Consider the following 63345-nt stretch of genomic DNA (forward strand, 5'->3'; position numbering starts at 1 on the left):
TACCCATCAACGGGGAGGAAGAGAAAAGAAAAAACATTTGATATAGCCGAGGAATATCTTCACCATTGTAACGCCCTGTTCCCGAGGGTCCGGAGAGTTAACTCATATAACTTGATAATCAACTCTAACAAGGCTAGAGTACTTCCAAATTCAAGAATATATATTATTCCAAACTTCAAATCAAACGTAAATACTTCAATTAAATAAACCATATAAACTCATCTATCCAATTTTCAATCCAGCAACTCAAATAAAATCAACTCTTCTTCATGTCTCAAATAACAAACTAGAAATAATGAAACATTAACATAAGTCTCCATAAACCGTCTAAATCCACTGAAGCAAACTTAAGAAATATAAATAACTTCCAACATCAACACTAATACCACGAGATACCCAACAACCATTCACTGCTAATCTTCTCCATAAACTCTAATACTGATCCTCAGTTGAACCATCAATGTCATCTGAAATATTATGGAGATAAGGGGGTGAGTTATCAACAACTCAGTAAGCAGAGAACATATACTAGCATGTAAACATGAGCATTTATAACATTTGATAAGCAGAACAAAATATTTACTTTCAGAATGCAGAAACAAAACTTTGTACAAAAGCATTAGAGCGAAATTTTCAGAAAAATAAATTTATTCCAAAAAGAAAATCCGTTGTCATTTCCAAACTGAAACATTATAATTAAATCATCTCTTAGCATCACATTGGGACAATACCATGTTTAACCCCCGTGGTAGGGTTATAAACCACCATTATACCCGTGGCTGGGCCATATTCCATGTTTCACCCCCGTGGTAGGGTTATAAACCACCATTATACCCATGGCTGGGCCTTAACAGAAACAGAACAGATTTAATCAAAAATTCAATTACAATCATATATAGAATCAGAACTTCATGCCAAGGTTTTTAGTTGACACATCATATCAAAACAAAACACTGAAAAGCTTAAGATCATTTCACATGTTCGAGATAAACATAAACAAAATATTCTCATTTGTTCATAACAAAACTTTTAGAATTCCTTATTCGTTCTTTTACATAGTTCAGAAACAAAGTGCACAAAACTAGCTCATGTCTACACCAGTCATGACAGAAAACACTTTCTCTTATATTGAATTTATGCATATGCAGAATAAACATCTGAAGTTGCTTTCAGATCATTTCTTTTCAAAAACAAACATGTTTATTTTCAAAGTCAACCTCATTTTATTTCTGTTATGCAAAACTAGTATATGAACTCCGCTTACCTGGACTTCTTAGCTTTTCAGAATTTTCCTCAAAAATGTCGAGTTGACTATAAATCGTCACCTATAAAAATAATCACACAATTTCCGTAAGTTTTCAATCAATCACGGATTTCTATATTTAAGCCTAAGCTTCTAAAATAATCTATCTTAATTTCTCAAAACTTAAAACCCTCATAATCCCAAAATATATCACGACTTCCTAAAAAAATCACCAATATCCACCATGACCAACGTCAAACTCAAAGCACCAATATTTAAATCCGAAACAGCCAACAAATTTCATAGCATAAACCAATCACACAAACAACTCCATCATCCAATCCAACCGACCCCCTTACTCCTCGGACTCAGTCCGGCACAACCAACCAATTCACAGTAAATATGAGTTAGCACGAAAATACATTTAAATCTCAAAAGTTCTTCGAGAAAAATACTGACAATGCTGTAATATAATTTTTGAAAGATCACGGAGTGCTAGAAACGGCAACGCAGCAACAAAACAGTGCGAAATGCACTGTGACTGTGGGTCATAGAAATCTACTTTTGAACGGGTGTAAACGAAGACTCGAGATTGATAGGGTAGGGCCTAGGGATGTCGGTGAAGCTAGTGGTGGTGGTGGTTGGCCATGGATGGCGGCGTGGGCGGCGATTTAAGGCTAAAAATGCTCAAATCGGAGATGGAGATAGATGGGGCTTCACCGGTGACAGATCGGAGCCAAGGATGGGTGCACTAGGTTGCGAGGAGGTCGAGGATGAAGTGGTAAAGAGATGGTGGCGCGACGGCGGCGCACGAGCACAAGGAACGCCGTGGCATAGTGTTGCGCGTGGGGGCAAACGGCGACGCGAGAGGGGCTGGGATTGGAGGGAGGTGGTCGCCAGAGGGTGGGGAAGGCCCTGGGCTGGGCAGTGTCGCAGGACGGAGGCGCATGGCGGCGGGCTGGGGGAGAGAAGGATCGGACGTAGTGAGAGAGAGGGGTTGGGTCGCGCGTGGGAGGGAGCAGTTCTGGAAAAGGAAAAAAAAAAGAAAGAAGAAAAAAGAGAAAAGAGAAAAAGAAAGTGGAAAAAGAAAAATGAAGGAAAATAAATGAGGTCTAAATCTCACAACTTGGGTCACAAAATTCCAACGAAAATTATTTCAACACAATAGTTTTAAATAAAATAAATTTAAACACAGTGACTAAGTAAAATAAAATAATTAAATCCAACAATACAATAATTTTAAAACCCACAAACTAATTTAAATTAAGAGAAATTTAAATGCATAACAATTATTAATATTAAGGAAACATGTCAAAATTTAATTTTCGCAAATTAAAAATCATAAAAAAAAAAATCCAATAAAATCTGAAAATTTAAAACAAGATAATCAAATTTTAAATTAATAACAAATAATCCTTCAATTAAAAAAATACACTAAAAAAAATATGGGGTGTTACATCCTCCCCCCCTTAAAAAAATTTCATCCTCGAAATTTGAAAGGTCAGATATGACGTTAAAGCATGATAAAAGATACAACCCAAAACACGCTAAACCTTCCATAGGCAATTCCATCATACTCGTACTAGTCCCCCAGTGGCACAACACGTCCAGTATTCCTAGGGTGGCTATGATATCCAAAATCTCATTTTCCACAAGAGCCTTAATACAACATCCAATGAATCCCAAAGATTAATAGCTCTATTCGATAATCTATATTAACCCCAATTGACTCCTATGGTATAACTTCCAAATCTTCATTGTATTCTACCTTTGGTAATCTAATGGTCACTTCCAAAGTTAATCATCAATAACATAATTGGTACAACTGAGCGGTTAGTCTCTAACTACAAGTATCGTCTCAAAAATTCAAGTCACGACTAATTTCTCAAAATCAACACAAAATTTGAATTCCTAATTACAACCAAAATATCACGCTTCTGCTGCGCACTCTAATAATTCGCCACATGCATAAAATTTATGTCGTCATAAAAAAACAACACCATCGAGTACAAGGTAGCTCCATACCTAAAGACCAGAAAACTCTTATCACATTTTGATAGAAAAAAGCTTGATCTCCCAAAACCATGAATTATTACACTTTTTCCCTCAAAATCACTAAGAATGCCTTCTTGAATCTACACCAACTATCATCCTTAAATCTGATATGGATCTAATCCTAAAACCTACCACTAAAACCTCGAACTAATAACAATTATTATCCAAACTGGACCAATACCTTCAATCCTCAAAGAAATAATCCCCTTGAAAATTCATATATCAATAACTCAACTTCAATCAACCCCATAATAATGGTCACATCCAAAATAAATCAAGCTAGCACACCAAGCCTGCAGAATTAAAAACTTAAATCTTATTTCAATTCAGTCCTTCAAATCTGTAATTTTAAAATCTTAAATTATACTAGAATCATTTTCCAAAATTTATAAGATCGATGAACTTATATCCAATAATAAAACAATCGACTCCCGAAGCTTTCAAAATCTAAAATATTAAATGATAACAAGTCATTTCCTAAAGTCTGCAAAACCTTAAACTTTTGGTGAAATTTCCATAAATATATCCTTAAGTTTGTTGAACTTACAATCTTCTATTCTAAAGCCTCGTGTCATACCTCCATAAAATCGAAAACCTCAAATATCTTACTCCCCGAATGGATCACCCAGACCATGCCGTTCCTTTCAAACCTTGATATTATAAAAGCACACCAAGTCGATAAAAGTTCAATTCTACTCTGCTAAATATAACAATAGCGTTCTCAGTCGTACCATCTTCCTGCCATAACTTAATCCTTAACCCGTTTTTCAGCTTCGAACGAAACGAACAAAATAAAATAAACTTAATAAATAAAATAACATAATTTCAATTCAAATAAAATAAAATCAAACAAAACCAAATAAATTCAATTTAAATAAAAACAATAATTTCCAATTAAACCGTTAAGCTTTTCTGGTACTGCACACATGATTTTACCCATTCTTAGCCATATCTTTAACCAACTCGTATAGTCATTCCTATCATCTTATATTGTAAACCCAACATCGATCTAAACTCCAATACATCTTTAGAATCTAAACCACAAAAATCTAAACCTTAAATCTTATAAAGATTATTTCCAAGTCATGTCCTACATCCTACAGAATAAACTTACCGGATCTAAATCCTCAAATCCCATCAAAATCAATCATAAGGTTTTTAGAATCTCGAACTTAAATATCCACATGATCATTCTTAAATTCCTCAAGTTCCTACACAGAAATCTTTACATCCTATGATCCCACAAAAATCTAAACCTCCAAGGTTTGTAGTATGCAGAATTCAAACCTGTCTCTGATACCAACGGTAACGCCCCGTCCCCGAGGGTCCGGAGAGTTAACTCATATAACCTGATAATCAACTCTAACAAGGCTAGAGTACTTCCAAATTCAAGAATATATATTTTCTCAAACCTCAAATCAAACGTAAATACTTCAATTAAATAAACCATATAAACTCATCTATCCAATTTTCAATCCGGCAACTCAAATAAAATCAACTCTTCTTCATGTCTCAAATAACAAACTAGAAATAATGAAACATTAACATAAGTCTCCATAAACCGTCTAAATCCATTGAAGAAAACTTAAGAAATATAAATAACTTCCAACATCAACACTAATACCACGAGATACCCAACAACCATTCACTGCTAATCTTCACCATAAACTCTAATACTGATTCTCAGCTGAACCATCAATGTCATCTGAAATATTATGGAGATAAGGGGGTGAGTTATCAACAACTTAGTAAGCAGAGAGCATATACTAGCATGTAAACATGAGCATTTATAACATTTGATAAGCAGAACAAAACATTTACTTTCAGAATGCAGAAACAAAACTTTGTACAAAAGCATTAGAGCGAAATTTCCAAAAAAATAAATTTATTCCAAAAAGAAAATCCGTTGGCATTTCCAAACTGAAACATTATAATTAAATCATCTCTTAGCATCACATTGGGACAATACCATGTTTAACCCCCGTGGTAGGGTTATAAACCACCATTATACCCGTGGCTGGGCCATATTCCATGTTTCACCCCCGTGGTAGGGTTATAAACCACCATTATACCCGTGGCTTATAAACCACCATTATACCCGTGGCTGGACCATATTCCATGTTTCACCCCCATGGTAGGGTTATAAACTACTATTATACCCGTGGCTAGGCCTTAACAGAAACAGAACAGATTTCACCGAAAATTCGATTACAATCATATACAGAATCAGAACTTCATGCTAAGGTTTTCAGATGACACATCATATCAAAACAAAACACTGAAAAGTTTCAGATCATTTCACATGTTCAAGATAAACATAAACAAAATATTATCATTTGTTCATAACAAAACTTTTAGAATTCCTTATTCGCTCTTTTACATAGTTCAGGAACAAAGTGCACAAAACTAGCTTATGTCTACACCAGTCATGACAGAAAATACTTTCTCTTATATTGAATTTATGCATATGCAGAATAAACATCTGAGGTTGTTTTCAGATCATTTCTTTTAAAAAACAAACATGTTTATTTTCAAAGTCAACCTCATTTTATTTCTTTTATGCAAAACTAGTATATGAACCCCGCTTACCTGGACTTCTTAGCTTTTCAGAATTTTCCTAAAAAATGTCGAGTTGACTATAAATCGTCACCTATAAAAATAATCACACAATTTCCGTAAGTTTTCAATCAATCACGGATTTCCATATTTAAGCCTAAACTTCTAAAATAATCTATCTTAATTTCTCAAAACTTAAAACCCTCATAATCTCAAAATATATCACCACTTCCTAAAAAAATCACCAATATCCACCATGACCAACGTCAAACTCAAAACACCAATATTTAAATCCGAAACAGCCAACAAATTTCATAACATAAACCAATCACACAAACAACTCCATCATCCAATCCAACCGACTCCCTTACTCCTCGGACTCAGTCCGGCACAACCAACCAATTCACAGTAAATATGAGTTAGCGCGAAAATACATTTAAATCTCAAAAGTTATTCGAGAAAAATACTTACAATGCTATAATATAATTTTTGAAAGATCACGGAGTGCTAGAAACGGCAACGCAGCAACAAAACAGTACGAAATGCACTGTGGTCATGGGTCTCAGAAATCCACTTTTGAACGGGTGTAAACGAAGACCCGAGATTGATAGGGTAAGGCCTAGGGATGTCGGTGAAGCTAGTGGTGGTGGTGGTTGGCCGTGGATGGCGGCGTGGGAGGCGGTTTAAGGCCAAAGATGCTCAAATCGGAGATGGAGATAGATGGGGCTTCACTGGTGACAGATCGGAGCCAAGAATGGGTGCACTAGGTTGCTAGGAGGTCGAGGATGAAGTGGTGAAGAGATGGTGGCCGATGGTGGCGCGACGGCGTGGGGGCTGAGATTGGAGGGAGGTGGTCGTCGGAGGGTGGGGAAGGCCGTGGGCTGGGTGGTGTTGCCAGACGGAGGCGCATGGCGGCGGGCTAGGGGAGAGAAGGATCGGACGGTGTGAGAGAGAGGGGTTGGGTCGTGCACGGGAGGGAGCAGTTCCGGAAAAGGAAAAGAAAAAAAAAGAAAGAAGAAAAAAGAAAAAAGAAAAAAAGAAAGTGGAAAAAGAAAAATGAAGGAAAATAAATGAGGTCTAAATCTCACAACTTGGGTCAAAAAATTCCAACGAAAATTATTTCAACACAACAGTTTTAAATAAAATAAATTTAAACACAGTGACTAAGTGAAATAAAATAATTACATCCAACAATACAATAATTTTAAAACCCACAAACTAATTTAAATTAAGAGAAATTTAAATGCATAACAATTATTAATATTAAGGAAACATGTCAAATTTAATTTTCACAAATTAAAAATCATGAAAAAAAAAACCCAATAAAATCTGAAAATTTAAAACAAGATAATCAAATTTTAAATTAATAACAAATAATCCTTCAATTAAAAAAATACACTAAAAAAAATATACGGGGTGTTACAACCATCGCATGCCAATTTTGAAATTAAAATTTAATAAAACTATTAAACAGAAACAGAACGTACCCCTTTGATGGAAGAGAAAAGCGATGATCGGGCCAAAGATGCCAATAAGATATTTGTGGGAGGTCCATCAAGTCGACACGTGACAACGTTTTCGGGTAACTTTGGTGGGTGTTTGTTTTTGCCCACCCCTCCGGAGTTTTCAGCTCAACTTGCTCCGTTGCAATACGATGCACAGTTACAGACACTGATCCTTAGCAAATATGGTATCCTACTTCCCTTAGAGATAACACGAAAAATCTCATTCGACAAGTTCGAAGCACAAAGAAAAGAACCAATTCACCGAATCACCAGATCTACCCGAATTTACATTCATTGTTCACAGATCGAGAGAGAGACTTACCGTAAGGTCACCGGCAAGACAGACACGGCAACGAGAGAGAGATGGCTGCTGAAGCTTGAAATAGAGAGACAAGGCAGCTAGGGTTTCACGATTTCGCATGAGAGAGGTCTGAGTTAGAGAGAAATTGCTTGAGAAACTCGAAGAGAAGAGAGAGAGAGAGGGGGTTCGCCAGAAACCCTAGCCTTCAAAAAGAGATAGAAGAATATCATGGGTGGTGAAACTTTAACTAAAGATTTTTTTTTAATTATATATAAATACGAGTACCGAAATTTCAATCTGGAGCACGGTTTCATACCTGAACCAAGTACTGTTTGGGTTTTGTAATCCGTAACTGGAACCCAGGTATCTAGGTTTCAGATCGGGCCTGAAAAAAACCTAGCCCAGATGAATAGTCTTAGTAGTAGGGGCATATTTAAACGCTTGGCCAAAGGCCCTATAGTTGTTGATGCATCTCTTCGACAAGGTTGGAGCCCAATGGTTCGATAAAATGACCAACGAGGAAAGTTTGGGCATTAATAAGATGCTCATCCATGAAAGAAATAATAAATAAAACATACCAAGTGTAAATAAAGAGAGAGACACAAAGATTTTAAGGCATAAAAGTCTACGTCCATGGGTCGTTCTGGGGGAAATCCACTATATTAGGTAATTTTACAATCTCTCATACCCTTTTGTAGCTCTCAATACAACAGAGGAAAATCTGATTCCAAGGAGGTTGAAAAAGATGCCTCCCTTCTGGAGAGAAAAGTCCCACGAGATGGCAGGGAAACCTTTCCTTTTAGAGTTATCCAATCCTCTTACGTTCACAATGGTCCATTCCTTCAGTAGAGGTTCCCTTCCTTCTTAGGAGTAGTCGAGTCCTACCTACTTTATAATATCACTTTTGTCAATCAACTTTACTTGTTTTTATCTCTTCCGTTCATTACTGGCAATGGACTTCCAATAGGCCAGACCAAGTTCATTTCATATCCAATAGATTCCAAAAATTCTTAAGGTCGACTTGTCCAACAAGAAGTCTGACTTGTTCATTTCATATCCAACAGATGGCCATATCCCATCTGAAAAGGGATTTTCTCCACTTCACAAAGCCCATTGGGCTGAGGCCCAATACCCGACTCAAAATCGACCAAGTCCGCGTAAGGGTCGAAACATATACCAGGTAAAGGAGTCGAGTAGTCGACGAGACAGCTCAGCCTGATAGCCTGCAGCCGCGTTCAGAACCCAAAGACCTACACAAAGCATAGTAGGAAATGCGGACAGCCCTTGATCCATCAATATCAGATCATCTACGGCTCATAAAAGACAAGCGCAAAGTCAGGAAACCACGCCACATTAATGGCGCCACTATCAAGCTATACGTCACATTTATGGTGCCGTTGAAGAAGCCACGACACATTAAAGGACTCTGACAACAGAAGGGGCACAAACTCAATGGAGACAAAGATGATCTGCAGCTCCCCCAACCTACGGTATAAATAACAAGCTCCAAGTACGAAAAAGCTCTCTTATCCCTAGACTCCTTGACTTATTTACAAATTTATAAGAACACTTACTAAATTTGGTATTGGAGACTCCCCAGCCCCGAGGCCTCCCTCCCCAACTTGCCTTTTCCCTTGTCTTTTGCAAGCCCATTCGGAAGACATGAGTTGCCAAAGCCTGGCCCAAATGTGTGCAAAACAAGATGTTAACAGTGGTGTCGTCTGTGGGATCGTTGTAGATCTTACGTGTACTTCACATGCCTGAAGCAACCCGTTCCAGGAAACTCGGAAGCTTGCCAGTGCTACCAGTGGCATAGAGGTTAATCAGCAAGAGAGCCAATTACAGGGGAGTGAGAAGGGCGCAATAAAAGAACACTATACACACACCTGCAAAGAGGTGCCAATGAATGGCGGGGTAAGCAAGGCATATCTTGCAGGGGTGCCGGCACCTTGCCACAGCTCCAAATTGTGCGTAGGTCATACGTAAAGTTCGAGATGAGGAGGAGCTCCGGAAAGTGGAATCAATCGGACCATTAGAGCTTGTCACCCTTAACCCAGATCGGCCAGAAGTCAGAGTAAGGATTAGCAGCGAAATGACAAATGAAGCCCAAAATGCCATGCGACAACTCCTCATTGAGCACCAGGACGTGTTCCCTTGGAGTCACGAGGATATGCCCTGGAATAGCGCCCGAGGTCATCCAGCACATCCTTAGCATAGACCCAAAAGCCAAAGGAGTAAGGCAAAAACATCGAAGCGTCAGTGCGGAAAATAATGTTGCCATAGCCGAGAAGCCCATTACCTGGAGTGGTTGTCCAACATAGTACTCATAAAGAAGCCGAGCGGTCTATGGAGAATGTGCGTTGACTTCACCGACCTCAACAAAGCCTACCCGAAGGACAGCTTCCCGCTTCCTCGCATTAATCTGATTGTCGACTCCATGATGGGCCACCATATGCTCAATTTTATGGATGTCTACTCTGGGTATAACTAGATTTGCATGAACCCTGAGGACGAAGAGAAAACTTCATTCATCACCGATTGAGGCTTGTATTGCTACAAGGCGATGCCCTTCAGGCTTAAGAACGCTGATGCAACCTACCAAGGATTGGTCAACCGTATGTTCAAAGACCAGATAGGAAGGAACATGGAGGTCTACGTAGACGACTTGCTAGTTAAGAGTGGAACCATAAAACAACACCTGAGCAACTTAAGGGAGGCTTTCCCGATACTACGACAATATCAAATAAAGCTAAACCTGATGAAATGCACTTTTGGTGTTGGATCGGGAAAGTTCTTAGGATTCATGGTGTTCGAGCGTGAAATTGAAGCCAACCCCGAGAAGGTGGAAGCCATTCTCAGCATGGCCCCACCTCGAAACAAAAACGAAGTACAAAGGTTGGCTAGGCGAGTAACCGCCCTCAATAGGTTCATGTCAAGATCCACCGACAAATGCCTATCTTTTTTCAAAATTTTGTGGAAAGCATAGGCATGGGATGGCAAGTGCGACCAGGCATTTGAAACCCTCAAGAAGTACCTTACGAGCCCACCGCTCCTCAGCTAGCCCCAGTGAGGGGAAACGCTGACCCCGTACTTGGCGGTCTCCCCTTAGGCCGCTTCATCGGCATTGGTACTTGAAGAGGAAGGGGCCCAGAGGTTAGTCTACTACACTAGCCGGGCATATCAGGGGGCTGAAGCCGCACAAGCTGCGTCCATACTTTCAAGCTCACCCAATGCGGGTAGTCACGAAATCCCCTTAAAAAAAGGTGCACAACAACCGGACGCCTCAAGCCGACTTATGAATTAGGCAACGAAATTGAGCAAGTTTGACATCGACTATACGCCACGAAATACCATAAAGGGGCAAGTGCTAGTGGATTTTGTTACTGAGTTTACCGGCTTCTCGACAGAGAATGATGATGCATCTCCTGTAAATCCCTGGCAAGTATTCATTGACAGCTCTTCTTGCTGGGCTGGGGGGAGTAGGGATGCATATCGTCACGTCTAAAGGAGAAGAGTACAATTACGCCATCAAATTGGCGTTCAAAACGATGAACAATGAGGTGAAGTACGAGGCATTGCTATCAAGACTAATGGTGGCCAAGTCTTTTGGCACCATTGAGATAGAGGTATGGGCAGACTCGCAGGTAGTGGTAAATCGAGTGCGGGGAGAGGTTGTTGTAAAAAGTGAAAAGTTGAGGAGATATTTAGCGCTAGTAGAGGCCGAATGCCCACACTTCAAGTATTTCCAGATTCAGTAAGTGTCGAGGACAGAGAATCAGAAAGCAGACAAGCTGGCACGTGTTGCGTCCAGATAGGAGGACTCCCCCTGCCAGAACAAATGGTGATTCGAACTGTGGAAGTACCTGCCGTGGGAATTGAGGTGATGGAGATAAGACCCGGAGCCCCAGACTGGGTAGAAGGCATAATCAGATATTTGGAAACTAATGAGATGCCAAAAGACAGACATGAGGCTTTAAAGATCAGAAACAGGGCAGCACACTACACTCTAATCGAAGGAGTCCTGTATCGGAGGGGCCATTAGGCACCTCTTTTGAGGTGCATCTCCTCGGAAGAAGCACAATATGTGTTGGGAGAAATACATGAAGGGATTTGCTGGAACCACTCAGGACGACAGGTGTTGGTCGAAAAGGTAATAAGAGTAGGCTATTACTGGCCCCAGGCCCTGCGGGACGCCAAGGACTACACGCAGAAGTGTCAAAAGTGCCATGAATACGCCAGGATGCCCCATTGCCTGCTAAAGGAATTGATGTCAATCACATCACCTTGGCCTTTCACCCAATGGGGAGCCGACTTGGTCGGCCCACTTCCCCGGGCAAAGGAGGAGTCAAGTTTGTAGTGGTGACTATGGACTACTACACCAAGTGGGTTGAAGCCAAGGCCTTAGCAACCATCAAGCGAGCAACATCCCTTGGTTTCTATGAAGGACGGTAGTTTGCAGGTTTGACGTCCGCACCATCATATTGGATAACAGGAGGTAGTTTGATTCCGACCACTACCATAATTGGTGCCGAGAATTGGGAGTCAATTTTCGATATTCGTCCCCGAGACATCCTCAGGTTAACGGGCAAGTTGGGGTGACCAACAAAACACTAATGGAAATGCTCAAGAAGCAGCTCAACGACAGGAAGGGGGTGTGGGCAGAAGAACTCCCCGTCGTCTTGTGGGCCTACCGGGTCACGGTGAAAACATCAACAGGGGAAACCCCCTTTACCCTCACATACGGCCACGAGGTGATGCCGCCCGTAGAGATCGAAATCCCCACCTATAGAGTTCAGCACTTCAAGCAAGAGTCTAATGATAGGCAGCTACAAGAATAGCTGGACTTATAAGAAGTACAACTAGAAGATGAGATAAGAACCGCAACCAACAAAAGAAGGGCCCAGAGATGCTTTAACAAGCGCGTGCGTTCGAGAACATTCAAGGTCGGAGATGTCGTGCTCATAGAGACAGGAACAACAACAAGGGATGAAGGAAAGCTAGGCCCCCGATGGGAGGGCCCTTATGTGGTCATCGCCACAAATTGCCTGAGCTCTTACCACCTTAAAGACTCCCAAGGAAACGAGCTACCGCATCCATGGAATGCCGAGCATCTATGGATATATTAGTGCTAAGTTGGTTTATTGTCATTAATTTATATGTTCTCATTCGCCCATTGCAGACCCTAATAAAAGAAGTTTTTGTATTTCAATGGTTGATTTCAGGAACATAACATAACTCGCCAAGTAAACTCCCCTCTGACCAAATCAACAATCTCCATCAGCAAAGTCAACTCCACCAAATGGGAACTCCATCAACAATTTATCTCCCTACGAGGTAAAAAGGAAAAAGTAGGCCTAAAAGGTTGCATTATCCCTCTCGCAAAGAGTGCGAGTCAGTCCTTGACCACCCGAAGACAAAGGCTTACCTTCCTTGTTAAACGTCAACAAGCGGGAGCGGGTCTAGTAACAAACTGCCCGAATGACTTACCTCCATGCAGGATACGAAGGGAAAGGTAGGCCGAAAGGTAGGCCTAAGGGTTGCATTATCCCTCCCGCCGTGGAGAGCAAGATCAGCCTCGCAACCCGAATAACTTATCTCGACATCCGTTGCGACGAAGTGTGGGATCAGCACCAGCCTGATCCAAATCTACAATTCCCTGTGATGTCAACAGGCAGGAATGGGTCCAGAACAAACTGCCTGAACAACCTACCTCCCAACGAAGGATGATAGGTGAGCAGGCGGCTCAACCTCCTTGTCTGGCAGAGAGGGATACCATAGGGAAAGATAGGCCTAAAGGTTGCCTTATCCCTCCCGCAAAGAAGAGTCGGATCAGCCACACGGCTACCTAAATAATTTACCCCAGCCACCGCTAAGATGAAATGTGGGATTAGCGTCAGCCTGACCCAAACTTACCCTTTCCTGAAGTGTCAATGGGCGGGAGCGGGTTCAGAACAAACTGCTCGAACGATATACCTCCCTCGGGGAACAAATGAATGAGTTAAGCCAAAAGCGGTCTTGTTTCCCCATGAAGGAGAGCAGGTTCAGGCTCAAGGCTGCCCGAATACTTACCCCAACCCCGGGGAGAGCGGGTTTTCTCCACTTCACAAAGCCCACTAGGTCTCAGCCCAATACGACTCAAAGGCCACCAAGTCTGAGTAAGGGGCAAAACATATACCAGGAAAAGGGGTCGAGTAGTCGACAAGACAGGTCAGCCCGATAGCCTACGGCCACGTTTAGAACCCAGAGACCTACACAAAGCACAGCGAAAAATGTAGATAGCCCTTGATCCATCAATATCATATCATCTACGGCTCATAAAGGACAAGCACAAAGTCAAGAAATCACGTCGCATTAATGGCGCCACTACCGAGCTACACGCCACATTTATGGTGCAGTCGGAGAAGCCACCCCACATTAAACGACTCTGACAGTAGAAGGGGTACGGACTCGTTGGAGACAAAGACGATTTACACCTCCCCCAACCTACGACATAAATAGCAAGGTTCAGGTACAAGAAAGCCCTCTGATCCCTAGACTCCTTGAATTATCTACAAACTTCCAAGAACACTTACTAACTTTGACATCGGAGACCCCCCGACCCCAAGGCCAACCTCCCCAACTTGCCTTTTCTCTTGTGTTTTGCAGGCCCATTCGAAAGACCTGAGTTGTCAGAGCCTGACCCAAAGGTGTGTGAAACAAAATGTTAACAGCATTCATTCGGTCCACTCGGTCCATGAAAACAATGAAAATTGTTTTCATTGTATATATATGGTTAATGAAATTAAGTGATCTCCTTAACATTTTATATATGATTAATGAATATTAAATAATTTTATTGTATATATTGTCAATGATGATCCCTTGGATGAAAATTACAAAATTAACTTAGACAACTACTATATAAAATAATAAATTAAATATCTAAAAAATATCTATATATATATATAAATTCGGTCGGTCTCGATCCAGTCCTATCCAAAAACACCACACCCTGAGACTTACCAATAAGACTATTGGTCCAGTCCGGTCTGGAACAAAACATTTGGTCCAGTCCAGTCTGGAATGAAACATTCAATCCAGTCTAGTCTGGACTGAACCATTTCGTCCAATTGATTTTTCTGGTCTGATCCGGTCCTCTTACAGCCCTAGCCCCAGCTGTTCTGAGAAGTTCTCACCAAAACCAAAGGGGTTAGTGTAAATAATTCAAACCATGAGTTTTATGTTGCGTTTAGATGCTAAGATGATCTCAGATTATCTGAGTTGATTTATAAATAGTAATATTTTGTGGGTCCCATTAAGATGTACTTGAATGTAAATCGGTTAAAATATGTGTTTAAATGTATGAAGTATATTCATATGAGTTTAACTTTTTTATGGGAAGTAGAAAAAGTGGTAGGTTCTATTAATGAATGGGCTGAGATGTGTTTAAAAACCCAACACAGCCTGAGACTTGCAAACTTGAGCCAAGTGGCCTAATGTTTGGTAAGAATTCGACTTTAGTAGAGCTCAAGTATGGCTCGAATCTACTATTGGGATTGTTTCAACTCTCTTTTCTTTGCAGGAGTGCTACAAGGGCTCGAGGCACCCAAGTCGGGCTTGAGGGCTACCCTGTCATGGTGATAACAAAGATCTGATGCGTGGCAATGTTCTAGTGAAGATAGGGAGTTGAGGTACCCGAGCGGCACTCAAGGGCGACCTTGCAGCTAGTGCACCAGGTCAGGTGGCCAGATTTTCAAGCTTTTTTTCTGGTTGGGCTTAGTCATCGTTGTGCATACTCTTTGTTATATTTATTCACCCTGGGCCTCTTGTATGGTGTGTCATTTTTATTCCATTTATTCGTCTTGGGTCTCTTGTTTGCGATCTAGGTTGTTTGAACCAATGTTAAGGGGATTTTTGTTGCTCGGCCTAGCATTGTTGCTCAATGAGTTCCTTTTGTTGCTCAAGGCAAGCATTGATGCTCGATGAGTTCTTTTGCTGCTAGGGGTGAGTAGCGTTCTTCAGGAAAGCTTTATTGCTCAGGAGAGCTTTGTTGCTTGAGAAAGCTTTGTTGCCTAGGAGAGCATTGATAAGTTCCCTTGTTGCTCGGTGATCCCCTTTATTGCTCATGTGAAACTCACAGTTTGCTCACTCGTGGCCTTTAGGCCAGATGGCACCAGTTCAATTTCCTACCTAAAGAACCGGAGTTCAAGTCCCCTTGACTAATATGAAACGAATTCTATGTGAAAGAATTTGAGTTGGAAAAATATTGCCTGCCATGAATGGAGAGCTTCATTGGTCACCAATTGTGGCTAAGATCTTGTCAAATGTCCAAATCAAACTTCCCTAACCTAATTTGGACATTCCACACTGTAATTTTGAAAACATTGCTCTAGGTGCTAACACCGAGGTTACTATTCACTCTGAAAAAGGAAAAAATAATTTTGCACTGTAAAAAATTCTAAAAATTCATACTAACCTCAAAGTACAAATAGTTTATCAAAATTTGACTCTGAAGTGCCTTGAAATAATCAAAACACGTTTTCGAATAAACATTATTCCAAAAATTGAAAAAGGTTATATTGTGCTATAAAATCCTAAATATTCATACGAAACTAATGGCGTAGACCGTTCCTCATTCTCACACTTTTAAGTACCTCAAATAAATAAAATCGCACTACTGAAACCACAGTGAGTACAACACTAACTATCCTGATAGACTAAAACCTAAGTGGTTGGGTCAAGTCATGAAAACTTTCAGGTTTTCACGAGATTCCTAAAGTCTAAAGAAATTCCTACGTTAAATTTCTGGTGAGCTGTTATAGTTTTTATGTTTAAAAAAGATGAAAGGATATTCAACATAGATATATCACAGCACAACAAGAATAAGAAACTAATGCAACGAAAAAAACTGAATAGTCTAAATTACTATTGAACAGAAAAATTAGCAAACTAATCCAACCAACAAAACTGAACATCATGCCTAAATCACAGTTGAACAGCAAGAATGTTATGCAAGATGAATTATCATAACATGGATATATCACAACACAACAAGTAAAATAACTAAATAATCCAACCAACAAAGAACAAGTTATGCTATTCGTGATGGGGGCCTTACAAAAATAATCAAGATTTGAGGATGAACCAAAACCAGCATGGATAACTCACAGCATAACAACAAAAATAACAAGCAAATTGATGAGGTAAACAACTGAACTGTAGGAAGAAAAGTACAAGAATAGGTTATGCTATTTAGGAAAGAAGCTTATATGTTTAAACAAGATAAAAGGATGTTCAGCATATATATATATTACAACACAACAGGTAAAATAAGAAACCAAACTACCAAACTAATCCAACCAACAAAACTAAACAACATGTCTAAATCACAGCAGAACAACAAAATACTAGGCTAATCCAACTAACAAAACTGAACAACATGCCTAAATCACAGCAAAACAACAAAAATACCAAAAGAGAGTTCATAACAAAAAAAAATTTTCGAGCTATCAATTTTTTGTTCCGTATACAATTAACTTTCCTTATGTTCCATAAACTTACTTTTACCTATCAAAACACTATTCGTTAACCACAAACTGAGAAAAAAATATTCTAAAAATAGGGAGTTACAAAGATGCAAAATGATAGAGTTACAAGCGGATTCGAGAGAGCATTTCTCTCAAAGTAGCCGAAGAGAGAGAGAGAGAGAGAGAGTGTGTGTGTGTGAATCAAATGGCACATACCTATCGTGGTCGGTTGGAGGGGCTTCCATCGATGGACAAGTAGAGTGCGAGAGAGAGCGATAGCAACTAGGCGTGAGAGAGAGTGAACGCGGGGATGGTGGAGAGAGAGAGACTGTCGAAAACAGTAAACAATGGGTTGGAAGATGTACAATGGCTCCCAAAATACTCCCCATATTTTGGGAACCACGATAGCACGTGTAAGTACAAATCCTAATTTAGGAAATTGGATGGGAGGGGAAAATGAAAGTTTTTCCCAAAATTCCTCCTATAATTTGGAGAAGAGGAACGTATAGAAAACGTATGTCAATGCTCTAAAGGCGTAGTTTTCGGGCTACTTCCTCATAGGTGGGGTGACCCTTCTAGTGTGACTTGATCCACCTTGAGGGCCTATTACTTCCTAGCCATTCTAAAGGTGGCCAAAAGAGTGGGAATCTTAGAGTTGTATTAGAGACAAATTTGGGTGACCAACATTGTTAATGTGATAATAGGTCAACAGAAGCATAAACATAGTCAACTATTATCACATAAACGAGCGAATTAGGAAACAAAAACTCTAATCTTATAACTTATATAATATAAATGAGCTTTGCTACTCATCATCTCTACACACCATACACCATTTTTTTAATTTTTTATCTTTTTTTTTTTAAATTTTTTTAATTTTAAGTATTTCTAATTTAATTAAATTCTTCTATTCATCATCTACACATCACATATTTATAAAAGCTAATATATATATATATATATATGATGTAACAGCCCGCTAGAAATTCACTGGTGAAATTTCTATTGACTTTAAGAACCTTGTGAAAACTCCATTAGTTTTCACGAATCGACCAATTGCGCAGATTTTAGTCTGTCAACATAGTCAATTTTATCAATCGCTATGGTGCTAGAATATGAGTTTAATTATTTGAACTAGTTAGGAGTGTCAGAATGCGTTATGGTCTACGCCATTTGACTAAGTTGATTATTTAAGATTTTATGGCGCAATGGCTAATTTTCATAATTCTGAATGAAATATTTGTTCGAAATTGTGAAATTATTTTTAGGAACACTTCGGGGTTGAATTTCGATAAACGATTTTCACTATAGGTTAATATGAATATTTAGAATTTTTTAGTACTAATTTTATTATGTATTTTTTTTAGTGAATAGTAATCTCGATAAGCGCACTCAGTGCAGTGGTTTCAAAATCACAGTGTGGAATGTCTATATTAGACACTTGGCAAGATCTTAGCCACACATAGTGAATGGTATTAGACACTTGGTACAAAGAGGAACCACTAGATGGATTTGTGAAGGAAATCAAGGTGTGAGATCATGCCACCTAAGCAAAACTTTATTTCATCTTATCAACTAAATTGTACCAGACCAAAGATGGTTTCAATCCTAACGAAACCCTAAATGGTTGGAATCTAATTGAAATTTCAAAAGCTTGGTTGAAACCGAAACCCTTAATGGTTTCCCAAACTCTAAAGTTGGCCTCCAAACCCTTTCTAACCCGATCCCTAGCATTGTATTTAATCACTTGATTAAATCACTTCCACATGCTTATTAATTAATCAAATCATTGTTATGACATCATTATCTAACCTTTTAAACCTTAGAAATTTGATTGGGCTAAGAAAAATTGGTTTTGGGCTTGATAGCATCTAAAACCCTAACCAAACCACCTTTAAACCCCAAATTGAAGCCCACTTGGTTAGGGCTCACCAAGGCCCACGAATTTGGCCACCTTGGCAAAGCTTCTTGAAGAAGTTTCCTCCCCCACATGGCAGACCATCCACTGTCATTGGCTGCATCCATTTAGTGCCTTGATGTGAAGGAGAAGTCCACTCCATCAACCTCCATCTCTCACAGCTGCTGCAGGCAGTCCTTTGCCCTCATTACTCTCCATTTTATGTCACATAGTCAACTCCAATTAAGGGTCTTTCAAGCCCATAACTTCCCCCTCCAGGAGTCTAAAGTCATGCAAGACATACTTCTATCCATTTTATCACTTTTTTCCCCCCGTTCTTAGAAAAGAGCTCTCTCGGGCAGATTTCAGGGTCTTTTTGCATGGCCATTTCTGACCCTTTTTATGTCTTTTCTCGCAATTACTCCTTCATAAAAGTTGTTCTTATTTGAGTCTAGTTTCCTTAGATATCTTATTAGTCTCATTTCATACTAATTTGGTCAGTCAAAAGTATTTTTAACCATAGAAAGGTCATTCTAGGCGTGAATTTGGAAAGTATGATATGTTTTGGAATTTTTGACCAAGCTAGTGGACCTATCTTGGTCCGATAATTTTATGGAGTGTTGTTAGCATGTTTTAATGAATGTTAATTGAGGTTTTGTTGCATGAATAAAGCTTTTGATGATAGATTTCCTTAGATTTAGAAACTTGAAAACTGGAAGTGGAAAAACAGTTTTTGTTTTGTGAAAGTTTGAATATTCCATGGTTTAATCTTATTCCAAAGGCTTTGATATTTTTATATGATGATCCTAAGCTTATTACATACATGTTAGGATGTTATTTCTAAGATATTTAGTATTAGTTTTAAAAATATGATTTTCTATGCAAAAGGATTTCGGTTTGGTCTAAGATTTTATGTTTTTGGGTTAGATCCATGTGTTGTTGAATTTTAGACATGTGATTTTAAGTTTGATGGTTGTATCTTCTTTAGGACATATTTTTAAACCATGAGATGTTTTAGTTTGAAGATCACATGCCTTTAAGCCATGGATCAAGAGATTGATCAAAGTTAGTTGAGAGAAAAGTTTCTGTTTTTGGACTAAGTTTAAAACCAAAAAACTCCAAGTGTTGTTTTGTGATTTTGGTGACTTTTTTTTGATGATTTAAATCATGGTTGATCTTAGGATGATGTTATGAATATGTTAGAAGTAAGATTTGATTTTTTTGGAATTCTTGGAGATGTTTCTATTAAGGCCAAAACTTGTGATTTAAGGGTTTACTTTTTGTTAAAAAGTTTGGTGTTGATGATTAGCTTTTCTTAAGGGATATTTTAAGTGTATTCTTTAAACTTAGGATAGGAAGATCCGTATTACAAAATTTTGGTTTAATCAAGGGTTTTGAAGATGGAATAAATTGCAACCAAAATCAAGAAAAATGGCCTATGAATGTTTCGGCCATTGTGAGTTTTTCATAGTTGTGAATGGTTTTAAATTTTTTTGAGTTGATATTTGAGTTTGACAAAATTTACATGAGGAATGTAAATTTTGGTAATTTTGGGAGTTAGGATGTGAAATCCTTAAGTTATGAGTAAAATGGTCATTTGCCTACATGTAGAGGGTAAAATGGTCATTTTACTCTAAGTTGTCCCTTTTCACTTTTCTATTTGTTAGTAATTAAATTTCTAACTTTTAGAATACCCTCTTATAGTTCCTCATGTTTACCGTTTTATTCTCGTAGAACGCGACGATCGAGATAAGTTAGCTCTTAACTTACTATCAGTTTACTGTGTATGTGTGATGGGTACGGGAACTACAATTTATGTTCGTATATTATACATGCCATGTCATCACATGTTTATCTATTACACGAATTTTTCTGCACAAAATATTTATTTATTACAAAATATATTATGTCCCATGTTACTATCTGTTGCAAGTATGTCACATTACGTATGCTATCTGTTACATGTATGTCATGTCACATAATATTCATTGTCACATATTATGCAATGTTACGAAATATTGTCTGTTACATGTTGTGTCATGTTACGAAATATTGAATGTTACATGTATGCCATGTTATGAAATGTTGTCTGTTAAATTTTATGTCATGTCTGTCGTCTTACGTTCATGTCACGTTACGCCACATTAGGACTTCTGTCGTTTATGTCACATTCATGTCACGTCACGTTACGAATTGTCATGTATGCAAGTTAAGTTATTCATGTCAATCACGACCCTAAGCGCTAGGATGGGGTAATAACCTAGTGGATCTCCTTTGTTTACGCTGGAGTGTCTAAATAGGTGTGAAATTCCTTAGGTTGACGAAGTACATTCAACAAGTTGCAAATGAGGCCTAACTAGTTGGTCACAAAAGCGCACTAGGCACTAACGCTGATGGAGCCACACATTATGTTCATGTGTTCACAGCAAATGTGGCACAAACAATTCATGGGACCACAACAACTGTGAAGCATGAAGTATGGAGCCACAACAACTGTGAAGCATACACTACGTGAGATACAGTAATTGTGACACATAGAATACATGGGGCCACAATAACTGTGGAGTACGTATTAATGCACTCACAACTAGTATAGACACCTGTGTTGTGATGCAGCAATCGGCAAGGACACACGGCTCAAGGGGCCCGTGTAGCACCCGTATGGTCACTTTATTAATTAAGTCTATTGAATAAGATTCCAAGTTCATGTATTTCACGTTCAAGTCATGTTTTATGTTATGTTATGTTCAAGTTTACGTTCATGTCAAGTTCAAGTTCATGTCAATCATGGTAACCTCATGAGATAAGAATACGCAATCATGGTAACTCCATGAGATAAGATTACTCAATCGTGGTGACCCCATGAGACAAGAATATATTTCAAGTTCATCTTTATGTCATGTTATGTTCAAGTTCACGTTCATGTTATGTTATGTTATGTTCACATTCACGTTATATTCCAAGTTCACATTAATATTATGTTATGCTCAGGTTTATATTATGTTCAAGTTCACATTCATGTTATGTCATGTTTACGTTCACGTTATGTTCCAAGTTCACATTTATGTTATATCATACTAAAGTTCATGTTATGTTCAAGTTCATGTTCAAATTATGTATGTGAGATCTCTAAATTTTGCATGTGTTTTTAATTCCATGTTATTTTAATTAATGTGTTATTTTAATTATGTTGTTTGTGTTATTTTACTCATGGTATTTTATTTTTGTTAATTTTATTTTACTTTAAGTGTGTTATTTTAAATATTTTATTTGTAGTGTTTTATTTTATTTCTTTGGGCTTATGTTTATGTGTTACTGGTTGTGGGTCGTGGGTGTGTGTGTTGTGTTAAACCAGCCCGTGTGGTTTGAACCTAACCCCTCCCACTATCTGGAACGACGCCGTTTGGAGGATTGCCCCTTAGGGTTTTATTTTCTTCTTCCTACGCCGCACGACTTCTTCCTTCTTCTTCTTCTTTCTTCTTCTATTTTCTTCTTCTGGTTTCTTCTTGTTCCAGCCAGCAGCTGCCGTGAGTCACTCATTCCATTTCCACCTCTTTCTTCCACCTCCTTCTTGCATGAACTCTCGGTGTCGTTCGGTGGAGGATCCATAGCTTGCTGTCGTGCATGCCGCTCCCCACGGCCACCACCTCTTTCTTCCGAAAGCTTCTCGGTGGAGTTGAGCATGGGTTCCGTGTGTGCTGTTCTTGCCGCCGCACCACGCGTCTACGCGATATGCTTATTCTCCTCCACGGCTTGCTGCCGTTTTTCTCTTCTTCTACCCGTGTGACACACGGGCACCTTCCACCGCCACATTTGGCCTATAAATAGGCCACGGGTTCCCCAAGTTTTGGGGTTCAGAGTTCCTCATTCTATATCTCTCTCTCTTAAGCTTTTCATCTCCTTGTATTTTGAGTGATTGTTCTGTAATTTTTTGTTGGTGAGTTTGAGAGTTGTGAAGTTATTGTCGTGCTTGGTTTGTTCTAAAATTGTGGAAAAATTCAATCAGTTTGTTGGTTGTTGTCGTGTAATAAAACTCAAATTTTTGGGCACTGCTCAACCGTGTGCCGTCGTTGTGCTGCCACTTTTGTCAACACTCCATTCCGCTTGATCTTCCAGATTTATTCCCTTTTCATGTATGTAATTTTCCAGTTTTAATTATATTGTTGTAAACTGTAACTGTTGGCATGTTGGATATTGGGCCGTTAAAATGTTAGGATATGATTATGGTTGGATTTGGTGTTGGGCCTTGGGCCGGATTGGAGGACGGGATTACGTGTGTAGCTGTGAAGTTATATTTTTGTATTTATTGAGAAGTTGTAAATGAGTTATTTAATTGTGTATTCCAATAAATTGTTGAAATGTATTTTTATCATCTTTAATAAATTGTGCTATGATGTCACGTTGTTCTATTTATAAATGAGACTGTTGTTGGTGCATGTGTTTCACAACCCCAAACCGAGATGAGGCATTATCTCGGTGGAGCTCCTCTGGTCACTCGGGAGTGTAACAGATTGACGTGATGCCCCCTGAGTGTTAGCAGGGCGACGACGAGAACGGACGAGATGGTAACGCTCTCGTACCGATTTCGTGACCTTTTGGCTTACGATGTTAGAAGATGCTTGGCCATGTACGCGTTGGGCGCGGAACTGGACATCACTTGTTACGAAGTTTCATGCACGGACGTTACCCGTGATGTGACGATGAGAGCCAGATCGTGCGGATGATCCATAGGGGAGACCGTGGTGCATTCTTATTAATTAATGGTTATAATTGGGCCAAAAATGAGATTTTTTATGAGAGTAGTTAAAAAATGTATTTTTGGAAAAAAGAACATATAGTGTTGTTTTATGTGGATTATGTTCGTATGGGGACACGTGTTATTTTTATATATCTCTTGGATGTTATTTTGGTTAATTACTTGTTGAGATGTCATAATCTTATTATGGTGTTTTACCCTACGGTTCTATTTTATGGAGTCGTAGAGTCTGACGTAGAGTCCGAGTATGAACCCGAGGGATCAGCTCCGCCAGAGGTTTGAGTTGCTGTGAGACTGTTCAGCATTATGGGATTTGTTTCCCTTATGTTATTTCCTGTTTTTAATTTATCTGTCGGATGACTGTTTAAATCATTATAAAGTTACTTTTTTATTTTTGAACAATTCTGGTACTTAAAAAAGGAAGACATTTTATTTCTCCGCTGCAAATATTATTTTGTACACTTATTGCATGATGTACACACTCTTGGCACTATCGTTGGGTTGCGTGATCCGTGTGGTCATCATCCCGGTGTCACGAACTCCACAAAAATAACACGTGGGGGTCGAGGGCGCCACAGGTGGTATCAGAGCGGTCTGGGTCTGGGTAAAACCGTAAAAATACTTAGGTGCAGTACCAGAAAATTTTATTGGATTTTAAATTGTTTATTTATTTTAAATATCGAGTTTTAAAAGACACGTTTTATCATAAAGATGGACCGATCGGGAATACCACATCCGAAACCTGAGAACGACTTGTCTCGTGTTGATGGGAATCTCGCTATGGCTAGAGCCGTAAACCGTATGACATAATTTCTTCAACAGAATTTTCTGCCGCAAAGGGAGCAACATATTGGTTGTCCATATGAGCGCTTTTTAGCTCATAGGACCCCTGCTTTTTCTGGGCAAGAGGATCCACTTCGTGCTGGGAGGTGGATTAGTGATCTCAAAAAGACATTTGAGATTTGTGGGTGTACTGAAGCTTAGAAAGTGTTATACGCAAGTTACCTGCTGCAAAGTGATGCAACTGCTTGGTGGGGACCAAGCAGGAGCTTTTAGAAATGGAGTAAGGATCTATTGCAGCGGTATCTTGGGCACGTTTTAAAAAGGAATTCAATGACCATTTCTTCCCGAACACTATGAGGAAGCAAAAGGCCCGAGAGTTTAACAATTTAGTGTAAGAGGAGATGACGGTAGAGCAGTATGCTCGGAAGTTTATAGAACTCGAAAAATTTGCTACGCATTTAATTGCCACAAAAGAGATGTGGATTGAGCGATTTCGGGAGAGTCTATGACGAGAGATTCGTAGACAGGTTGCTTGTCTGCAAATCCCGACCTTCCAGTAGTTGGTGGAGGTTGCTACGATTGCAGAGCAGGATTCATTGATCCTATTGCCGCTCCAATTAGACAAAAGAGAAGAAATTTTGAGGAAGGTAGTAGTTCCGGGTCTGCACCTAAGTTTACTACCAGGACTGGAGCCCGACTGCAGATGAACACCGGAGTACGAATGGGGGGACGAGCACCGGTATGTGGCAAATGTAATAGGTCGCATGTAGACGAGTGCCATTTGTCTGGGATTCAATGTTTCAGATGCGGGCAAAAGGGGCATCTTGCTCGTAATTGCCCTACCATGATTCAGGCGGACAGAGGCGGTTACTGTGGTGGAAGGACTACCCCAAGACCAACTGTTCAGGCTAGGGTGTACGCAGTGACCCCTGGTGAGGTAGATGATGAAGCTCCGGAGACTCAAAATGCTGGAGTCATCACAGGTAGAGTTCGACTGTTTGAATTTTATGCTTGCACTCTGTTTGACTCAGGAGCATCTCAATCATTCATATCTACCACTTTTGCATGGATGTGCAATTTAGTCTTTAAACCTTTACTGCAGTCTTTGGTGGTGAAGTTATCAAAGGAGAGACTGTTTGGTGTTCAAAGGTTACTCTAGGTTGTCCTCTGGTTATTAATTGAATGACTCTTAAGGCAGATTTGATAATGTTTAAGTTACTTGAGTTTTATATTATTTTAGGAATGGACTGGTTATATCAGTATTTTGCCAGTATTAGTTACCGTAGTCGGATAGTTAGTTTCTAACTACCCGGTGGGAAGTATTTAGAGTTTGCCGGAAGTAAGGTAAAGTCAAAACCTGCAGTTATATCTGCCATTCAAGCAAGCAGAGACGTGGCAAATGGAGCGGATGCTTTCTTGGTTCAAGTGATGTTTGCACTTTCGAAGAAGAAATATTTAGCAGATATTCCGATTGTGAAGGAGTTCTCCGATGTGTTTGTGGATGATTTACCTAGCTTGCCACCTGTTTGTGATTTGGAGTTCGCCATCGATCTAGAATCCGGTGCGGCACCAGTTCATAAGGCCCGGTACCGAATGGCGCCAGTGAAGTTAAAAGAGCTGAAAAGTCAACTGCAGGAACCGGTAGATAAAGGGTTTATCCAACCTAGTTATTCACCTTGGGGGGCACCAGTGTTATTTGTTAAGAAGAAGGATGGTACCCTTAGAATGTGTATAGATTACCAAGAGCTCAATAAGGTAACCATCAAGAATAAGTACCCCTTACCCCGAATTGATGATTTATTTGATCAACTCCAAAGTGCAACAACTTTTTCAAAGATTGACTTAAAGTCAGGATATTATCAATTGAGGATTAAGGATCAGAATATACCTAAGATTGCCTTTAGGTCTAGGTATGAGCATTATGAGTTTAAAGTGATGCCTTTTGGATTAGCCAATGCCCCTACAGCCTTTATGGATATGATGAATAGAGTATTCCGAGCCTATTTAGATTCCTTTTTTTATAGTTCTTATTGATGATATATTGGTCTATTCTCGAGAACCGGAACAGCACTCCAGTCACCTTTGATTGGTTCTGGGTAAGTTGAGAGAACATCAACTCTATGCCAATCTGAATAAATGTGAATTTTGGTAGGAGGAGATTAAGTTTCTTGGTCATGTTATGTCCCGGGATGGCGTAGCAATTGATCTAAAATCGAAGTTGTCTTGGCATGGCTGCATCCTTCAACATTGTACGAAATTCGAAGTTTCTTGGGACTTGCTGGTTACTATCGCAGGTTTGTGGAAGGCTTTGCTCGATTTTCTGGACCTCTCACTACTCTTACCAGGAAAAATGTGGAGTTTGTTTGGTCTGACAAATGCAAGAAGAGTTTTCAGGAGTTGAAAAAGCGGTTAACTACAGCACCTGTTTTGGCGCTTTCGGAACCTCACAAGCCAATTGTGGTTTTTAGTGATGCTTCCAAATTTGGTTTGGGATGTGTTCTTATGCAGGAAGGAAGAGTTGTGGCGTATGCATCCCGTCAATTGAAAGATCATGAAAAGAATTATCCCACTCATGATTTGGAGTTAGCAGCTGTGGTTTTTGCTCTCAAGATTTGGCAGTACTATTTAAATGGGGAGATTTGTGAAATCTACACTGATCATAAGAGTCTTAAACATCTTTTCTCGCAGAAAAATCTTAATATGACACAGAGGAGATGGTTAAAATTAATCAGTGATTATCAGTGTGAGATTAAGTATCATCTTGGAAAAGCAAATCTGGTTTCAGATGTGCTTAGTCGGAAATCTTATTCGATTGATGAGGCTGAGTCACCAGGGTTAGACTCTCTTCTTTTTGGTATGAGAAGACTTCTTGTTATGAGTTCCCAGCAGGAAGAGGTGTTGACTTCAATTCATGATATCCGAGTTCTTGATTTTGAGGAGTTAAAGACTCTGCAGGAAAATGATTCTAAGTTATTAGACATTAGAGAAAGAGTCAAGAAGTTGCAACGACCCGCGCATTTCAGTCTAAGCAAAGATGATATTCTTTTATTCCGAAATCGTAGGGTGATTCCTACAGATTCAAAATTTAAAGAAAGAATCTTGACTGAGGCCCATGCAACTCCTTATTCAGTTCATCCTGGAAGTACAAAGATATACCAAGACTTGAAGAAAAGTTTTTGGTGGGAAGGGATGAAGAGAGACATTGCTTTGTTTATTGAAAAATGTACAACTTGTCGGCAGGTTAAAGCTGAGCATTAGAGGCCTACTGGCTATCTTCAACCACTCCATATTCCCGAGTGGAAATGGAACGACATCGCAATGGACTTTGTAATAGGACTACCAAGGACGCCTAGTGGGAAGAATTCCATTTGGGTAATTATTGATCGGTTGACCAAGAGTGCCCATTTCTTACCTATTTCTAACACTGATACTTTGGGAAGTTGACTCGGTTGTATATCAAGGAAATTGTGCGTCTCCATGGAATACCCAAGAGTATAGTGTCAGATAGGGACCCACGATTCACATCTCACTTCTAGAAGAGTTTGCAAATAGCTTTGGGCACCAAGTTGAAATTCAACACTGCTTATCATTCTCAAACTGACGGCCAATCAGAACGCACTATTCAGACCCTTGAGGAAATATTGCGAGCATGTGTTTTGGATTTTAAGGGAAGTTGGGAAAATCATCTGTCGCTTATAGAGTTTGCTTAAAATAACAGTTTTCAAGCGACTATTCAAATGACCCCTTATGAAGCTTTTTATGGGAGGAAGTGCAGATCTCCCTTATTTTGGGATGAAGTTGGCAAAGGAAACCTACTTGGACCAGAAATTATTCAGGAGATGAGAAATCAGGTTCAAGTTATAAGAGACAAGATGGCAGTTGCATAGGGTCGTCAAAAAAGTTATTCGGACATGAGGAGAAGAGATCTATTATTTAAGGAAGGTGATTGGGTTTATCTCAAAGTTTCTCCAATAAAAGGCGTTAAGCGTTTTGGTAAAAAGGGGAAACTTAGCCCGAGATATGTTGGCCCTTTTCAAATTCTAGATAAGGTTGGACTTGTTGTTTACCGTATTGCCTTACCAGAATATTTTGGAGAGATTCATGATGTTTTCCACGTGTCGTCATTGAAGAAGACCTTTGGAGAACAAGAGCCACGTTTCGTTGACCCCGGAAGCATTCGACTCCGGCCGGATCTCACATATGAAGTTGTTCCAACTCAGATCTTGGACAGAAAGGAGCAACAATTGAGATCCTAGACTATACCTTTAGTTATGGTATCTTGGGGAGATCCTTTGGCTCAAGATTATTCATGGGAGAGAGAGACAGATATGAGAAAGTTCTACCTTTACTTGTTTGGGTAGTTTGGAAAGTTTGTTTTCTCAAACTTGTTTTGAGCTTTGTGTTGTATCTGTTTTTGGAATCAATGAAGAACTTGCTAATTTCGAGGACGAAATTTCTTTTAAGTGGGGGAGGTTGTGAGATCTCTAAATTTTGCATATGTTTTTAATTCCATGTTATTTTAATTAATGTGTTATTTTAATTATGTTGTTTGTGTTATTTTACTCATGGTATTTTATTTTTGCTAATTTTATTTTACTTTAAGTGTGTTATTTTAATTATTTTATTTGTGGTGTTTTATTTTATTTTTTTGGGCTTGTGTTTATGTGTTACTGGTTGTGGGCCATGGGTGTGTGTTTTGTTAAGCCAGCCCGTATGCAAATTGGACCCAACCCGTACGCCAAGCAAGCCCTGCCAGTGCGGTTTGAACCCAACCCCTCCCACAATCTGGAACGATGCCGTTTGGAGGATTGCCCCTTAGGGTTTTATTTTCTTCTTCCTACGCCGCACGACTTCTTCCTTCTTCTTCTTCTTTCTTCTACTATTTTCTTCTTCTGGTTTCTTCTTGTTCCAGCCAGTAGCTGCCGTGAGTCACCCCTTCCATTTCCACCTCCTTCTTCCACCTCCTTCTTGCATGAACTCTCGGTATCGTTCGGTGGAGGATCCATAGCTTGCTGTCGTGCATGCCGCTCCCCACGGCCACCACCTCTTTCTTCCGCAAGCTTGTTGGTGGCGTTGAGCACGGGTTCCGTGTGTGCTGTTCTTGCCGCCGCGCCACGCGTTTGCACGATATGCTTCTTCTCCTCCACGACTTGCTGCCCTTTTTCTCTTCTTCTACCCATGTGACACACGGGCACCTTCCACCGCCACATTTGGCCTATAAATAGGCCACGGGTTCCTCAAGTTTTGGGGTTCCGAGTTCCTCATTCTATATCTCTCTCTTAAGCTTTTCATCTCCTTGTATTTTGAGTGATTGTTCTGTAATTTTTTGTTTGTGAGTCTGAGAGTTGTGAAGTTGTTGTCGTGCTTGGTTTTGTTCTAAAATTGTGGAAAAATTCAATCGGTTTGTTGGTTGTTGCCGTGTAATAAAACTCAAATTTTTGGGCACTGCTCAGCCGTGTGCCGCTGCCACTTTTGTCAACACTCCCTTCCGCTTTATCTTCCAGATTTGTTCCCTTTTCATGTATGTAATTTTCCAGTTTTAATTATATTGTTGTAAACTGTAACTGTTGGCGTGTTGGATATGGGGCCGTTAAAATGTTGGGTTATGTTTATGGTTGGATTTGGTGTTGGGCCTTGGGCTGGATTGGAGGACGGGATTACGCGTATAGCTGTGAAGTTATATTTTTGTATTTATTGAGAAGTTGTAAATGAGTTATTTAATTGTGTATTCCAATAAATTGTTGAAATGTATTTTTATCTTCTTTAATAAATTGTGTTATGATGTCACGTTGTTCTGTTTATAAATGAGATTGTTGTTGGTGCGTGTGTTTCACGACCCCAAACCGAGATGGGGCATTATCTCGGTGGAGCTCATCCGGTCACTCGGGAGTGTAATAGACTGTCGTGACGTCCCCTAAGTTGTAGCAGGGCGACGACGAGAACGGACGAGATGGTAACGCTCTCGTACCGATTCCGTGACCTTTTGGCTGGCGAGGTTAGAGGATGTTTGGCCATGTACGCGCTGGGCGCGGAACTGGGCGTCGCTTGTTACGAAATTTCCTGCACGGACGTTACCCGTAATGTGACGATGAGAGCCAGGTTGTGCGGACGGTCTATAGGGGAGACCGTGGTGCATGCTTATTAATTAATGGTTATGATTAGGGGTGATAAACTGTCCGATTGGACCGATCGTTTCGGTCCAGACCGGACCGAACCGAGACTTAGACCGGTCCGGTCCGGTCCACGTTTTAGAGGACTGAAACTTTTCGGTCCGATCCACGGTCCAGGATTTTTCCAGACCGAACCGGACCGGACCGAATGAAAAAAAAAATATATATTTTATATATAATAATTGTACAATTAACAATATAAATTTTTAAATATATTATTAATACTTGTTAATATTCTATAAATTAATAATATTTTTTATATATCTTCATCTAACCTATTACTATTAACAATATAAAATTTTAAATATGTTATTAACACTTGTTAATAATCTATTAATTAACTAATATATAATATCAATTAGTTAATTATATAGTAATTATATAAATTAATAATATAATGTTCATCTAATTTATTATTATTGACCATATAAAATATTTTTTTATTGAATTTGTTACATAATCCACATTAATAAGTTACTTAATTTAATTTAGTATTTTATTTTTATTAATTATTTAAAAAAACAAAAATTACGGCGGACCGGACCGGACCGGACCAATAGCTATCGGTCCGGTCCGGTCCCTTTGGGCGTTTGGTCTGGTCCAGTCCAAAAAAATGATGGACTAAAAATATTCAGTCTATCGCCGGACTGGACCATTGCAACCCTAGTTATGTTTGGACCAAAAATAGGTTTTTTGGCGAGAGTGGTTAAAAAGGGTATTTTTGGTAAAAAGAACATATGGTGTTGTTTTATGTGGATTATGTCCGTATGGGGACACATGTTATTTTTATATATCTCTTGGATGTTATTTTAGTTAATTAATTGCTAATATGTCATAATCTCATTGTGTTGTTTTACCCTACGATTCCGTTTTATGGTGCCGTAGAGTCTGACGTAGAGCCCGAGTATGAACCAGAGGGATCAGCTCTGCAGGAGGTTTGAGTTGCTGAGAGACTGTTCAGCATTATGGGATTTGTTTCCCTTAAGTTATTTCATGTTTTTAATTTATCTGTCGGATGACTGTTTAAATCCTTGTAAAGTTATTTTTCTGTTTTTGAACAATTCTAGTACTTAATAAAGAAAGACCTTTTATTTCTCTGCTGCGAATATTATTTTCTACACTTATTGCATGATGTACACACTCTTGACACTATCGTTGGGGTGCGTGATCCGTGTGGTCATCATCCCGGTGTCACGAACTCTACAAAAATAACACGTGGGGGTCGAGGGCGCCACAATGTATGTTCACGTTCATGCTATGTTTCAAGTCCATGTTATATTTGAAGTCCATGTTATGTTTCAAGTTCACATTCATGTTATGTTGCTAGTCCATGTTATGTTTTAAGTTCACGTACATGTCATGTCATGTCAAGCTAAGTTTCAGTTTCAGTTTCAGTTTATGTTATGTCATTTATGTCATGTTGTATGTCAAGTTATGTTATGCTTACTTGTGACTTTGATTATGCATTCATGTTTTTACTGTCATGCATGCATCATTAACTTGTGTGGAAGTTTCCTGTTAACTTGCTGAGATTTGTAATCAAATCTCATCGTGGTAGTCCCAACTACCATTCCCTCTTAATGGTAGGCGATGTGTCAGGATCAGAGCAGGAAGCAAACACTAGCAGACTGGAGGAGGCTAACGAGACGCCGTAGACGCAACACGAAACTTGCAGCCTCCATAGTTAGGTCTTTGGATAGTATTCCGGCATCGTTCGTCGAGTTACGCGAGTTACTCAACGAACTAGCCCAATAGTATATTTTGACAATGTAATTATGGAGCCAGGTGTCCGTTGTTTTGAGATTACAGTCTTCTAATACCCGTGCTGTAATCATAGATGTTTTAAGTATGCATGGTTTATGTTTTAATAATTTGGGATATTATAAGTTTGGTGCATAGTATTGCTAAAAAGAAAATAATTATCCACTGTGAATATTACATAATGCTAGATACATGTTAGGAACATTACATCTTATATGTCATAAACGGGATAAATAACCTTGTATTATATGATTCGATATTTCAAATGTCTATCCAATCATAAGCAAAATCTGAAAACGTCACATATAATATAAAAATGATCAATATAACTTTTCAATATAAATTAGGTGGAGTTAGAGCGAAAGATATTATCCACCACACCACTTGGTGCATGGGAAAGGGTGATCTTTTAAATTTTATTTTTAGTTGACGTGACATTGTTTTGTTTTATTGTTGAGCTGTCAAATTTCAAATACAATTGGCAATATGTCGCTACTAAGGTTTCGTTTGGATCATTAACTACTTTCAATTCATTTCAACTCATCATTACAATTTTTTCAAATTTTAACATAAAATATAATAAACAATTCAATTTTTTTAAATCCTAAAATAATAATAATATTAAAAAATAATATTCTAATAATATTTTATCATCTCAACTCAACTCAACTCAACTCACTTCAACATCTAAACTCACCCTAAGTCTTTATTTTTAGAGGTAAATGAGTTGAAATTAAAATTAAAAAAAATATTATTAGAATATTTTATATATATATATATATATTTTTTGAAATTTTAAAAAAGTTAAATTGTTTATTTTATTTTATGTAAAAATTTAAAAAAAATTATAATAATGAGATAAGAGATTTTCAAAATTTTAGGTTTTAATCTTGAAAGCAAACTAGGCCTAAGACAATGTCACTTTTAGTACATAGGATTATGGACAGTAATTTAAATCCGTTTAGATTCAGAAATTGTTTAATCTCATCTCATCTCATCATTATAATTTTTTTAAATTTTTACACAAAATATAATAAATTTTTCAAATCTCAATTCAATTTTTTGAAATCTTAAAATAATAATAATATTAAAAATTGATATTTTAACAATATTGTTTTCAATTTTAATCCTTCATCTAAAACCATCCCATCTCATATTTGAATCCAAACCAGTCCTTGATGTTAGGAATGAAATTTAAATAGATAAATTTTACACCGATCTTTTATAAATCATTTCTACAATAAATATAACAAACCCACATATTTATTGGAATTCGTACAAATAATTTCTATAATAAATATAACAAACCCACTTATAATAAATCATTACAAGACATTTGTATATTTCACAACTATAAATATTATTTTTTTAAAATAATATAAAATTTAACTATTATTTTAATATTTAATTATTATATTTTTAATTAAAAAATATCAATGATGCCATCTATGCCTCTGATGATGGATTCATTTCAATAAATAATGATATTATTATAGTCACGACAGAGGGAAACTAAACTCTTTTAAAAACATATATATATATATATATATATATATATATATATATATATTATACGATTCCTAAATTTAGAATATAAATTAAAATCTCTTGATTTTTGGTAAATATGACATCCAAGCTTAGCTCGATTTTGAAATAGAGAACATCTTCAAGTCTTCTTGTAAATGATGTGTCACATAACCGGTCGCAATTGTTAATCTGCAAATCGTTAAGTGGACGGCACGGTGCGCCTGTAACCCATATGATACTTAAGTCAGCAATAAATTAGAGATAATAATTTAAAAATGCTAAATCCGAAATTTAAAAGATACCTATTGACCCAATATATAGGTAATGAGAATATTGGATGAGTACCATAAATTAATTGACTTTGCATAACACTTAGCCATTAGAAAACTTATCCCTGATGTATCGGAATTATTTAATCACCACGTTATCCATATTCATAATGAGGTTTATCCCTCCCTAATAATAAGGATATATAGGGTCTTTGTTAAGTTACACGACTCCTTTGCGTAGCTATTATTTATGGATGATGGGTCTTGAGCTCCTAATTTGGATTAGATCAATATTAACTCCTTCACTTTTATCTAGGGCTGCAAATGGTCTGGTTCGGTCCGGTCTGGCGATGAACTGAATATTTTCGGTCCATCATTTTTTCGGACCAGATCGGACCGAACACCCAAAGGGACCGGCCTAATTTTTTTCTATTTTTTTAAATAATTAATAAAAAAAAATTATTTAAAATACTAAATTAAATTGAGTGACTTATTAATGTGGATTATGTAACAAACTCAATAAAAAAATATTTTATATGGTCAATGATAATAAATTAGATAAAAATTATATTATTAATTTATATAATTACTATATAATTACTAATTGATATTATATATTAGTTAATTCATAGAATATTAACAAGTGTTAATAACATATTTAAAATTTTATATTGTTAATAGTGATAGGTTAGATGAAAAAATATATATAAAATATTGTTAATTTATAGAATATTAACAAGTATTAATATTATATTTAAAAATTTATATTGCTAATTATACAAATATTATATATAAAAAATATATTTTTTTTTAATTTTTCATTCAATCCGATCGGTCTGGTCTGGTCTGAAAAAACTCTGGACCGTGGACCGGATCGAAACTTTTTGATCTTCGAAAATGTGGACCGGACCGGTCTAACTCTCGGTCTGGTCCGATCGGTCCGTTTGGTCTGACCGGACCGTTTATCACCCATACTTCTATCAATTTTAGATCGAAATTCGTTCATGTCAATCCCAAAAAATGTGAAAAGGATGACAGAATACGTAAACCTAAGATGAAAAATAGGAAAGAAAAAGGAAATCGCATGGATCCCATGGACGCATAAGTTCATAACCACATGCATGGAGGGCCCTCACTCCCATGCTCCTCTCCTTAATATGTGATCATCCTTCATAATATAAAGGATTAGTTAAATTTACAATCGAAGTTTCATAAAATTTACTATAATGTATAATTTTTTTTAATAATTAAAGATCAATTTTTACTCAAATTAGTATATTATGTTGGTATACGTGAGGCATGTTTGTGTAATGAGAAGAGATGAGAGTTATGTGGATAGTGAAATAGTTTGAGATAAGATATTAAATATTTGTATTGAGTTTTGAAAAATGAGAGAGTGAAAATGAATAAAAATATTATAAAGTTAAAAAATTATTTGATTATGATTTTTTAATATTATTTTTATTTTAAAATTTGTATTATTTTTGATGTTTTGTTTCGAAATTTGAAAATGTTGTAATATTTTGATGAAAAAGTTGAATATTTGAAATTGAAATATGTTTTATGTTTAAGTGATATTTAAGAAAGAAATTATAATAAATTTTGAAATGAGATATAAAGAAAAAAATTAAGGGGAGGGGTCAAACATATATTTAATATTTAAATATTAATTAATTTTTTTATATTATATATTCTAATTTATATATTATACTATAATATAATTATAATAATAACTAATTATACTAATTATAATAATAACAATATTTATTATACCATATCTCGCTTCCCAAATATAATCCTAGACTTGGCGAGGGTTCATTGGGAAGATGAGATCCCCTTCCATCTACCTTGGGCGATAAGGTCAAGGTCTCTATCCTAGCACCAATAGGAAACGATAGATCTCCTCTTCTCCACGTAGGCTTATGAAGGATTTTTTTTTTTTTTTTGTGGGAATATTTCTTTTTCTCTAAACTTGATTAAATGGCAAATACGGATATTTACCTGAGCATGGCAAAGGCCTTGAATTTATCGAATTAATTTTAATTTTTAATAAAAAGTATAGATGCATGGATTAAAGCTCATAGACTCTACTAAATAGATTTGATTAGGGAAAGTGTTAGATTTATAAAGAGATATAATAAAAGTAAATTTATAAATTGATATGATTTAATTTAATACGTCATATTTATTTTATAATAAAAATTATATCAATTTACAAAATTATTTTTATAAAATCTTTTCATAAAATTTTAAACAATATTAGGAGAGCGACCTTGTGTAGAGCCACAAAAGTAATTGTAGATGTAAATAAATAATACTACTCGATATGGTCTCAAGATCAGCTTGACTAAATTCGTTTATTTTTTATTTTTTGAAAGTCAATTCATTTATTAAATGAACAACTTATGAGGATAAAATTATGATGGATTATTAAATAATATTTGTATAAAGTTAAACTCAACTCATATAAGTTCATATAAACCTATATAATTTTTCGTATTTATTATTTTATATGATTATTTTTAATTTAATAATGAGAATATTTTAAATATTAAAAAAAATAAGAGGGAGTTATATTCTATTATATTGTACATGTTGAATGAACCCTCGTGTTCATTGATATATGTATATAATAACTATATATAGAAATTTATAAAAACTCAAAATTTATTTTTCAAAATTGATAAGCAAAATTATAAGATAGAATATAAATAATTTATTTTGTTAAAATTCAAATAACTCGTACATAAGTTTAAACTCACTCATTATTTAATCAACTATGTATAAACAAACATAAAAGCAACTCAATAAAAAACTAGAATTGTATTTAAATAAAAACTAAACAAATAATTCTTGATCAACCAATACTTTTTATTATTTGGATCCATTGAAATAAATAAGTGAGTTTGGTTACTTCAACTCATTTCAACTTATCATTACAAATTTTTCAAAACTCAATACAAAATATAATAAACAATTCAATTTTTTCAAATCTCAAAATAATAATAATATTAAAAAATAATATTTTATCATTTCAACTTAACTTAATTCAACTCAATTTAACATCCAAACGTAACCTTAAACTTGTGATACATTAGACTCATTTTACTTGGGATCTTACTAGAGTGTATAAACTTTGTACATTTCTTTTGATAAAGTGAATAAATATAATATTTATATAAAACATTAAATTTTTAATAATATACTTAATTTAAAATAAATGTACAACGGTTGTAGAATGCTAGAGTACTCTTAATAGATTCTTTATCCTATTATTTAAAATACATCATCAAAATTTACTTTTTTTATTTTACATATTAACTTTTACAATATGTCATCTATCAGTTTATTTATTTTTTCTCTATATCATTTAAGTATTATTTTTTTATTCTTTTTAAATATTTCATTTCAATCAATAAATTTATAATATCTATATATATTTTTATATTTGTAATTTATTTATAAAATAATTCAGTCTTATACACGTAAATATATATATATATATAAGTCAAATAAAAAATTTAAAATAATATCAAAATATGAAAAAATTAGTTTAACAATATTTCTAAGATATTTAAAAAAATATATATGTATTTTAAATGATGTATAATAAAAAAAAAATTATTTACATGATAAATAAATAATAATAATAATAAAAAAAAAGGGAGTAGAGAACTCATCTACCAAACACAGATGCCAATATATATATGTCTTTATTTGTGTGATATTGAGAGATAATCTCACACGCCTCCACCAAGCAAGCCTTTTCCGTCCCTTTCTCCTTCCCACTAGGGTTTTCTCAAACAACCACTCCTAGCCGTCCATTTCTTCCTCCTCTCTCTCTGAGCCGTCGGTTTAGATTCTGACGATGACGGGAAAGGCTAAGCCGAAGAAGCACACGGCGAAGGAGATCGCGTCGAAGGTCGACGCGGCAACGACGAACCGGGGCGGTGGGAAGGCCGGGCTTGCTGATCGTTCCGGCGTGGAAAAGGGCGGGCACGCCAAGCTCGAGTGCCCGCACTGCAAGGTGACGGCGCCGGACATCAAGTCTATGCAGATCCACCACGACGCCAAGCACCCGAAGGTCGCCTTCGACGAGTCCAAGCTCGTCAATCGCCACGCCACCGTTGCCGCTGACACCTCCAAGCCCCGTCCTGGTATCCGCGGCAGCTTGAAGAAGTGAAAGAATGATTAGCCAATCGTTACGTCATGTCCGCAATGTTCCTATCGCTGTCTTTTTTCGGTTGGGGTTTTTCTTTTCTTTGATCTCTTAAAGTTAAGTAAGCGATTGGCTTGCACTTTAGTGTGTTTGGAATGTATATTGTCTGCCTTAACGATGATGATGGTGATGATCTCTATGATGATGGCTACTTGTTATGAACTCGTGAAAATAAATTATGTGATGTGCTTAGTTAATTGTATGCTATGATTATTATGTGGGGTTATGGTACATGGGAATTGAGAGTACTTTTTTTTTCGTAATGATTTTAACTCGTAGTTGGGTTTTGTAGATCATTTTGGGAGAAAATGCATGGAGAATCATTTACATATATGTGGTAGCTTGTGTTTGTTATACAGTAAAACATTTTCTTGAGCTCAAATGTTTTTTGGTAGATAAGAAATTTGGGGTAACTTTGGTTTCAAGTAACAATCAATCCCAGGTTTGAATTGAGGAAATGTAATGTATTCATATAGTTTGTTGCCCTTTGACTTTATGGTGATTTATTCGTGCGTAGAAAGTGTTTTTTTTTTTTCCTTCCTTTGGGATCATGCCAATTTTTTTATAATATGGTCGGGAGTTTGGTTCATATGTCTTTCTACTTGGTCTATGTCTAAGGTTCGGTAATAGGTATGAAGGACCCATCTCATTTGGTTAACTTGAGCCTTTGAGCTTCAGTTTGAGTTATTTTAATTGATTTAATGCTGTTGTGGTGGGGTGGGGGTTGCTAAAGCATTAGTGTATACTGTTGTTTAGAATGCTATAGTCAGTGTGGAAAGTCTCTTGGGCTCTTGGCTTTGGTTTTTCATTCAACTTTTGCAACTTAAGGACTAATAAAGTTAAACTCAGTCCAGTTCTTGTGCTCTATCTTAATTGTTTGGGATCCCTTTTGTTTTAGGGTTTTCCGAAGTCTCTATTTGCAATCTAAAATAGGTGTTTAGACTTTTAGTTAAGTTGCCAACATAGTTTGTGACTCTGAATAATATTCGGTTTCTTCATATTTGCATCATAAATTCCATGTCCTAAGTTTTCTAGTAGATAAAACAATGCACATGGAAGCCTTGAAGACCATGATATTCAGTGTTTTAGGTTTGGATGCATGCGGTTAATCGGAAGTAATGGTCATTAATACTAACTTTATTGTTGAAGTGTTTTTAGCTGATATTTATAGGAGCAGCAGATTTTTTTTGATGACGTGGAATCCTGGAGACCGTGCAAATGCAATGTGTCTTTTACCCAATTAAATCCCGCCACTTCATGCGAATGAGGTAAATTATTGACTTTTTACCAGTGGGATGTGCCCCTAGAAATTCCTTGCATCCAAGCGCAGACTTGAGGGGAGCATACCCCCCAAAACCAAAGCCATTTCCTTTTGAGCCAACCCCTATGGGTTGCTAGGGGTTCGAGCTTACAACTTCGCTAGGCTTGCCATCCAAACCAAAACATGGTGCTTCTTCGAGTAGGTTCCTTGTTTATCTGAGGGTTTTACTTTAACCTTTGTCTAAGGTAAGAGGAGTTAGTTGCTAAGGAGGGATAAACAAGTAAGAACAAGGCTTGTTCAAGAAATGACTGTATATAGCATATGCGAAACTTGTGCATACCCCTGAATTGATTATGTCTTGAAGTTTGTGATGGATTAAGTTCTTTGTAAGTCAAGATGTTATCTGTATTTCTCAATTATTTCATTAATATAAAGAGTGTTTGTTGCTTGCAATCATTGTATAAATCAAATGTTGTTCTTTTTCTTCTTTTGATGGTTGGTTGATGCTGCTAAAAACTGCGGTATTTAAGAGTTTGGGGCCTTGGACTGTTTTTTCATACTCTCCATTGATGCTAATGGAGACCACAACTCTTACACAGCATTTTTTAGCACCATCAACCAATGACGTTTGAGCTGTGGAAGATTGGCAGATTTATGGTTCATGGTTGCGTTTGCATGGTTGGCTGATGTTGTTTTTCTTTTCTTTTTTTCTTTTTAGAGAAAAAATGCAAATGGAATAAATACTTGGTTTAGTCATTTCTTAAACCGTCCAGATCATAATTTATATGCTATGATATTTTCCCCATTTATGGTCTCCATGCATGCAAAGTGCAAATGAAGTATGAGTTGTGGAAGGCTGACAGATTAGAAATCAGAGACGCATTTCTGACTTCTTAAATATTAGCCATGTCGATACTTTTGGAGGCACGGTTATGAAGTTGAGTATTGCTACTGGCTATCTGAAACTTAACTTACTGCTCAAATGACTTTCTTGACGGCTCATGTAATTTAAAATATAAAATAAAAAAAACGTATTCATAGCAAAAGTGTGTTTAAGAACACAAAAAGATAAATATTGAAACTCTAGATTTCTTTTATTATTTTTGTGTTTGTGTATTTTATTCTATTTTTATTTTTATAATAAACCACACGGCGAAAGGGCTATCTTCGCAATAAATTTCAGATGTTCCAAGTACCATTATTCTATGAAGTGTAGTCATAAATCAATGTCTTACATTTTGATTCTCTCTATTTATTTAAACAAATTGAAAATAGCTAGAAACACAAAAGAATCTCACAAGAAGGGATCCTACAAGCTGAAGGGGCACTGTGCCTCGTTAGTTTAAGTTAAGAGGTTATTTTTCTCCTTCTCCACCCCCCCTCCCCCACCCCCCAAGCTTATGTTGTGTGGTGCGAAGTGAACTGGTATCTGGAAGTATACTTGCTAAGACCGTGAGGCCCATATGTAACACCCCGCTCCTTTCTTCTTATGTACGCTTCTTCTTTTTGACGTACGTTCATTCTTTCTGACGTAAGTAAATTTTGAGGATAGAAATTATGTGATTGGCTGCCCCTTCTATCTAGTGACTGCGAGCCTCGTCATGCGTGCTGAACCCCAATGGCGTATTTTCAAAGATATTATGTAACTTCTAAGGCACGCCCAGTATTTTAGTTGTACTGGTAATATTTATAAGGAGTATTTTCAGTATTATTAAACTAAGTTTGATTTTAAATAAGACAATTATAATATTTTTGAAGAGTTCCAAAAATATTATAATTGTCGGAAATCATTTTAATATCAATTATTAAAATAATTCCAGTTATTTAAAATATTATAAGATTTAAATTATGTTGAAAGCTTTAATTAATTAAATAGTTTTATTATCTTAAATATATTAAATAAGACTTCATCATTTTATTAATGATGAAGGAATATCTTTTTATAAACTAAAGTTAGTTTAAATAATATTCTACCTTAATTTCTCTAAGTGCTTTTAATTAAGTTAATGTTTACGTATTTTCAAATCAGTGTTTTAATACTCCACCATTATATCGTTTTGAAGATCCCAATATGAAGGGACTGGATTAAATACCCAGTCCCCTCTTCCTTCTCCCTCACTTTTCCCTCCCCTCTCTCTCCCCTCCCTCTCATTCAGCGTACGTCGTATGCAGCTCTCCCCTATGCCCGATTCCTCCACTGCCCAGCTCGGTGTTGCCATGCGCGGTGAGCCTTACTGCCCCTTCCACCGACACCACCTTACTCCGACGAGTACCCCTACACCGGTCTCCCCCTCTCATGCTCTCGCTTCCTCTCTCTCGGCAGTGCATAGCCCGAATGGGCTTGATGTTGCTACGCCGCCGTGCACCATCCTTTACCGCCACCACCTCCACGGTAGCCTCCCCTCCCACTGGCCATCCTCCTCAAGCGAGTTATGCCTCCATCTGTCTGCCATTTGCCCCCATGAAGTCCACCTCTTTCTTGCATAGGTTCTCTACACCCACGGTGGAGCTCCACCTCCTCCGACCACCGCACCACCACCGAGACCTCATTTGGCCACCACCGACCCATCCCAACCACCCATGGCCCCAATCTGCCACCTACCTCACTCTCCCTCACTCTTTCACGGCATCTCTCCCTCTCACACACGACCAGTTTCCCCTCCACCACCGTGCCACCACCACCGAGCCTCCACAGCTCCACCAGCAACCTCCTTTGGTCTAACCCTATGTGGTGGGCAGCCACTATGCACGGTGGATAGTCATTGAGCGTGACTGACCGCCACTGCACACGGCCAAATCCGCCGTGCTACGCTCGTTGCCACCATCACAAGGCCACCATGAGCCCTTCCAAGACCACGCCTAGCTATCCAACCACCTAAATAGTCACCATACGCAGTATAGTCACCCCGTACGTTCCTTCCAACATCATCGACTTTGACGGTCAACAAACAAAGCACGGGTTATCCCGTCAATGGTATAACCCTCTATCCCTCGTTATTTATGTTATTAGTTGATTGGTTAGGTTGTGGAATGTACTGTTAGTATTATGGAGTTCGTTGTGTAGTATAGAGATGTGTTGTGCTGTGAAGTGTGGTTGTGAAGTATGTGTTGTAGTGATGATGTGACGTTGTGTGGATTGGGAAGAATACACGTGGAGTGTATTCTGTGTGGCGTAGGGTAATGTGAAGGGAGTACATGTGGAGTGTACTCCAAGTAGTGGAGTGATGCACCATATGACATGTATGCCATAATGGTGATGTGGCGTAATGTGTATGAAGGGAGTACACGTGGGGTGTACTCCATGTGATGGAGTGATGCAACATATGGTGTGTACACCATAGTGGTGATGTGGCGAAGCGTGTTTAAAGGGAGTATGCGTGGAGTGTACTCCATGAGGTGCAGTGATACACCTATATTAGTATTAGTTATTATTAATACTATATATTATAGTATTATACTAATAGTGATATTAATACTATATATAATTATAGTGATTAGTATAACTATATTAGTATTAGTTATAGTGATTTAGTATAACTATATAATATATTAGTATAAGTTATAGTGATTTAGTATAGTTTTAATACTATAAGTTATAACTATAGTCTATATTAGTATTAGTATTAGTTATAGTGATTAGCATAACTATATATTAATATTTGCTATAGTGATTTTAATTTAGTATAACTATATAATAGTATTAGTATAAATATTATTATATTACACTAACTATATCACTGATAGTTAGTGTAATATAATAATAGTATTAGTATGAATATGTTGAGAATTTATTAGGTCAAAAAATATAATTAATACAAGATATTGTTATATAAAATTTATATGAATAATACTTTAGTTATTATACATTAGTATTATATGTTATTATAAATTTATAGATTAGTGTTTATCCATTAGTATATATATTACAATATTACATGTTGATGTTATTATGCATCTTAGTGTTTATAGTATATTATATATACATTAGTATTACATGCTATTATATTTATACATTAGTAATTTAGAACAACATGGTAGTAATATTGTAAATTTTTAATAATATGATATTTACATATAGTCATATACTAAACTATTATTAGTAAATTTAGTCTATATATTATAGTAAATATATTATTTAACTAGTATATTATTGAGTTTAACTAACTATATAAGATATAGTTGTATAAAATTTAAATAATTAATATATAGAAAAACACATATTTTTATAAAATATGTATAAAATCGGAGGCGGAGTAGGAGGGTCACGTCGGAGGCGGAGGCGGAGGCGGAGGGTCGGAGTCGGATCGGAGCGGAGCCGGAGTCGGTTCATCAATGACTCCGACTCCGACTCCGACTCCGACTCTCACTCCGACTCCGACTCCGACTCCGACTTTCAAGAGGAAAAAAACTCCGACTCCGACTCCAACAAGTCGGAGTCGGAGTGAAGTCGGAGCGGAGCCGGAGCGGAGTCGGATTCGGAGTCGGATTGTCGGATTTTTGCTCAGCCCTAAAGTGAAGGTTGGTATAGGAGTATGGTGCTTGTTTATACAAGCAGGTGATCAATGTGTTATATGTTGATCTTAGGTGATAAGGGGTAAGGTACATGTGTAATCTGGTAAGACGCATGTGCCGGACAGATTCACCATATGTAATGGGTAATCTGTCCTAGGCAAGGTTACACGGTGCTTAAGCTTCAGAGTTGGTTTAGAGCCGTGTGACTTGTATGGATGGGAATAAGGATTTAGTATGGACTAAGATGCATGGAGATAGTGTCGGGTATATTGTCTAGGATCGAGATGCATGATTTCCGTCGGTCGGAATCATGCATCGGAATGTGGTTAGTAGGAAGAATAAGACGAAAGTCTTAGTATCTTAATCTTAAGGTGAATCATGGGTTCACTTTAGTGGATGAGCACTCGAGGCAAGACCTTGAGTTGGAAGATGTGGTGATCGTAAGTAGATCCCGAAGGTTTTAGCATAGTAAAGGGCACATAAGTGCACGGGATAGAAGGAGAGTGTTCCTAGTGAAGTGTAGCTCTAGTGTCTAGAACTGTTAGGATGGGAACAACTCACATGGGGTGAAGTACATACTTGTGTTGTGGGCCTGTATTTTCTTGTGTTCCAGGAAAAAGACCGGATGGCTATACAAGATAAATCAATTTTTTGTTTTTCACAACACATTACCACGTCACCGTATTAGGTTGGTTTCCTTTCACATGGAATACTAAGCCCTCATTTGGTTTCAAGATTTGGAGGAATCGAGACTATTAACTGGTTGAGACACTTTTGTCAAGGCCTTAGATTTGACCCTAATGCCTATGAGGACCGATGGAATCACTATCTAGATTGAGACAAAGTGGGTCTGTGGAGGATTATAAGGCTCGGTTTGAGACTTTGTCCAACAGATTAAGGGGGCTCTTGGACACTTATAATCTGAGTTGTTTTCTCAGTTAGGATGTTTAACCTCTTCAACTTAACCTATAGCTTAGCCAAAATTCCAGAGGAAAATATGAATTTGTCAAAGAAACACCACAAACCAATCATATCATACTGGTTTAAACTGAACTTCTAAAGAACCCAAACCCTAAAAAACGCACACTACCTATCCATAGAATTAACCAAAATGCGATGAAAGATAGGAGAGAAAAATAGTTATGTTACTACTGTGATGCTAAAGAGATCCTAGGATACAAGTGTCAAAACTCTAAATTGTTCTTGTAAGAAGAAGTGTTACTTGAAAAAGAGACTGAATATGGGCATGAAGTGGTACCACCCAAGAAGGAGAGAGAGGGAGAATTGGTTGATTTGAGCAGTGTCAATCAGAACCCAGGAATATCCTTACATGCTTTAACATGTTCCCACAATCCTAAGACTATGACAGTTAAGGAGAAAATAGGGACAATATGGGTTACTGTCTTGATTGACACAAATTCTACCCATAATTTTCTAGACCCAACTGTGGTTGAAAAAGCTAAAATTCTCCTGGGTCTCACTAAAAGAGTGAAGGTGAGAGTGGCCAATGGCTATTTACTTCCCAGTGAAAGGGTTAGAGTCAAGATACAAAATAATTTTTCCACAGATGTTACTTATCAAAAATAATTTTCCACAGGAGTTCATCTGCTAGCCTTGGTTGGCTATGACGTGGTCATGGGCATTCAATGGCTCAGGGAACTAGGACCTATTCTTTGGAGTTTGAGGAATTAACCTTGAAGTTCACGTGAAAAGGGAAGTAGTTGAATTAAAAGGGTTGGTTGCATCTCAACTGATTGAGGAATGATCACTTAATCAATGTAATAAATTTGAGAAAAATGTAGTACTATCGGTACTGGAGGAGGAAAGGAGCTGTAAGTAGATAGAGGGAAAATAGGAGTCAATAGTAGTTCAATCTCCATTGAAACTATATACAGACGTTTTTAGGGAACCAAAGGGCTTACCCCCTTCTCGAACTAAAGATCATGCGATCAACCTAGTTCCAAGAACCAAACCTATTTCAGCTAGACTATACTGATACCCTCACTTCGAAAAAGATGAAATAGAGAAAATAGTGAATGAACTATTGGGCTAGGGGGGTCATACAGCTAAAAACAAATCCCTATTCCTCCCCTATTATCTTGGTGAGGAAGGTAGATGAAACTTGGTTTCTTTGTGTGGATTATAGGGGACTTAACAGTGCTAAAATCAATGACAAATTCCCTATACCAGTGGTGCAGGTGTATAAGAAGGGCTCGAAAAACAAGGTGGCTAATGCCCTGTCTAAGAAGGAAAATGAAGAGGAGTGCTTTCTATCATTGATTTCCTTCCCTACCAGGGATTGGATGGAAGAACTGAGGGTTGCTTATGCTAATGATGAACACCTACAGAAGCTCAAAACTTAATTTCGAGAGAATCAGTTACCCCAAGTGTACTCTATGAGAGGAGAGTTACTCTTGTACAAGAACATACTTTGCAGTCCCACACAGGAAGCCTTCAAAGTTAAATTACTAGAGCTAATGCACAGCAGCCTGTGGGGGGGGGGGGACATTTAGGCTATGACAAAGCTAATAAATAGGGTAAGGAGGGAGTTTTATTGGCCAAGCCTTAGAAATTGTGATTCATGTCAATGGCTTAAGGTTGACAACAGTCTTCCTAGTGGGTTTATGCAATCTCTCTCTGTGCCTCACCAACCTTGGGCACGTATTACTATGGACTTCATTGAGGGACTTCATAATTCAAATGGCTTTAACACCCTGTGGGTGGTTGTAGAAAGGCTCACCAAGTATATCCATTTCACACCCCTCCTCAAACACCCCTACACTACCAAGAAAGTGGCTGAACCATTCCTAAAAATGCATTCAAACATCACGGCCTACCCATCTCAATCATATCCGATCGAGACAATACCTTCACTAGTTGGTTTTGGCGAGAATTCTTCACTGTCCAAGGGATTCATATGAACATGAGCACCTCCTACCAATGGGTAGACAGAATTAGTTAACAAATCTCTAGAAAACTATCTAAAGTGTTTCATAATGGATTGACCTAAGGAATGGTCTTTTTGGGTACCTACCCTTAGCTGAAAGGTAGTACAACTCTGCCAACACCTTTGAACCAAACTTACTCCCTTTGAAGCTCTATACGGATACCCTCCGCCATGACTCCTTAGCTATTTGCTAGGAACTACCCACTTGGAGGTTGTGATAGTTAGCCTTTGAACTAGAGATAAGATCCTACAGATCTTGCGACACAACTTGCATAGAGCACAAGAATGCATAAAAAGATATGTAGATATGAGGAGAAATGAATAGGACTATGAGATCGGAAATTGGGTGTACCTTCAGCTTCAACCATACCGGCATATCTCGATGGCCTACCGCTAGAACCTCAAGCTAGCACCTCGGTATTTCGGGCCATTCAAGATATTAAAAAGGATAGGCACCATCGCCATAATATCTTGAGACTTCTAGGGTGGATACCCTAGGAGTTTTGAAGCCAGAACCTGAAGAGATATTAGGGCGCTGCATGTTGAAGGCCCATAATTGAGCATGGGTCGAGCTTTGAGTCTGTGGCAGGGATAGGAAGCCGATGAAGCGACTAAGGCCTTCTCTCAACTCAAGGAGGCATATTTGCACCTTGTAAGGTGCTCTGAAGGTGGAGGGTTTGCCACATAATTCAGTCGTGTGGTGCGAAGTGAAGAAGTGTTTGGGAAGTTCATCGAAGTGCTTGAACTTGTTCAAACAGTGAAGTCCATGGGCCTGCAATTATTCTTTTATCTTTGTGTTTTAACCTTTAGACTATTTTGTTGGACTTTGAGTTGTATCGGTTAGTGGGCTTAGGCCCATAGCGTTAAGTTTGTTTGAAGAATGTTATCTACTGTTGCTTATTAGCTTGACCCATTACTTGGATAATTCTGTTGGAACCTAACAACTATATGTGCTGATAAATGTTTGCATAAAAATCTATACAAAAAGTACAATAATATTCTATTTCCTTCTATCATCTTCCTCTTAAAGGTCCTCACCCTCAAAGTGAGAATTGTTCCTTTCAACCCTTATGGGTTTGTTACAGAAGACAAAAGGGTCTTGAGGTTTTGTGCATAAATCCGAGTTGGGTCCTTGAATTTTTTCTCTGTATAGCCCTTGAAGACCAAGTTTGTGTAGTTGGCTGCACTTTTAGCACAGGGAAACAACGAGTGTTCAAGGAAAACCCATTTGGAAAGTTTTGAAATTTTTGTCTCTATGGTTTTGGGGAAGATGTTAAGGGAGCTTGTAGTGATGGATAGGTATTGGGCTTTTCTATATAGAGTGTGGTGGAGTAGGCTGTTGGTGCTCTCAGGGACAAGAACGGTAGTGATGACGCTGTCTATTTGTTGGGGTTGGCTCGATGAACGACACTGGTTGCTTGCTAGGGATGGGGAAAAAATCGAACACAAAAAAAAAAAAAAAAAAAATTGAACATATATAGTCACGGGTTTTACTTAGTGTAACAAACTAGCAATGAAATAATTTATACAATATTGACAAATTACCAATGAAATAATTAACAAATTACTAATATTGAAAAGGGAAATGATTTATACAGTCCTATGATGGACCTTACTTTTCTTCAAAGGGTTTGTAGGAGATTTACACATTCTAAAACTACTGCATCTAATATTATTCTATTGAAAATAGGCTAAATCCAAGTACACTTTTTTTTCCCCGAATAAGTCCAAGTACACAAGAGAAAGCACCAAGTTGATCTAGAAATGGATGCAATAAAATAGTGAAAGTTAAGTCTGTTGAAGTCTATAGCAATTGCATAGTTGAACTAAAGTCTATAGCAAATGCACCACATTAGGCATTTGGGAAGTTTTTCAAATGGCTGTAAATTGTGGGATACCATATAGGCCTTTCCAATTAGCAAGGAGATTAATCACTCTCTGACAAAATCCATGCTAGTCCCACTCAGCAGAAAATGTCATCCCATAGCGCCCCCTCATAGAGAAGAAGCAAATGGTCTGCTATCTCTCCAGTATATTTGTATTGGTCTACTTACTGTCTCTCCAATTTTTCTACAAATGCAAGACTAGTCAACTACTATAATCCGTTATTATTTCCTTAAATTGTCCATCAAAATCTTCTTCAAAGAAACTGTCCAAACAAAAAAGGTTGTCTTAAGAGGTGCCTTACTCCTCCAAATGCTCCTTCACGAAAATGATTATGGTGTCATAGAATGAACGGAAAATGAATTTCCCCTCCTGGAAGGAATCCAAAATATCCTACTTCTTTTGCCATAAATTTTTTTGAATGACTACTGCTCTAGTAGTTGGGAGGGATTGAAGCTCTAACTATGGACTCCATGGTAGGACCATGGATGGTCATGCCATTCAACCCAAGGGCGGCCATTGGCAACTTATCTATTCCATACTCTTAAAGGGAATAACTACTGGTTGAAAAATTAGAAAAGCACCAACTTCTCAATCCTGGGCCACCCTGATATATCATTTCACTACAAAGGATCTCCTGAAATTTCTGATAACTCAGCAACCAAAGTCTCTTGCGCTTGTGCAATCCTATATGTCATGCCAAAATCTAATAGTAGAACTATCACCCACCAAGTAATTTGTCGCATCAAAAGAAAACCCCCATCCTCTTCTAATATGGTTCTGCAACCCACTCCATAAGCTCCATGTATCTCAATGGAGCGCCACCCTTCCCATGCAACACCATATTTGGAAGCATCCACAGCTCTCCATAACAACCACCGCCATAATGCATTCCTCTCTAGGCTATAATAGTACCACAACCATTTATGTATAAATTCTTGGTTTAATATTTTAAATTCCGAACCTCCAACCCACCCTTAGGAAGTAGAGAGCAAACCTTCACCCAATTGTTAAAGTTTCTCGATATGATTCGCTTTACTATTCAGTAATGGACACAAGGAGAGGAATGGGTAAATTGAAGAGAGTTGTTTTGACTAATGTGGTCCAACAATCTTTTGACAAGTATGTCCTCTTCCAACCTACCAACTTTCACTTTATTTTCTTAATTATATTGTTCTATATTAGCTTTCAAAAGAGACTCCCGAGAGAAGACCAATGTCACGCTCTCAAACGGATTCTGGTTGGGAGGGCGATCATACATCACGTTAACTTTAGATTATGAAAGTATATTTATATTTTATGAATTATTAGACAAAATAAGATGAAGATAATATCATATGGGAATAATCATAATATTTTTAATTCTAAAAATAAATATAAATATATTTTTATGAATTATTGTACATAAATTGCTTATATCGAGAGCACTTATTTGAGGGGAGTTCCATCTCTTCGTTTGGGGATGATTACATATATCGAAAAATCGTCATTCTCCCACTTTCGATGTATAGACTAATAGTAATGACGAAATAAAATAATAGGTGCAAAATAATAGGTGCAGGATTGAGGAACTTATCTGATATTTTTCGGAGAAGATCTCGTGAGCCAGGAATAATGAAAAGTTGGATCTCACAGATGGTGCTAGTGACGCCCGCAAATTCCACTTGGGATTGGACGGACATTTGAAGCGTCAAGACATGCAACACAATGTTACTTGCCCTCGTTCATGACATATATGATGCAATGTTCCTAACATGCATCTAGCATTATGTAATATTCGCAGCGAATAATTTTTTTCTTTAGCAATACTATGCACCAAACTGAAAATATCTCAAATACTTAAAACATACTTCATACATAATGACATACTAAACAACTGAGATCAAAACGCAAAATGGCTGTGATCAAAAGAGTATTGGAGATTCAACTCTACAAGTACAAGTAGTAATTTAAGTTAACTACTATACTATCATAAACGTCGCACCGTCACTTAGTCGACCGTTTCCAATTGGTTGATTCCCGATTGTCCTTTAGATCCTGTAACAAGATCTACCATTCGGGAGAGAATGGTAGTTGAGATTACCACAATGAGATTTGATTACAAATCTCAGCAAATTAACAAAAAACCTCCACATAGGTTAAGGTTAATGATGCATGCATGACAGTAAAAGTATAAATACATAATCAAAGTCATAAGTAATCATAGCATAACTGACATAACTTAAATTGAAGTGTGAACTGAACTTGACTTGCTTAAACTGAACTCGACTTAAACTAAGACTTGATTTGACATGAACCTAATCTGAAACTTAACTTAACATGAACTTGATCTGAGACTTGACTTAACATGAACTTGATCTGAGACTTGACTTAAAATGAACTCGAAACATATTATGAACGTGAACTTGAAACATAACATGAATGTGAACTTGAACATAACATTCTTGTCTCATGGAGTTACCATGAGTTATTATTCTTGTCTCTTGGCGTTACCACGATTTACTAAAAACCATGACCTGAACAATAACTTAATTACATGAGGATGTACATGAACTTGAAATCTTGTTCTTTAACTGATTAAACTTAACTTCTTGGGTGATACATAGGTCCTCTAGAGCCATGTGTCCCTGCCGATTAACACATCACAACACAGGTATCTACCCCAGCCGTAAGTGCGATGTATGTGCCACACTTACTGTGAATCCCATACCTCGTGTGCCACACTCACTGTGGACCCCACGAGAATTGAAATGTGGCATCATCAGCATTAGTGCCTGGCGCAGTTTGATGACCAGCTAGTTAGGCCCCGCCTGCTGCCTGTTCACAATATTTCATCAATTCAGGAAATTTCAAAAGGGTATTACCCTATCCTAACACTTAGGGTCGTGATTGACATGAACAACATGAAAAGACTGTTCTCGAAATACAAAAACTGTATTTGAGATAAAACGTAACTGGAATATGAAAAGACAAAAGCCTTGACATAACTCAACTTGACTTGAACGTAACTCAAAAGATATGACTTATTTGAGATAGAAACATTTTGTTACATGACATAACATATAACAGACAACATACTTAACATGACATACTTGCAACAATGAATATTACATGACATGATATACATGTAACATATGACATACTTAACTTAACATGACATACTTGTAATATATAGCAATACGTGACAAAATATCTTGTGTAACGGATGAATAATTTGTGATTGAAGAAATTCTGTGTAACAGATAAATATGTAATGACTTGCTTGGCATGGAATATATGATGACATGCACATATAAATTGTAGTTCCTTTACTTATCATCCATACACATTAAACTGATAGTAAGTTAAAAGCTAACTTACCTCAGTTTTCGAATTTCTAGATAAAACTCAAGTGCGATCAAGAGAAACTGAAAGTAGTGATTTCTAAAAGTTAGACCTCAATTATTAACAATTAGAAATATGAAAAAGTATTAACTTAGAGTTACTCTCTACATGTAGAAAAATGACCATTTTTACCCCTAGCTTAAGGATTTTGCATCCTAATTCCAAAAATCACCAAAAAGGTACAAATCTTGTCCATAACTCAAATATCAATTCAGAAAAACTTAAAACTAAACACAACCATTAAAAATCTATAAGGGTTGAAACTTACATAGGCTATTTCCCTTGATTCTTGTTGCAAGTTTTTCAAATTTTAAAACTCATGATTAAACAAAAAATTTTCTTCTAATATACTCATAACATATTCCTAAGAATAATCATGTTTTGAATCATGAACAAAAGTCATCAAAATCACTAAAACCATACTTGAACTTTTCGGTTTTTCTTCTAAGTTCAAAATAAATTTTTGTTTCTAACTTGTTTTGATCAATCTCTTGATCCAAGACTTAAAAAGATGTGATCTTCAAACCAAAACATCACATTATTTAAAAAGGTGTCCTAAAACAGATGTAAGCTTTAAACTCAAGATCAAAATGTTAAAAATCAACCAAAACATGAATTTAGCCAAGAACATCATCACTTTGGCCTAACCGAATATCTCCTTGCATAAAATTTCATATTTTCGAAGCTAACATCAAATATATTCAGAAAAAAAATTCTAACATGTATATAAGAGGCATAGAATCCTCAAATAAAAATATCAAAACCATTGGAATAATATTAGACCATAAAAGATTTAAATTTTCTCAAAACAGAAATTGTTTTTCCACTTCCAGTTTCTAAGTTTCTAGATCTAAGAAAATATTTCGTCAAAACTTTTAATCATGCAACAAATCCTTAACCAATAATCATATACACATGTTAACAGTACTCCATAAAAAGTTTGGACCAAGATCTATTCATTAGCTCGGTAAAAAATGCCAAAATATAACACACTTTCCAGTTTATCGCCCAGAATGATCTTTTTGGGATTTAAACAACTTTTGGCCCACCAAAGTATCTCCAAATGGAACAAATAGGTATTCGCGTAAATTAAACTAAAAAAGGAACAACTCTCATGAATGAAACTTTGCAATAAAACACTTACAAAAGCTTCTAATAGGGCGTGCAAAAGAGTTCATAAAAGCTGCCCGAGAGTTTTTTTTTGTGTTTTTATCAAACATAAGTGTAAAGGAGATATGTTTTTCGTGGGAAGTGGGTTGGAGGACTTCTCAGACAATTTATAGAAGATGATAAGACTAAAATGGAGCTTGAGTATTGGTCTTTTCTACCCAATTCAATATACAAAAATCAGCCCAAGATATTTTCTCAAGATTGAGTGTAGAATTGAAAGAGTGAGGTGGCCCTTTGGCCTTTTACTTCAAAAATCCTTTGGTCCCTCTTGAAAAAATCTGGTTAGCCATGTGGGTAGTGAACTTGCTTAGTCAAAAAGTAATGCTAAGATGACCAAATTCGTGGGCCTTAATGGACCTAAACCGAATGAGCCTAAATTTTGGGTTTTTAATAGGGTTTGGGTTGCTATCAAGCTTAAATCCAATATCTCTTGGCCCAATCAATTTTTCAAGGTTAACAAGGTTGGATAATGATGTTCTAACACAAATTTGAATGATTAATAGCATGTGGAAGTAATTTAATCAAGTGATTAATCATAATGCGAAAAACTAATTCATTTAGGTGTTGGAGGTCAACTTTATGGTTTGGATAAAACCGTTTAGAACTTCGGTTTCCACTATACTTTTGGGTTCTTAGTTGGATTCCAACCATATAGGATTTCACTAGGATGAAAATCCTCTCTGGTTTGGCACAATTTGATTGGTCGGATGGAACAAGATTTTTGCTTAGGTGGCATGATCTCACACCTTGATTCCTTTAAATCCATCAAACGTTCCTCATGTTGCTAAGTGTCTAATACTATTCACTATGTGTGGCTAAGATGTTGCCAAGTATCAAAATAAAACTTCTCTAATTCTAATTTGGACATTCTACACTGTGATTTTGAAACACTGCACCTGGTGTGCTTACTGAGGTTACTATTCACTCTAGAAAAATGAATCATAAACTTAGCACTAAAAATTCCTAAATATTCATATTAACCTACAGTGAAAATCGTTTACCGAAATTCAACCCCGAAGTGCTCCTAAAAATAATTTCATAGTTTCAAACAGGCGTTTTGTCCAAAAATATGAAAATGGACTGATTGTGCCATAAAATCCTAAATAATCAACTGAGTCTAATATCGTAGACCATAACGTATTCTGACACTTCTAACTACCTCAAATAATTAAAATCTCACTTCTAGCACCATAGTGACTAGTGAGTAATATCATTGACTATATTGACAGACTAAAACTTATGTTATTGGTCGATTCATGGAGTTTTCATGAAGTTCCTAAAGGTAATAGAAATTCCACCATTGAATTTCTAGTAGGCTGTTACACTGCCAATTGTTAATGCCTTAATTTTCACAACATACCGAATGGGAGGAAAGAATCATACTCGACCCACGATGATGATTTGGACTTCGGTGTTCTTCGCGTTCATCCAAAAAATATGTAATAAGTAAGCAAATAAAAATAAATATAGAGAGACATAATGATTTACATTGTTCAGCATAAAATCCTATGTCCACGGGTTATTTGGGGGGGTGAAATCCATTATAATGGATGAATTTACAATCTCTCATGCCTCACAGATCTCACAATACAATGGAGAAATTTATGCGAGATTCTTTGGAGTCGCTATGTGTGGTGTAGTTTGGGCGTAGAGAACTTCTGTAAAGAGATTTTGTATAGCGAGCTTGTCAGATTTGTGGGAGAGCTGCTCCTTATATAAATGTCTATTTCCTTAGAGTGATTGAGTCCAACTTGCCTTATAAAGTATTTTCCTTTTAGAAGTCTGAGTCTCTTTCCTTTTGGGAGTCTGAATCTCTTTCCTTTTAAGAATCTGAGTCAACTTGTCCTATCTAGGACTGTTCATCAAGGTGTCGGCCCGCAAACCCGAGTTTCAAATCCTGGCCGGAACCCAGACCTAGCACCGGTCAGACCTGAGCCGAAACCTGGATAAATCCGGGTTTTAAATCCAGAACCCAAATTTACAACCTGGTCCTCGATTTGTTTTTCTTCCTTACGTACAAGTAGGCAATGCATCAATTCGATGAACTGATGAGCTTGTAATGAAGACGCTTGTTTCTCCTACTAGAACTGGGCCCAGGTGGTGAGAAACTGCAATGGAGTGGAGATTCCAGGAGGATCTAGCGGATGAGAGCAAATGGACTTAAGGCATCGAATTGCCATGGGTACATACGCCTCGTATCTCAGCTCCAAGACTGTTTTGCCATCGAAAGAGTCGCGTGTTGTGCCGGAAAAGGTCACTGTGGCACCAACTTGTGGGGCACTTACATAGTTTATGTATTTGGCAAGGTCAATTGGATTATGCTCTTCCAAGATTTCAACCAGACTTCTCCTCAAATGCCATTGTTTTGGCTACTGTTGTACTTATCCTAAGCTCCGAACATGTAAATTGGCTATTGTTGAATTGCCAGTTCTTCAAACAAAAAAAATTCAAAAACCCATGTACCGAGTCTACATGGGTTTTGCAACTCGGGTTCCGACTCGGATTTGTTGCGGACCAGAACTCGGAACCGAAATCCAGTTTCCCAGGTTTCGGACGGGATGAATAGTCCTAGTCCTATCTCTTCATGGTTTGATCTTTTAATGTACTTTTTGACCTTATTTTGAGACTAAATTATAGACTGTTAATTTGATCCCTACAATTCTAATATATGAAATCTTTGATGAGATGACCCAAATCAACTTTTTTTGAAGAGTGAGCTTGACCTTTTTTTTTTTTTTTTTTTAATGATTTTTGGTTTTTTATTGATTTTGTGTCATAAATTTGTTGTTTACTTTTTTAAACAAAATATTGAGGAAGATTTCCTTCTTTTTCTGACCGCTGTACGTGATTGCGCCGATACGCACAACAAATTTCCTTATTTTTTCTGCTTTTTTTACTGACACATGGATAACATATTTCCTTTATTTCAAAACACAATTTCTACCTTTTATAATTATGACAAAAGGAAAATGTTAGTTTATCCTCTCACTTTAACTACTTGTATATTTAATTTTTTTTAGTTAATGATTAAAGAATTAATTTTTAGTATATTGGTGTAATTTTTTTTAAATATGCTAAAAAATATAAAAATAAAAAAAATAAAAAAATAAAAAAATAAAAAATAAAATTTGTGCTAGGCAGCATGACCAGCAATCAAAGCTGGGCGGCAGCCTAGCACAACTCGTAACAAAATGTATTTGTAAAGCTTTTTCCTAACCCATCCAATACATGGTTGATGTCAAAATTTTCCGTATCAATTATGTTAAAACATAATTGGTGTTTTGATTTTTTTAAAATTACAATAAACCACATTTAATTAGTAGTGGTGTTAACACCAACCGTTTATATGTAGCAAAACTTTTACCAAAATGTCACTTATGGCAGATTTGGGACGTAAGATGAGATATAAAATTTTTATTTGATCTTATTTGATCTTATTTTTAAATATAATTTAAATATAAAATTTTTAAATTAATCATTATAATTTTTTCAAACTAATCATTTCAATTTTTTCAAACTTTTAAATAAAAAATAAAAAATAATTACAATTTTTTCAAATTTTCAAATAAAAATAATATTATAAAACTATATTCTAACAATATTTTAATTTTATAATATTTTTTATTCAATTTTTTTTTTTACTTCTTTCTCAAAACTCAAAAAATATTCAATTCAAACTATTTTATTACTTTCATAAACTATCTTATTATTATTCATAAAACTCTGGCTCCCTCAGGACTCACACAACAAATATTTGGTGTCCTACTTTATCCGGCTCAGTTCTGCTGTTTGGACCCAATAAAAGGAAGCAAAAATTTCAAAGGCTAAAAACTTTGTTTGGAACCTGTAATGGTTCTGTATATTGGATCTGTAAATAGGCCGAATATGGAATGGAATATATGTATGAATAGGAAAGAAAGTAATGCTGGATAGGTGTTTGTGAAAATGACAAGGAAAAAATCTGGAAATGTGAAATGATATTAGGGTTCTTCGAGGGAATCCCTTAACCTCCTAACAAGAATTCATCTCATGAAAATTATAGTCCCCCTCTGACACTCCCGTGCCATCCTTCAAATCCCCCACAGGAATTCAACATAAGCAAATAAAATAGGAACACGTGTAAAGCAAATAACCGTCTTCAAAATGAAAAGAAAATAACAAGATAATTTCGGTCTTCTGGAATCTTCATTATTCAAGTGAAACGGTGCGTTGAGGTGAGCTTCAGCGGTGCGTTTTGGAGTCCCAGACTTGTGGCTAAACGGTGCGGTTTGTAAGCTTCAGCTGTGCGTTTTGAGTTCTTCATGCGTCTAAGTCCCGAACCTTCCCAGCATTCAGATCAATTCTACTTCCTCTGACTTCCCTTCTCTTATTCTTCCTTGCGAACCCTAACCTCTGCTCGTCTCCTTCGTATCATCACAGAGGACCATAACAAACCTCCCCCGTTAAAGAACCTTGCCCACAAGGTTCGGATAGAGTTCCTTCAACCTTCCGAGTGGTTCCCAGCTGTTATTCTTCGAGGAAGCCCCGATCCACTTGATCAAAACCTCCGTGAGAGCTCGGTCTCCATGCTGTCGAATGCGTCTGTCGATGATGGCCTCTGGTTCGGGTAAGAGCTCCCCGTCAGTGTTAACTGGAGGAAGTGTCGGTAGCTGGCAGATCTGGCTTCCCAGCTTGTGTTTCAGACAGGAAACGTGAAAAGTAGGGTGGATCCGTGATGAGGGGGGAAGATCAAGCTTGTAGGCGACCCTCCCAACTCGTTGGACTACCTGAAATGGCCCGTAAAATCGCGGGGACAGTTTGAGGTTTTGCCTTGCCGAAAGTGAGTGCTGTCGATATGGCTGTAGACGGAGGTAAACCCAGTCGCCCTCCATGAATTCTCTTTCGGTTCTTTTCCTGTCAGCATAAAGTTTCATTCTTTGTTGCGATGTCTCCAAATTTTGCTTCAATAATGTAGTGATCTGATCTCTTGTGCGTAACTGTGTATCAACTGCATCGTTTATTGCTGTGCCCGGGATATATGAACTTAGTTTCGGAGGACAGTACCCATATAGAGCCTCAAATGGAGAGATTCTTGTCGAAGTGTGGTATGAGGTGTTATACCACCATTCGGCCAGTGCTAACCACTGCACCCAGCCTTTAGGTTTAGCTCCGGCATAGCAACGTAGATATCCTTCGAGAGTTTTATTGAGTGCTTCAGTCTGACCATCAGTTTGCGGATGGTAGGCTGAACTGTACTGTAATGTGGATCCCTGCAACTCGAATAAGGCCTTCCAAAAAGTGCTTAGAAAAATAGGGTCACGGTCAGAGAGCATAATTTTAGGAAGACCATGTAGTTTAAAGACTTCTTTGAGAAATAATTGGGCGACCCCAGCAGCTGGGTAAGGGTGTGCCAAAGTCAGAAAATGGCCATATTTTGTTAATCGATCAACAACCACCAATATCACACTCACCCCTTGGGATTTAGGCAGCCCTTCGATAAAGTCTAATGAGATCGCTTCCCATGCCTGATTTGGAATGGGAAGGGGTTGAAGAAGGCCAGGGGTTAAAATGAGTTCTGTTTTATTCACCTGGCATACATCACACTCCCTCACTAACTGTTTGATGTCCTTTTTCATTCCGTGCCAAAAAAAATCTCTTTTTGGTCTCTGGTATGTCTTTAAAAATCCGGAGTGACCAGCTTGAGGATCCGAATGGATAAAGTGTAGGACCTTAGTCTTGAATGAGGATTGCGGATCTAAGACCAATCTACCCTTCTTCAAGATCAAACCTTGCCTTAGAACATAACCTTTAGGCCCCTGCTGACTTGTAGTGAACTGCTGTAGGATCTCACTTAACTCAGGTGAGGCTGCATATGTCGCCTTGAGTTCCTCTATCCAATCTGGTGTGGGGAATGTGATAAGGCCCAAAAACCCGTTTGCTGTCAATTCTGGTTCATGCCTTCGAGAAAGGGCATCAGCCACTTTATTTTCTTTGCCCTGTTTGTACTGGATAGAGAAATCATACCCCATTAGTTTTGTTATCTATTTTTGTTGTTTAACCGTACCCACCTTTTGCTCAAGCAAGTATTTGAGTGACTGCTGGTCTGTTTTTACAATAAAAGTCTGGCCCAACAAATAGGGCCTCCATTTGTGGACTGCCTAACAAGAGCCAGCAGTTCTTTTTCATATGTAGAAAGATCAAGAGCCTTCCCCTTTAATGCCTTACTTAAGAAAGCAATAGGCTGCCCTCCCTGCATTAACACTGCCCCAACTCCACATCCACTTGCATCGCACTCAATGGTGAAGTTTTGTGTAAAATCAGGCAACCTTAGAACTGGTGGTTCGGAGATAGCAGCTTTCAGTTCCAAAAATGCCTTATTAGCTTTGTCGTCCCACTTGAAAGAATTTTTCTTAAGTAAGTTCGTGAGTGGGGCTGCGATAAGGCCATACCCCTTAATAAACTTCCTATAATAGCCTGTCAAGCCTAAGAAGCCCCTCAAACTTTTAGTGTTAACTGGAGTAGGCCAGTCCAGCATTGCTTCCACCTTCTTTGGGTCAGCTTTAACCCCTTGCCCCGACACAATATGACCCAGATAATCGACCTCATTCACCCCAAATTGACACTTGGACATTTTAGCAAATAAACAATGCACGGATAAAGTTTGTAGAACCTGCTGTAAATGTCCAACATGTTGCTGCATGGTGCTGCTGTACACCAAAATGTCATAAAAAAATACTAAGACAAACCTCCTCAAATAAGGCTTAAAAATGGTGTTCATCAACCCTTGAAAGGTGGATGGGGCATTGGTAAGCCCAAAGGGCATGACCAAGAACTCATAGTGGCCTTCATGAGTGCGGAAGGCCGTTTTAGGAACATCCTCGGGTACCACTCGAATTTGGTGATATCCCGACCTCAGGTCCAGTTTGGAAAACACTGCTGCTCCATGTAATTCATCTAATAGTTCATCAATCACTGGTATAGGGAACTTGTCCTTCACTGTTTCTTTGTTTAAAGCCCGATAATCGACACATAAGCGCCAACTTCCATCAGCTTTTCTGACCAGCAGGACAGGGGATGAAAAAGGACTTGAGCTTGGCCTAATAACCCCTGTTTTAAGAAGATCTGACACTATTTTTTCAATTTCTGTTTTTTGGTAGAAGGGATATCGATAAGGCCTTGTCGATATAGGGCTTGTGCCTTCCTTCAGCACTATTCTATGGTCGTGAGACCTCACAGGTGGCAATCCAGTTGGTTCCTCAAAAACATTTTGAAAAGCTGTTAGAATCTCTTTTATTTGCGGATGCTGCACCTCACTGGTCCCTAGTGCAGATTGTGCATACAATTGTAGGATTAGGCCTTTTCCCTTGTAAAGAGAATTTATAAACAGCTTATGGCAATCCCCCACGGAAGTTTCTTCCAACTTAAGGCCCTTTAGCTCCATTGGTTTTCCACCCCATTGAAACTGCATAGACAAAGCATAAAAATTCCAAACAATAGAACCAAGGGGTTCCAACCATTGAATCCCTAAGACAACGTCACAGCCCGCTAAGGGTAACACAAAATAAGAGGGTGTAAAACAAGCCCCTTGGATCTTAGTGGTAACCTCACTACAAGAGCCCAAAGTTTTAATAATATCACCATTTGCTACTTACACGTTCAAATGCACATCGTCAATAACTCTCAACTGAGTTCTTTTCAGTATAGATGGGTCCAGGAAGTTGTGAGTGCTTCCTGAATCCACTAAAATAATCACAGAAACAGCACCTATCTTTCCAAGCAATCTCATAGTTTTAGGACAAGGGGTATCTGTTAAGGCATTAAGTGAAATGACAGGTTCTATAGCTGGTGTGGTTTGTGCAGCAGTCTCATCCAACTCGGTTGTATCATAGAAAACATCCTCGCCTTTGTCTTGGCAAGGTTGTTCTGTGGCTTGTAAGAAATACATCTTTGGGGCCTTGCACACATGATTGGGATTCCATATTTCGTCACAGTGGTAACACAAACCACGCTTTCTCTTTTCATCCATTTGGCTAGAGGAAATCTTTCGTATAGGGGTAGGGGTTCTTGGAGTATGTGCATTACTCGCATTAGAAGCTGACCACTGATTTCCAGTGGTACTTTGTTGGTTGTTTCGATCTCCCCATGGTCTGAAACTTTTTTTCTTACTCACACAATATTCTTCTTGTATTTTTGCGAGGCCATATGCTGCGTGCAGGCTCACTGGATTCAGTAATCGAAGAGGAAGACGGATTTCATCGTTGAGTCCGCTTAAGAAGCAGCTCAACTTATGAGGTTCAGACAGTGCTTTGAGTCGGTTTGAGAGAGCCTCAAACTGACCCTTGTAAGCAGCCACCGTAGACGTTTGTTTCAGCCTAGTTAGAGCTTCCATCGGGTCATCGTACGCTGTGGGACCAAAACGCTGTTGCAGAGCCTGTGAAAAAGTCTGCCAGCATGTAAACTGTCCCGTGTCGAATGCATCCTGGTACCACACAAGGGCCTCGCCCTCCATGTGATAAGAGGCCATCATTAGGCGCTGTGCAGGAGGTGTTTGATAGAATGTAAAGTAATGGGACACCTTGAAGAGCCAAGCCGCTGGATCCTCTCCACGGAAGTGAGGGAAGTCCAGTTTAACTCCTCTGGTTCCTTGCCTGCGGTGGTCAACCTCCTGCTCCCCTTCCATTTGCTGTTCACGGTGATGCTCCTAGGCTTGGTTAGCTAGCAGTGTTCTCATCATATCTGTCATTTGATGCATTTGTTCTCTAAGATCTTGGATTGCTTGGTCATGATGAACCAGCATTTCCTGCTGTTGTTGTTTGGTTCTTGGATTTTGAGTTTCAGCCATTAGGAACGTAGGGCTCTGGATACCACTTGTAATGGTTCTGTATATTGGATCTGTAAATAGGCCGAATATGGAATGGAATATATGTATGAATAGGAAAGAAAGTAATGCAGGATAGGTGTTTGTGAAAATGACAAGGAAAAAATCTGGAAATGTGAAATGATATTAGGGTTCTTCGAGGGAATCCCTTAACCTCCTAACAAGAATTTATCTCATGAAAATTATAGTCCCCCTCTGACACTCCCGTGCCATCCTTCAAATCCCCCACAGGAATTTAACATAAGCAAATAAAATAGGAACACGTGTAAAGCAAATAACCGTCTTCAAAATGAAAAGAAAATAACAAGATAATTTCAGTCTTCTGGAATCTTCATTATTCAAGTGAAACGGTGCGTTGAGGTGAGCTTCAGCGGTGCGTTTTGGAGTCCCAGACTTGTGGCTAAACGGTGCGGTTTGTAAGCTTCAGCTGTGCGTTTTGAGTTCTTCATGCGTCTAAGTCCCGAACCTTCCCAGCATTCAGATCAGTTCTACTTCCTCTGACTTCCCTTCTCTTATTCTTCCTTGCGAACCCTAACCTCTGCTCGTCTCCTTCGTATCATCACAGAGGACCATAACAGAACCATCTATTTGAACTCCTATTTGTTTGTTGGAATCTAAGAATCCGTTTGGATGTTTGGGATATTTTAGTATATTTGTAAATAATAGTGAAATAATTTGAGTTAAAAGATTTTATTGAATTTAAGAAAATAAAAGAGAAAAAAGTTGAATAAAAAAGTTGAATATTTGAAATAGAAAGTATTTTGTATGTGAGAAAGGACTAT

General features: G+C 37.6%; 2 protein-coding genes across 2 annotated transcripts; both read left to right on the forward strand.

Moving 5' to 3' along the window:
- Positions 1-28513: 28513 nt before the first annotated feature.
- Positions 28514-28858, forward strand: LOC108982489. The gene has a single exon (XM_018953917.1). It carries the CDS (start codon positions 28514-28516, stop codon positions 28856-28858), a length of 345 nt encoding a protein of 114 aa, XP_018809462.1.
- Positions 28859-38048: 9190 nt separating this feature from the next.
- Positions 38049-38779, forward strand: LOC108984438 (protein METHYLENE BLUE SENSITIVITY 1-like). The gene has a single exon (XM_018956436.2). It carries the CDS (start codon positions 38198-38200, stop codon positions 38510-38512), a length of 315 nt encoding a protein of 104 aa, XP_018811981.1. The 5' UTR covers positions 38049-38197; the 3' UTR covers positions 38513-38779.
- Positions 38780-63345: the final 24566 nt, after the last annotated feature.

Source organism: Juglans regia, chromosome 11 (assembly GCF_001411555.2).
Source record: "Juglans regia cultivar Chandler chromosome 11, Walnut 2.0, whole genome shotgun sequence".
NCBI lineage: Eukaryota > Viridiplantae > Streptophyta > Magnoliopsida > Fagales > Juglandaceae > Juglans > Juglans regia.

Coding starts and splice junctions, on each gene's coding strand:
- LOC108982489 (XM_018953917.1), top strand. CDS start 28,514: ATGAGGAGAAGAGATCTATTATTTAAGGAAGGTGATTGGGTTTATCTC.
- LOC108984438 (XM_018956436.2), top strand. CDS start 38,198: ATGACGGGAAAGGCTAAGCCGAAGAAGCACACGGCGAAGGAGATCGCG.